The sequence below is a fragment of the Populus euphratica genome, unplaced genomic scaffold (assembly GCF_000495115.2).
Source record: "Populus euphratica unplaced genomic scaffold, PopEup_1.0 scaffold260.1, whole genome shotgun sequence".
NCBI classification, from domain to species: domain Eukaryota; kingdom Viridiplantae; phylum Streptophyta; class Magnoliopsida; order Malpighiales; family Salicaceae; genus Populus; species Populus euphratica.
Window position 1 is genome coordinate 18,872 of NW_011500142.1, and position 64,238 is coordinate 83,109.

Here is a 64,238-nt window from a genome sequence, read left to right on the forward strand (position 1 = left end):
TGGGAGCACCGTAGAATTTGGATTATTTTTTTTACAATGATGATTGAATTCCAGATGTAGTGAATCAGGATTAGCACATGTTTCTTATAAACTTTGCTGCTGGAATTTGCAGTTGCTGATGTGTTGCTATGGGAAAACAAAAAGGTGTCAGCAGCACTTTCTTTTGGAATGACAGTATTATGGTTGCTCTTTGAGGTTGCTGAGTACAATTTTGTGACTCTCTTCAGTCACATCTCCATCACAGCAATGCTCATTGTCTTCATATGGTGCACCAGCGCAGAATTTTTCAATTGGTAGCTGTTAATCTCCCATAATTATGATTTCGCTTATAGCAGAAAGATTGTTTTCTTGATCGATCACAGATTTGCCGATTCCTCTTGGATTGAAACATAAATATTTTTCAGGAATCCTCCCGTGATCCCAAGAAGTATCTTAGACAAATCTACATTCCATGAATTTGCTCTCACCTTCCACGAAAGATTCAATCAGGCCTTGTCAAGTTTCGTTGACATTGCATGTGGAAAACAACCAGCACTCTTCTTCGTGGTATATTTACCATTCGCTAATACTAACCATGATTAACTCTAGTTTTGAAATAAATTCTTGATTGCCGAGCACACTAACACTAATCTCTTTTCTCTTTTCTGCATCTGCTACCAGGCAATATTTTGTCTCTACATATTATCTGTGATCGGAAACTATTTCACGTTCTTGAATTTCCTTTTTCTATGTGAGTAAGATTGCTGGCAGCTACCTCCCTGCTTAATTAAACATATGCTTGCCCATCCATGCATGATTTTGAGCTTATGGGACTAATGGATTGATTTCTTGTGTATCAAGGTTTTGTTTGCTTGCAAACTCTGCCATTTCTCTACAATAAATACGAGGATGAGGTGGAGAGGTACGCTGGTAAATTGACCCGAGAAGTTAAGAAAATGTATAGAAGGTTTGATTCCAATGTTCTTAACAACATACCCAGAGGACCGGTGAAGGAGAAGAAAGGCAGATGAAATCTTATTTTAATGCCACTAAAGATGCAAATGTGTAAAAATCTAATGTAAATGAAAAGGAGCTCAGTTTATGCATGTAGAAGTTTGTCATGCAAAGCTGATTCCATGTGTTGACATGAACAAGAATAAAATTTCATTTTGGTAGGCGTAGGATTGACACCGCTCATGAAAACATGAGGTTAGGCCTAAGCCCAAATTCTAATAAGTCATGGAATGCATCAAGGGTTCAAAGCCCGCCTTTTTTTTATCCAGGTTTTCTCTGTGACTCAACACCTGCTGTATCCATGAGTGGTGACACAATCTCCAAAAAAAAAAAAGAAAATCTCACCTTATCTAATTTGTTCATAATCAAATTAAAAGGATTACTAATAGAGATCAGATTTTTACTTTACGTAATATGTTATATTATGTATTAGAACAGTATAATAATTATTTTTTATTTAAAAAAAAGAACTAGCTATTACATTTAATACGATAGTTTTACAAAAATCTATTAGTTAGTTTTTTTATATATTTTAAAACATGTATAGCAAATTAACTAAATTACATATAAAATCAAATTTTATTTAACTAAGGGGGTTTTAGATTTTTATTTTTTTAAAGCATAATAAAATAATTAGATCATCTTTAAAAGTAAAAAGTTAAATGAGTATTCAAGGGTTTTTTTATAATTTCATTCTAATATTTTTGTTATAATCAAGTTGATTAAAGAGATAATAAACGATATTTCTTGATAGTTAAACACTGTTTTTCGTGAAGATATTGAAAGTATCTCAATATTCTTTTTACGGTGTTAATCAGATGCGTGTACATAATAAAGTGATTGTTGGGTTTTGATAAACTATTTTATTTTACTCTTTTATACTCTCTCCTCACTTGAGATTTTACATCTATTTTTTTTTAAATCAAATTTGTTCTATTAGTTTGTATTTCTATTAATTATGATCATAATTTTTTTATTGCAATTTATTTTGCTTTTAATGCTTTTCAAAGTTGATTTGGTTTTTTGATTTTCTCCTTCTATATTTGGTTTTATTTAATTTTTATAATTATTTTCTTATTTTTCTTATTATTTTCTTGATTTTTTTATATTTTCAATTTCATCCATTATTTTTTATTAGATTTGATCCTTAATATTTTGATTTTTATTTATTTTATTTTTTAATCCTTTTATTAATTGATTTTCTTTAGTTCTTTCCCTCAATACTTGGATGATTGAGGATTTTGATTTGTGATTTTTTTTGTTTTTATATTGTATGGAATAATCATAATTTCATGACTCGAATCATAAGTTTTAAAAATTAACCTGATTTGACTTCAATTTTCTTTGTAGGTTTTTTTTTAAAATCAATTTTATCATTCTACATTGGGTTATTAGGCCTTGATTTTCGTGATTTCTTTTTTTAGATGAAGTTATCTCGATCTCATGTCCTAAGCTATGGATTGATTAAGTTAACTCAAGTTGATTCTAGTTTCTTTTATATCTTTTTAATTGATTTTTTAATCTTTTTATTAATTTATCTTCTTCAATTCTATCCCTCCATATTTGGATTATTGAGAAGTATACTTTGTGATTTTTGGATTATTGAGAATTATACTTTGTGATTTTTTTTATATGGGATAATCCTTATTTCATGACTTGAGTCAAAAGTTTCAAAAATTAACTTGATTTAACTTCAATCTCTTTTTAGGTTTTTCTAAAATTAATTTTTTTTTTCAATTTTATCCTTCTACATTAGGTTATCAGACCTTGATCTTCATAATTTTCTATACATTAGATTATCAGACCTTGATCTTCATAATTTTCTAGCTTTTATTTTTATAAAATTATCCCAACCTCATCTCCTGAATCATTGATTAATTGAGTTAACTTGAGTTGACTCTAATTTTTATGTTTTTTAATGGATTTTTCTTTTAGTTTTGTCTTTTATAATTTAGTTTGCTTAAGAATTAACCTCTATTATTTTATTCAATTTCTTTTGTATGGGTTTATCCAGTCTCATGATCGAGCTATGAATTTAGCTTGCTAACTCGAATCAGATATTTTTTTTCTTTTTTAAAATTGATTTTTTTTAATTTCTCTTTTAGTGTTTGATTTACTAGTGATTGAGTTCTGAATTCTCCTTTAGTATTTGATTTACTAGTGATTGAGTTCTGAATTTTGTTTTCTCTTTTTAAGGTTATCTCGTTCTCATCTAATTTTTATTTTGTTATCAAATAAGATTATTGAAACATGTTAAAAATATTTAAAAAGTATATTTTTTATAATATTTGCAAGCGTTCAATTTTTTCCACTAGTCATTGTCTTTTTTATCATTACCTTTTTTACCTTTAAAAATGCTATCATTACCCAAATTATTTTTTTATTTAGGATAAATTTGATCTAACATGTAACGTAGTATGAATCATCTATCTAGTGTCTTTAAAATGGGTCTAGGGTCTCTACCTTGCCCAACAAAACAACGTACCTAAGAAAAAGAACGAGCCTACCTAAAGGCATAAGGTCAGCTATAAACATACTTGAATATACAAGACTGAATGAGAGAATCTTGATATGGTGTTACTCCACTTACTTTTTGTATAAATGGTATTCAACATTAATACTTCCACATCCTCCTATCATAATTAAACACATATAATAGTGTTAGGGATAACCATACCTAGTAGATGACCCAAATGATAACATCATTTCTACTCAATAATGCACCATCAACATTAAGGATTGTTACCTTAAATGATTGCTATTAAATTAAATATCATAATATTTTTCTTAATGTATCCTTATTTCCATACAAGTCGATGTGGTTCATAATTATATAAACATCCATGAACCACAAAGAAAGGCAAGTTCTAACTCTGCAATTTCTAATTATAAATCTTTAGTGTATACTTTTATCATCTTATTGATTTCATCTCTACATACAAAAACATTGTACAATCTTACAAACAAAAACATTGTATAATCTTAAAAGCTTCATGACACTTATATCTTTATTAATTTAAGTAGTGTAGGGTCCCCTAAACCTAATAAAATCTTATTTTATAAGTATTCATGATTCCCGTTAATCTCGTACTCCAGCTATCCATCTTTGATGTCTTAATCTATTTATCGACTTTCAAATGAACTTGATTCATTTGAGTTTTTTCTTGGAACATCCACTTTTTCCATTATGGATCCAAAGCGCAACAATTAATATTAATTTTTTTAAATGTAAAAATAAATATTAAGAGTATAAATAATATTTTAAGTGTTTTGGATTTGACAGACATGCCAGATCCAAATCTAAGTGAATGATAATTAAAATGTTAAGACTTATCATTTTTATTTATTTTTTATAAGAAAAAACATTTAAATTATCTATAAAGTATTCTAAATAGAAATCCAAATTCAAAAAATATTTATAAATAACAAATCATTACAAAAATCTAATTTAACTTTTTAGATATAAATATTGAAATCATACCTTCCTAGTGAAGTAGTTCATTTTTTATGTTTATAAATTTGTTATTTCTTCAATAGAAATTCTATATTCTCTCCCTTTTTTCCATTTTCTTGTTTTCTTGTTTTTTTAACTATATTTTTTTTAACTCAATGCCTAAATTTGGCATGACTCAAGCATCTAAGCCTGGTAACCATACTAGATTCATGCGACTTGCGTACGAGGAAATGATAATTAAAATATTGAGACTTATAATTTTTTATTTAAAAAAACATTTTAAGCATCTTTAAAATATCTTAAACAGAAATACAAGTTTAGAAATTATTTATAAACTTATAATTTTTTTATTTAAAAAACGATTTTAAGTATCATTAAAGTATCTTAAACAGAAATACAAGTTTAGAAATTATTTATCAACTTATAATTTTTTTATTTTAAAAACTATTTTAAGTATCATTAAAGTATCTTAAACAAAAATATAAGTTTAAAAATTATTTATAAACAATAAATCATTACAAAAATCAAATTTAACATTTTAGTTCTAAAAATTCAAATCATATCTTCCTATTGAAATATTTTATTTTTTATGTTTATGAATTTGTTATTCTTTCAGTAGAAATTATATCTTTTCTCTTTATTCTCTTCTTCTTCTTTTTTCTCTTCTTTTATGATTTTTTATTTTTTATTTTTTAATCAAACTCAATGTAAAAAAAAATTATTTAATGGGTGGTCCTTTGTGATTTTTCACCAATGATAATATTATTTTATATTGTTTTTAAGAATATTGGACAATATATGTTTAGTTTCATTATACATATTTTCATCCACAATGCACATAAAAAAAGGAAGTTCATTTTTTAAGGCTTGAAATAAATCATTTAGAACTCAACATTTTTTCCCCATTCTTTTCTCTTCAAATATAACAAATTTATAAACAAAAAAAAGTTTGTAATTAATTTCTACTATATATTAATAAAAAATTCTGCTTGAATGAGGTAACATTTGTTTTTGTAAGCCAATCATATTTCTAAAAAGTTTTAAATTTTTTGACTTAGAGGTGGGTTTGATAGACCTGCGCATGAGTTTAACAACCATGTTAAATCCAAACATGGTTACCAGATCCAAGACGCTTATGAGTCTAGCGTTGTTGCAGCAATTAAACAAGACTCAAGGTGCTAAAGTGGCAAAGAAAAAACAATGAATGCATAGAAATGAAAAGTAAAAAAAACATCATCTTGTAAAAGGATAAAAAATTAAAATTAAAACTACTATTATAATTTATATTAAAAAATTCTTTTAATTTATATTATTTTATCACACCATCTATCTTTTGTTATAATAAGAGAATTTGTAAAGGAAGTACCTATTGTATCTCTTAGAATGTTATGTATAAGATTAACGTACAAGAGTGCATGGTTCAAAGAATGTTGATTTTTTCTCATAACCTGTCAATCAAGAAAGTGATTCACGGTGTATCGTATTTGTTGCTTTTTGGAGAATTGAAAAGATTTTTATTATCTTTGTTTGTTTTTATAATATAATTTCGGTTGTTTTTTTGAAATTTAGATAGCGGTTCAAGGGTGAAATTAAGGAGGTCTAGCAAGGTACTGGGCATATAAGAAAAAATTATTTTTTAGTTTTTTTCTTTTAATAAATTAGATTTTTAATCTTAAAAATAAATTTTTTTAAATTTTACCTCCTCTAAAATAATTTCTCTAATTTGACCCTCCCAAATTAAAATGCCTTGCTTTGCCCCTCGCGCTAGCAATAATTTAGGTGAAAAGAATGAATATTTAGTTGAATTGTTTTCGAAGTTGTCAACAAGTATAATGTATACATGGGATATATCTTTTTTGTTGTTTAAACTATGTTACAAGAAGTGTATCCTTGCAAGTGATTAATTTTATGAGATAGAATTACAAGAAATAAAAACTAAAACTAAATATTAGAATTTGGAAATCTCAACTATTGAAATGCTATATTCAATAATAATGTTCCTGCAAATTTCTTGAGAAATATTGCATTAATTGATACTATGGTAACTCCAAAGTGCTTGAAAAATATTTGCAGTCTGAAAGATCACAAGCTTGTTGGAACTCCAAAATGACAAATCCTGCTGATTGATATAGTGATGCCACTCATGACTTCTCTTGGATATCCATCTAACATTACGAGAATGGTGCTTGTACTGATGCCATAGAGTCACACTAGTTTATATATGTGTGTTTTACGTCGTGGGTAGTATTAATTTTTTTGAATGTAATAAAAAATATGAAAGTCATAAAAAAATCATTTAATATTGTTAATAAATCTAACTCAAACTAATTAATATTGAAATTTATCAATAAATTTAAATTATATAAGAGTTGTTTTGCTATAAACTAATCAACTTGATAAATCTAAAAGTAACACAACATATCAGTAAAAGAAAAAAATCTAAGAAAAAAATAATAAAATAAAAATAAAAAACTTTCAATCCAACTTCTTACCTAACATGAATTTAAAATAAACCAAATAAGAGTACCCTAACATAATCCAGTCGGCTTAACTAGTCCAAAAGCAATCCGACCAATAAGTAAAAAACTTTTAAATATGGAAATGAGAAAAAAAATAATGAATTGATAAAAGAAAAAATTTCTTAACTTAATTTCTTATCTCAATAAAGTTTAAAATTAAATTACATGAAAGTTTTTGTGGTGTGAACTAATCAATTTGGTCAATTTAAAAATAACTAAGATGATTATTAAAGAAAGTATAAGGATGAAATTTTAAAAAAAATAAAAAAATAAAAGAATTAAGAGGAAGGAAAAAAAGAAGAAAGTATACCAAGTCTTTTAGAATAGTAGGGTAATGTAGAAAACCAACTGATATATGTAAAGATCCATCATGTTTTTTGAGTATTTCAATGATGATGGAAGGAAATGAACCCATTCGGCGTCCACAAGCAATATATTAGTTAAAAGTATTTTCTTATTTATGGTTTAATTAGTAATAAGCTGGATATGAATAGGGCTCCACTAATGAGGCCAGTAGTTGCAACCTTCCCTAGTCAATATTACTAAAAGGCAATTTCAAAGTCTTTATATACATAAATTACTATGAAGTCGCTAGTGAAAGTTGATGCCCATTTTGCACGAGGACAAGTGGAGGCCACAGACCTCACTTTGAATGCGCGATGAGGATTTAGCTGTCGCATATTTCTGTGGCTATTTTGCTGTGATCCTAGTTCTTGAGGCCAATAATTTTAATGCGAACAAAGAGTGGGAGGAGCATATGCAAGACCATTGTTCATGGGTTATAGTGGCTGCTGTGTTGACCCACTATCTTCTTCCTTGTTATGATTCTCTTCGTTGCCTGCCATCTCTTTGTGTAATTTACATAGAGAGAGAATCACATAAAGCTAAAATCCCAAAGTAATCCTAGTGTATAAGTACCCCTCTTAGCTACCACTTCCCACGCCAAAAGACACACACCCCTTGGATTTTTTCGCATTGAGAGATCGATGGTGAGGCCTTTGAAAGAGGTGCTCGCCGTGGATGGAGGTGGTGGTGGTCTTGACGGTTCATGTCTAGTATTCCTGTGGGCAGTTTTGCTAACCCTTTGTCTGCTTTCAGCCATAGTCTTTTCTTGTGCTGAAGGGGTATCGAAGGACAAAACATCTGAAGCTGATTCGACCCTTTACGGTGGAGGATGCGCTGCTGGATGCGGTGCTGCCTGTGGTGGTTGACAGCATTTCTTCCTTCTACTACAATACAAACATAGCTTGAAAACGTTCCGCCTTTTGGCAGGCAGCAGGTGGCTTCAGCTTTTGTACACTGAAGAGGTGAATTGATTGGCTCTTCAGAAATCCAAAGCAACGGTTCTTTGCTGTCTTGTTGATGTTCCAGATATATTCTACTAATCATGGAAGACAAAGTAGAACAGCATTTTGTAACCGCTTTATCCAATAATTGTAACTTTGGAATTATTCTCAGTTGCATACACAAGCATCTCTCTCCAATGCAATACATATTCACCTAGCACAGTGATAAAAGTTTGGCCACGCTATACAAACAACATTTTATAAAAATTTAATTTTTCTATTTAATATTAATTTTTTTATGTTTTTAAAAAAAATTTAATATGCTGATATTAAAAATAAGTTTTTTAAAAAAATTATTATAATTCATTTTCAGACGAAAAATATTTTAAAAAACTACTGTTATTATACTCTCAAACACTTTTTAAAACCACAAAACCTTAGTCAAATTATTTTTAAATGTTTTTTGTATTTATTTATTATTAAAAAAATTAATCAATAAAAAATACTTTCTAATCAAAGAAAAAATATGACTTAGTTTTTATAAAAAAAATTATAAAAGTTATAGAAAATTCATAAATATATTTTTATTTGTTAATTATATCATATATGGTCTCTATTCTTTTAATTGTAATTTATTTTTATTTGAAATAATTCATGAAATTATAATTATTTTTAATTTCATTATCTTTCAACTTTTTTATATGTCATATTTAATTTTATTATTTTTATTTTTATTTATTTTATTTGAAATAATTTATAAGGTTATATTTTTTTTTAATTTTATTCTTTAACTTTTTTATTTATTAAATTTAGTTCTCATTCTCTTAGTAAAAATTAAAAAAATAAAAAAAGTATTTCTCAGCTCATTTTCTATGCCTTAGTCAAATATCGAAAAATATTTTCTAAGTTATTTTTCATAATACTATTAAATATCAAAAAATCTTTTTCTAAGTTATTTTTTATAATACTATTAAATATCAAAAAATAATTTAATTTTAAAAATATATTTTCAAGAAAATCACAAAAAAAACTATTTTTCTAAAACTCTCTTTATAGTGCTATTTAAAATAAATAATGGATTTGAAGTTTTTACTTGCTAATTAAGTTAATTATATACGATTTATGAGAAGGCCATTCACCAACGTCAAGATGGCCGAGTTGGTCTAAGGCGCCAGTTTCAGGTACTGGTCCGAAAGGGCATGGGTTCGAATCCCATTCTTGACAATATGTATTTTTCCAATTTATTTTACATTTTCCCTTTACTCTTTTTTTTTTCTTTTTTAAAAGGAAAAAAACTATTATTCTTATTACATTTACCTTCTAATTAGATCCAGAAAGAAATATGGATTCCCCTCTCGACAAACCCTCCTAGGGATTAAGCTAGCTAACTTGTCGAGTAAAGGAAATCATTTGTAATTGTTTTATTTATTTATGTATTTATTTTTACTTCAGCTAGTTAAAGAAAATACTTAAAACATAGATTCATCCAAATTGAATTGAGATTTAACAGGAAGGCAAGTAGGAAATGAGATAGCTAAAGTTTAGGGCAAATCACATCCAAGTAAAGAAAGCAGAGAGAATCCATGATATATATCAGAATTTATCAAATTATTTAATTGAATCTTTAATTATTATTTTTTTATAAAAGATTTTTATCAGTTTTATATCTTAACCCCTCTAAATAAAAGGATTCATAACATTTATATTATTTATTTGGATAAACCCTACTAATAGTAAAAAACCAAATCGACATTACTCAATTGGAACCAAGGTTTTCAAGTATATTTTTATTTTCTTGCATTAATTTTTTATTTTTTTAGTAAAAGAGTTCATAAATATAAAAGCAAAGTTTGGTTTCATACAACACAACTCATCCATGTATAATTTTGCTAAATCATTCAATTAGAATTTGTGTAATTTGTTGGAGAAGATGATGCTAAAGTCAAAGCAAGATTAACATGATAGAATAGAAGTTTTATGGGCATATTGCATAATATATCGAACACTAACACAAAGAGCTTCATACTCTCTTGTTTATGGCACTGAAGTTGTTCTTCTGTTGGAATATCAAATTACATTTATTATTAAGGATTGCTGCTATTCATGAATAAAATATAAAGTTGCGCTTAGAAGAACTGGATGCTTTATGGAGATGTGCAGGTAGCTTAAGATTCATCATCTTAAGTTTCACTTGTCCAAGAAAATATCAAATGATATTGTATCGTAATACTCCTAGCCCGTATAAATTGTGAATGGTAAAAGTCAAAAAAAAAAAAAAAGTCCAAAGCAATGCCCATTGATAATTTGTTTGTTGAAAGATACTCTAAAAAAATTCATTAAAATTCAATTTTTTATAAATTTTTTTATAAATATTTTATTATTAAGGATTGCTATTCACCAATAAAATATAAATTTGCGCTTAGAAGAACTGGAAGCTTTATGGAGATGTGCAGGTAGCTTCAGATTCATCATCTTAAGTTTCACTTGTCCAAGAAAATAACAAATGATATTCTATCGTAATACTCCTAGCCCACAAGAGTATAAATTGTGAATGGTAAAAGTCAATAAAAAAAAAAAAAAAGTCCAAAGCAATGCTCATTGATAATTTGTTTGTTGAAAGATACTCCAAAAAAATTCATTAAAATTCAATTTTTCAGGAATTTCTTTTTAAAAAATTCATAACCCCTGGAAAGGCTCGCTTGAGTCTAGAAGTTCAGTGGCTATGAAGTGTTGAAAATTGTTGATTTATCTTTTTGGTTCAACAAATGAAAAGATTCAAAATTTGGTAAGTATGGGCTTGGCAATGCTGATAAAAAGCTTGTCCACACACGATATGCAATTTCCATTTGTTGTAAAGAAGACATCATTAAGAGATGTGTAGAAAGAAAATAGAATTCCCAAATCTGCTGGAAATTCTCCATTATCAAAGGATGGTGGGTAAACTGCGAATAGCATTAAGGTTTCTGGAGCCAAGAGACCATCATCTGAGGGCCTGACGAACCATCCAGTTCCATGCTATGAATCTTCTATCAGTGGTGCTCTAGAGGAAAGCTGAAGCTAGAGTCGGCAAGCTTAGTCTTCCAGAGGAGACTGCTCAACCAAAGCGTCCCAAGATAAAGGAGTCAACAGTCTCTTGTTTTCCAGCATTGGCACCTATGCCTGTGGCTCCTCCAATAATCTCATCTGGAAAACCTTTAGTTCCTCTTACTCCTGGACAATCTAGCACAAGGTTTTCACCAGCAGAATCCAGTTATCATCCTGCTGGTTCTACTGTCCCTTCATCTAATCTAAAGGGAGAGAAAAATGTGCATTGGGAAGAGCAGTATCATCAATTGTAGATTTCATTGAAAAAACTTGATGAATCTGATCCATTCAACTTTTTTTGGAAAAGAGATCAATTCAACTTTCACTAGAGGAAGCAAACAGGTGCATTGAGTTGCGATATTAAATTTCCTAGGGAAATCCTAAAAAGATTTTTAAAGCACCCTCAGTTCATCAAAACCATTTAGAGAAATAAAAGGGATGTTTGAATACCTTGCTTTGTTATATACTCTGACTAAAGAAGGGTAAAAAGAGAGAGACATGTCTGCACTTATTTTAATTAGACACCAGCAGCACCCCTCACAAACCAAAACCAGCTGTGACAGTCCCCCCCTTTCCAACATTTCCACAACGCCGAACCTAGCAAGCAAGCAATCCACAGCCTCTCCTCTCTCTATGGACCTTCCCGCCATAGCAAGCCTTCCCAAAACAGCAGCCCAAACTTTCCCCTTTTAATCATTAGACCTCTCTCTTAGTTAAGCCCATAAGCTGCCAATTCAAAACTAAAAATTACAATTTCAAATCAAACCATTCCAGCCCCTCAATCAACTCATCACTTCTCATTTTCAATGTCCTTTCCTCACAAACTAACCTGTAACAGCCCTTGACTGACTCTCAAACCCAAGCCACCCTTCCTCACCAAATCACTCCAGCCACGGCAACCAGAACCAGCAGCAGCCCCCAAACTTAACCATAACAGACCCAAAAATTAACAGAAATCCCAACCGAAGAAACACCAAAATCGCAGCTCAATCAGGGTTTGTTTACAATCAAAAACAAATCAAAGTTTCCCCGAATCCTTGCCAACCTCCTCAATAAAATCACGCCCAAAAACTCAACTCCATCATAACTCAGAAACAAGCCAGCATAACAAACCCTAAAAATCCTGATTTTCTTCTTTTTTTGCAGATTATTGCTTGTGCGTGTATCACAAGCGCTGCAAACCCAGCCACTGTCTAGCTTTTAGTGCCTAAACATACTTATGTTTGCCAAAAAAAAAAAAATCCCCTTGCTAACCCCTGGTAAGGTTGTCAATTCCATTCTAGTTAGCGTTCCGCTCCGTGATACCTATAGTGTGTTTATATACATAGTTAAAAATCAGGAATATAATATCAATCAAGTATATAATACATGTTGCTTTCTTGAATTTCCAACTCATATAGTTTTGTTTTGATGAATGGTTGGTCTTTGAACAGATGAAAATCAGGAAACATTATGGCAAAATTTAAGAGCTTGATATCAAAACATAGGAAGATCAGGGTAAAAGAAATGATGCTAGTTGTACAGCAAGCCTAACAAGCTTTACGTCATCAACGAAACAATACTAGGTAATGGCATGTCAAGATTGAAGCAGCCAATATGTAAGCAAATTGTAAGATTTTTGTGGAGGAGATGGATGACAAGTTGATAACCCAACAAGAAGTTTTTTTTTCAAAGAGGAAAAAACCAAACATGGAAATAAACAACTAAAATAATCCATCAAATTAAAAATTACGAAAAATAGCCATGAACACACTCCAAAGTCAAGTAGGATTTTGGTTTAAAAACGCAACAGCCACCACAGCTAGGCTCAGAAAGACACAAAGGAGAAAAATGTACTTCTTGATGATTATGAAGCTTATCAAGCATTTTGCCTTGTATTTAAACCACGATGATTTACCTTTATCTTTTCACCATGTTTTTGTCATTAGTTCTTGTTAGTGTGACAAGTACAGAATTTTTCCTGCAAGGCACTAGACCTGTTATGGACTCCATTTTCAGCTACTTCCTGATCATGAACAACAATGACCTTTCTGGGTGAAGAAGAAAGAGGTCATGCGTCATCATTTAACATTTCTTTCTGGCTCATGAAAAAGTGAAAGACAGAAGCTGGAGTCCCTCATCAAGATTGTGTCCTTCTCTAATGTTTTAGAGTTATTGTGCTTAACTGTTTGTTGCTACTTTGAACATGGAATGTGTCAATTCAAATTTAGTGTCCATATGAAATGGCACAGTGGTGAGGCGGCGATATAACTCAGGCAGTGTCTGCATGCACTTTTTGACTGTTGAAGGAGAGTCCTTCACTAATTGTTTTTGGTTCATTTCCCCTTTTCCACTAGATGTATATATGAAGACAAGAAAAGGAAATAAAAAAATAAAAAAAGAGGGGTGTGTTTATTAAAAGAAACCATAGAATTAATTAAAATAGTTTATTCAACTGATATCTTCTTTTTTTCTTTCTCCCCGCTTGTTTTTGATAAACCAATAATGCTATCTATTTAATTTAATGTCAAGTGGAGTGGTTTCTAGTCTATTGCAAGCAGCTCATAAACCAAGCAGGATTTTGGTTTAGACATTTTTACAAACAGTTGACAAGCATCAATTAAAAAAAACAGATGATTAAACCTAAAGTGTACAGTTACAAGATACAGAATAAGAAATTACGTAGTAACAATAACAATGATGATAATAACAATCAAGATGTAACGTGCGATACGAGAAAAAGGAATAAATAAATAAATAAAGAGGAAAGACAATGACATACAGTTCCGATAGCAAGAGCAACATTTTCGTTAGTGTGATGATCATCAATGTGAATATCAACAGTTGCCTGCTTAACTAGTTGTGTTTTGGATTTACTTCTAATGATCATAAGTTTGAATTCTTTTACAAAAAAATCTCACAGTAATTAAGAAAAAAAATAATTGCCCTCACATGCAGAAAAACACATGCGAAGAAAGTTGCTAAAAAACACAAACCAACCATATAATTAGAGAGAGGGCATCAAATCTCACAGTAACAAGAAACTAGATCCAAATTAAAAAAAAAAAAAAGATTACTAACATCTAACATGTGATGGAGAAAGGGAATTCCAGCAGAAGAATCAGAAATTCCAGTTCCATCCAAACCAATAACGGTGGGCCATGAATGGTGTGAGATTTATATCTATATTAACAAAACAAAGTGTTTTTCATCACTATCGGAGAATATGGATGGGTATCTATAAAGGAAATGACTTCTCTTTGTAATTACTTATCTGAACGACATTCTTTTAATTCAATCACAACAAATAATTTTCTGCTATAGAAGTTCAATTCCATGCAAATTAAGTCTATCATTGCATAATTTAAGGTGATGTACTTATCATTTGGACTTAATTTTATTAGTGATTTTTGGGGTTTGAATTGAAGAGGAAATGGAGAAAAATGCTTAACTTGATTTAATTTGACTAAGTTTCAAATAAATAGTCAAATTAGAAATCAATTAAGGGTTTGATTGAAGTAAAAAATTGAGATTGAAAGTCAATTTGGTTTTAAAATGAAGAATTGAAGAGATAAGGACTGAGACGAGAGATATGGAACAATTAGAGGGCACATTGTAATTCTGTCAAGGCGCAAATTGAAGCAAATTAAGAGAAATAGCAGACAGTTGATCGAAAATAAGAGGATTGGAAGTACAAGGATCAAGTCACAACAGTCTTGAAATATAGGGATGAAGATGAAGTATGACATGATTTTCATTGGGAAAACCTAATTCTAATTGAGGCCAAAGCGATGTCGTTTTTAGCAGAGGAAGAAAATGCTATGAAGATTCAAAGCAAACAACGTCGTTTTATTCCTTAAATCTGAAGATTTTCTGGGTAGAAAATGGTTTAGTCTCATGCGATCTTCAAGCTTAATTCTCAATTCTAATTAATCCCATTGACAGAGCAAAAACACAGGAAACATGCGCTCCAACATTTCAGCTGCAATTATGGTGCGAAGGACCTCAATTTAAACCCTTGAATCCACTCTAGAATTCATGCCAAATGCACTCCCAGACAGCCTCCCTTCAAAACCATAAACCCAAACTTTCCATGTTTGTTCAAAATCCAGTCTTCAAAGAAGTGATATCTTCGAGGCAACTGCAGAATTTGTTCTCATAATTATAGTGCATTCATGTTTTCCATCAATAAACCCTAACTTTTGGCTCTGCAAAACCAAGTGTTTGTCCTTCTCATGAATGGTTCTCATCATTAAAAATGTGTGTGATCATTCCCCGTTTTCTTCACGTTTTGATAACATGATTAATATCACTATGGAATGTGGAATTATGCATAATTCGATCTGCAGATAAGTGAAAAAATGGATGCATCATATGGTTTTCAAAACTTCAAATTATATCCTCTGTCTCAATGGGCTTCTTTCCACTTTTACAGGGAAAAAAAAAATCACGTTTACAAAGTTTGTGTTCATGAGATAATATATTTGCAAACACAAGCTTTATTTGCAGAACTCATAAACTTTTTAGTCCAGCTGATCTTGTGAGAAGAAATAGATGAGAACACAAGATCATTTGTTCATGAGAGGTCATCACTTGGCTAAATGTTTGGTTTTCTAGGGTGTCGTTTGCATATTTTTCATTTTACTGTCATGAGTTTTTTGGCAAGTCAGTATATACACTTTGTCCGGTAGTTAGCTTGTTTACGGCCAAGTCTTCTTCTTCTTCTTTTTTTAATCATTTTTGCATATTATATAATAATAATAATAATAATAAAGCATTTGTTTTTTAATTACAAAAAGACAAAAAAAGAACCATCCAAAAATATATTTTTTATGAAAAAAATATTTATTTTAGCATTTTCAGAAAAACCAAAAGAATAAAAATAAATATTTTGTATGTATACATGTACTTAGTAACAAGTTTATTAGACTTATTAAAACTTGGCTCAAATAAAACAGCCTATTAGATCTACTTAGCAAAACAAATTAGAATACTCATGTTTCTAAATAAAAAACAATAATAAAAATTCTCAATTTATAACATGTTTTGAACAAAAAGACCAAATCATCTTCTAATCCTTTTTTCAAAACCAATAAACCTATTTGCAAAAGAAGTTAGGAATCATTGGATATTATCACCTTGATATGAAATTGGATCATTAGTCTTTTTACTTCTTAATTTGATTTTCTTTTGACTTTTTTTTGGTGCTCTCACTCTTCAATTTTCAAGAAAAATCTAAAAAAAAAAAAATGGTATTTGATTTGATGTAATTTGGTAAAAATTTAAGAGTATTCTCGGGTTAGGATATAAGGTTTATAATTTAGGAAATCTATTTTTGTTTAAAAATGACATTTATATTTATATTGTCAAGTAATCAGCCAATCGGTTGTTTTAGATTAAGAATTGTAATCCTTATCAAAGTAAGTTGTGCACTCACATTAAGAAGATTAAGTTAATCTCATTCTTAGTGAATTATGCAATTACATTTGAGATACCAAGTTTAATCTCTATTGTGGGAAGTTGTGCAATCATACTAGAGATACTAAATCAATTTTTTTCCTAGAGAGTTTGAGGTTATTACCCTAAAAAGATCGTGTCAATCCTTGCCAAAATGAGTTGTGAATCGTATTATAAAGACTAAGTCAATCCTATCCTTAATGAGTTTAGGGATATTGTCTTAGGGAGTCTATGTCAATATCTTTCTATGTGAGTTTTGCACTCATAGTAAGGAGGTTTTAGATCCTTCCTTTCCAATAAGATTTATACAAGGCTTAAAGCTCATCCCTTCTAAAGAGAGTTATGCAATCGCAGTAAGGAGCTTTTAAATCCATCCCTTCTAACAAGAGTTGTACTATTACATTAGGGAGACTTCAAATTCATTCCTTTCAAAGTGAGTTATGCAATTACACTAAGATGGTCTTGTAGATCTATCTCAAAGCATAAGAAAAGCTTCAAATTCATCCCTTCTAAAGAGAGTTATGCAATCACGGTAGGGAGCTTTTAAATCCATCCCTTCCAACAAGAGTTGTACTATCACATTAGGGAGACTTCAAATTCATTCCTTCCAAAGAGAGTTATGCAATTGCACTAAGATGGTCTTGTAGATCTATCTCAATGTAAATTATATAATCACACTAAGAAGACTAAGTCAATTCCATATTTAGAAGGTTATGGTGCTATTTCCCGAGTCATTCATTTCATTGGGGAGTTGATGAGAAGCCCTCGGACATCACTTGGAAAAAATAAAAAGTCATTTTAAATAATTCATCCATATACAAGAAACTTGCATTCTTATTTTTATTGGCTATGATAGATTTTTATTTAATCAGAATTATAGATGTAAGGGAGACTTTTCTCTTCAATACGAACCCTAGCAGAATTGATTAGAATTTGTGAACCCAAAATCTATGCAATCCAACTTTGCTAAAAATAGGATAAGCTTATCACAATGAAAAACCTGCTTCAAAGCAACAAGACTATAAACCAATCCAATCACAATGCCTACACCTGAAGACGAGCAAACAAAGTATAAATTCACAACAAAGATTGGTCAATTCTTTAAAGAGTTAAAAATTCAATCAAGAAGCAAGATTGTTAACCAAAAGTCAGCAAAAATCATAATATTATTAGCTAAAAAAATACGCTGAAAATTATTCTCAAGAGTATTTATACCCTAAGCCAAAAAACCTTAGTTTTCCTAATGGGTCACATATAAACTCAATTTAAATAATAATCAACTCAAGCTAAAACTAGCTCAAACTAATTAAAATAAATAAAATAAACAAATTTGAAACCCAAACAAGTGATTCCAAATAAAAAAAGTTTAATAGTCCAACTAATTTAATAAGACAAGTTCAATTATTTTCGCATTCTGTCTCTTAGCAGCAAAGCTCAACCTCAAACAAATGGTTCTCTCTCGACTTAAGTCTTAAAAAATTAAAAGGCGTGCCATGTATTGTTAGAAAGGTATGGAAGTCTATGTGCCATGTATTGTTGGAAAGGTATGGAAGTCTAGTTTCCATCCCAACTAGAATCACCTCAAAATTAGACTTATACCTTCATTTATGGTAAAAAAAAAAAAAGCAATGAAAGGTCAAACTATCTGAATCTAGTCTTCTTCTCTCAATCCTTGTGTAATGATTTTAATTCCACCAACAAACCCCTTTTGAACATAAATAAGATTAATCACAATTTGCTCCTTATTATTTTATATCCTCTTAAATTCAACATTAGCCCATATATCTAAAAGAAGTCCATTGAAAGCTTTTTTAAATCTCTTAACTCTTAGCCTTGTAACTAGATCAACTAGAACCTCCAATAGATCTTTTGGTCTTTGGATCACTTCATCTTTTTTATTGGATAGTTGTCAAAGATATTTCATATGTTTTATGGTTTAAATCAACATTTCTTTTATACTTGTCAAAAGCTTTTCAAAATCTTGAGGCTTTAACTACATTTCTGAAAATGGTAAACACATAACCCAAATTCTCTCATCTCACTACATTTGTGAAGAAAATATACTTTGACTTAGAGCGATCAAATTACTGTATAGCCTTTCTTATTCCTTATTGAAAAGTTGTTAAAGCTCTGATGGAGCAGATGCGTCTTAATTATCTACTTTTGTGGTGATAAGGGATGTTAATAACCCCGTTCTAAAAGAACAATTGATGTCTTTTTTACTAGTTTCCTATAACGGTTTTAATGATGATATCCAAAAAAATTCAAGCATTATATGAGTAAGGCTTATATATTGGATAATCAGTTAATCTTTTGATTCTAACAATATGATCCATTTTTCTTATCCAAAATGACTAGTAATTGGTATCTAGAAAAAAGTCTTCTTTAATGAATTTGAAGACTATTTAATGCTTCAATAAGTATCTTTTTTACAAATAAGATAATAATATTTTAAAGAGATACTCTGAAAATATTTATACGATAGCGGATGGAGATTGTGAGCCTTGAGCTTGAAAGATTCATGGGGTGTATTGAGAGACAAGCCAATGTGTCTTATTCTTTTGTGAAGAAAAGGGATTGAAATATAATTTTACCCTAATAGCATAAATAAAGAAAAATATCATTGACGCATACATTAAAAGGGGATGAATATCCCTTTTATATCATTAATGAAGGATAAGTGATAGGTTCTTAAAAGACTTTTATATACCTAAACATGTATAGAGATGAGTATCATTGACCTTAATATTTTATGTTCAGGGCCATGAGAATAATAAGCAAAGTCTTGTGGCCTAATATGAGGCCTGGAAAGGTTGTCAAATCTATATCCATTTAGGCTTAACATGGTTTCAAGTTCAAGGAAGTTAGGTATTGTAGCTCATTAGACATGCATGTACTTGGACTCAGAATGTAATTAAGCCTGAGGATATTTAATTTGATAATTTGCTAGACCCACATTACTTGAACTTAACATATAACTAAGTTTAAGGATATTGGGTTATCACTTTGTCTTTGATTTTTTTAAACATGAGTTTTAGGCAAAAAAGATTATATATATGGTCCATCAAAATTATAATAAATAATTACTTTCTCATTTGAAAATAAACATATTGATCCATATAAAACATTGTTATACAATGTTTCTTTTCTTTTAATGTTGACTTTCTCTATTATACAAATACAAAAAATAAATATTACAGAGAATTTGGATAATAGATTCACTATTGGAAAATTATGATGAATAGAAATAACAAATATTAAATTTAAGGCGTGTATATACATTATCTTTAAGGACATTTCCCATATGCAAGGTTATCCTCTAAAATTTAACAGGTTTGTTCTTTGAACAAGAGATGCATATATAACAAGTAAAAAAAATAAAAGAAAGCAAAGAAACCATCAAGGTTTAAAAAGTTAAATATTTTTTGTTTTGATGTTGTCTGTTTCTAATAATACAAAGTATATAAAAGCTGATGGTTTATAATAACTAATAAGAAAAATAAATTAAATAGTTGTTTTGTAATAGGTAGTTATTTTAATAGCTTATAAGAAAAGGTAGTTATTTCAACAATTTAAAAAAGGTATTTGTTACAACAATCTTTTTTGTAAAAAAAAGGTTGATAAAGAATTAATTCCAAAGTTGTTGGAAAATTATTTCAAGATTTTAAAAATTACGGTTTTAGTTTAAGAGAGAAAAAAAATTATTACCGAAAACAAAAGGTTCATAAGATATAGGTGTTGCCTCAAAGGTTTTTCTTTTGTTCGGCCCAACCTAATATGCGTAAGCCTACCACCCTTTTCTTGTCAATCACTAACTCATGTTAAAGTTCGCTATATAAATACTAAAAGAATATTTTATTTTTTTATTATAGGATTGGAAGTCTATTAGTATATGAACTCTATATTCATAAAAAAAAAATTATATTTTTTCAATATGAGATAAGAAACCTTTGAAAAACTTATTTATCATGTTGTTGGAAGTGTTGTCAGGTCCTTTTTTAGTAGCACAGCATGTGTTAGTGATAGTGCGATGGTTTGTCACCGGTGAGGCATTTGTTTTTTTTCTTTTCTCTCTTCTCTCTTGAAAAAGTACAACTTGACCATTTTTGTTGTTGATATTTAAATTTCAGTTCTTATTCTTTTAATTTTTATTTTTTTTTTCTCTTTAGCTCTTTTGGAAAAGTTTTATTGGTTTTTAATTTTATCTTTTAATCCAAATTTATGTTATTATTTTTTCCAATTTGGTCCTCGTTGTTTTGATTTGTATTTTTTTTCTTGGTTTTTTTGTAAAAATTTTATTTATTTTCAATTGTTTTCTTGGTTTTTTTGTAAAAGTTTTGTTTATTTTTAATTTCATCCTTCAATCCACATTTATGGTATATTATTTTCACCAATTTGACCCTCATTCTTTTTATTGTTTTTCTTTTGTTAAAGTTATTTTTATTTTCAATTTCACCCCTTCAATCAAAAATTTATATTTATATTTTTATGTTAATTTTGATCCTTATTCTTTTAATTTTTTTGAGTCATTTAACAAAATTGATTTTTCTTTTCAATTTCACTCTTCAATTAAATGTAAGATTTATTTTGTATTTCAATTTTATTTTCCATTCTTTTAATTTCTATTTTTTTATTTTAAGTTTTTTGGTATAATTAAAATTATTTTTTTATTTTATCATTCAATTTATGATTGATTGAGAACTAAGCTTTATAGTTTTTTTAGATAGGGTGCTTCGAGTCTAACAACCTAGGTCACGAGTTTGAAAAGTTAAGACGAGTTGAATTTTTTTTTTCAAAAGATAAGCTTTATAATTTTTTTTATTTTTTCTATCGGGTTATTTTGATTTCATGATATAGGACTCGAGTTTAGCGAAACATATCATGTAAGCTTAACCCTGATTATTAGTATTATATATTTATTATGCTAACTTGTGTTGTCCAATATCAATTTTTTATGTTATTTTTACCTTAGTTCATCGAGTTTTATTTAATAAATAAGTTGTGAATTGAACTATATCATTTGTCGTTTTTTAAAAAAATATTTTTTTAAGTTATTGTCATCATTTTGTGTGTGTTTTTTAAATAATTAATCTATTGTTTATATTTTCTGTTATCATTATCATCTAATTAAAATAAAATAAACTTATTTCATCTAATTATATATAAAATTTGAAAGCAGATTTCTTTTGCTTGTTTAAAATTGACATATGAAATGCACATTATTATTATTATTATTATTATTGTGAAAAAAATGCGTAACGGAGCGCAGGTCCAAGGATCCTTATATCTTTCTAAAAGAAAAGGTCATCGGACTTTAAAATAAAACAATTAATTTAAAACTCTCATGAGATGATACGAAGCTCTAATATTAATAACATGGTTAATTAAAGAATGATTAATTAGCTCCTTAATTTAATACTATCTCTTATCTATTTTATTTTATTTAAAAAAAAAAGATAGCCGAGCTGCGTACGATACAATGTGCTTTTGAGACTTGTGAAGCAACGTAAAATGACCTGAGGTGTATAAAAATGTGTGCAATAAGCAAGAAAAGAAGGGAAAACTGGCCTTTCTTTCTTTCTTTCAAGTGGTTGTACAAATTAAAGCTAATACTATCTCTTATCTATTTTATTTTATTTAAAAAAAAAAGATAGCCGAGCTGCGTACGATACAATGTGCTTTTGAGACTTGTGAAGCAATGTAAAATGACCTGAGGTGTATAAAAATGTGTGCAATTAACAAGAAAGGAAGAGAAAACTGGCCTTTCTTTCTTTCTTTCTTTCAAGTGGTTGTACAAATTAAAGCTGTTTGGTTGCCTTTTGACTTTGTTTTCTTCGCCTCCACTCTTCCTCCTTACTTGAGTTTTTAATTTTACCAAGTCTCTTTTATCAAGCTAGAATCCCCAATAAACTGTACTAATGAGGAAGAGTGGAGGCGAAGAAAACAAAGTCAAAAGGCACCTAAACAGTCTTGCACAGCCACTTGAAGGAAGGAAGGGCAGTTTCTCCTCTTTCGATACTATCTCTTATCTATTATTTTTTTTTAAAAAAAGAGCCGAGCTGCGTACGATACAATGTGCTTTTGAGACTTGTGAAGCAACGTAAAATGACCTGAGGTGTATAAAAATGTGTGCAATAAGCAAGAAAAGAAGGGAAAACTGGCCTTTCTTTCTTTCTTTCAAGTGGTTGTACAAATTAAAGCTGTTTAGGTGCCTTTTGACTTTGTTTTCTTCGCCTCCACTCTTCCTCCTTACTTGAGTTTTTAATTTTACCAAGTCTCTTTTATCAAGCTAGAATCCCCAATAAACTGTACTAATGAGGAAGAGTGGAGGCGAAGAAAACAAAGTCAAAAGGCACCTAAACAGTCTTGCACAGCCACTTGAAGGAAGGAAGGAAGGAAGGGCAGTTTCTCCTCTTTCCTTGTTAATTGCACACATTTTTATACACCTCAGGTCATCATCCTACGTTGCTTCATGAGTCTCAAAAGCACATTGTCCTGTTTGCGCCTCGGCTGTCTCTCTCTCTCTTTAGATAATAGATAGTATTAAATTAACGAGCTAATTAATCATTTTTATTTTTTTATTTATGTGGGGTATTCGGATCAGCTTACGTGTAGCATGATTAATTCTCACGGCTCACTGAACATCCTACAAGCCCAATAAACAAATAAGATACCACAAAAGTGACAAACATGTATAATAAAGTTCAAACCTAAATATAAAAGAAGAGGATAAGCACCTCCCACCATTATACCATAACCTTACTTGCGCTAATTAATCATTCTTTAGTTCACAGGTGCAGGAGTCGCGATATTTTTTTAGTTGGATGACAGCACCATTGACACGCAATGCTCTGGCTAAATCTTTCCTTTTATTTTATATATATATATATATATATATATATATAATGATGGATCTTTCCTTCTTTTTTTTTATTATTATTTTCTTGCTGATGTAAATTAGATGAGTTTACATTACTAGCTGAGAATTATAATAATAATAATAATAATTCATCTGTTTTGTTTGGTTAAATTTTTTCCATTTTTTTAATCTTGAACCACAAAATAAATACTACAATTCAGTCAATTAAAAATATTTAAAATATAAATTATCATCATTTTTATTATTATTATTATTATTATTATTATATAATTATTATTTTCTTTTAATGATCATTAATCTATAAATATTAATTATCACCATTATAATCATTTGAAAAATGACCTATTATTAATATAATTATTATTTTATTATCATCTTATCCTAACTCATTTAATGTTTTTATTAATTAAACAATAATCACTATAATTATTCTCAGCTCAATTATTATTTAAATAATAATAATTTTATTATTATTATTACTATCATCATTATTATTACTATAATAATTATTATTGTTATCAATTTATTAATATCATAAATAATATATTTATAATAACAATTATCATTGTTATCAATATTATTAATATCATAAATAATATATTTATAACAATTTAAAAAAATAATAATTTTATTTAAACTTGTTAAATACTGACATGAATAAATAGTAAATTTTATCAGATCAAGTTAATATAAAACTTAAAGTTAAAAGATTAGGTTTTGGATGGGGTATTTATATTGTTCTACTCTACTCAAGCACAACCTAAAATACATTAATAACCTTGAAATTAAAATTTAGGGCTATTCTTTCCTGACACTAAAGTCTTCTCTCTCTCTCTCTCTCTCTAAGTTCTTTCTCTAAAATGTTCTAGAAATGGATATGTTTAGTCATTTGAAATGGTAAGATCCTATATTAACATTGTATTAGTGTGAAAATCTGCAGAAACAGTTTATGATTTTGTTACTGGATATTTCCAATAGGATCCACTCTTGTGTTGATATTTTCAAATCCCCATCTTTTAAGATTGAACTGTAATCCCTTTCTCTGGTTATAAGTATTTTTATTTATTTTTATATTTTAAAAATATTTTTTTAAAAAATAAATTTTTTTATTTGTTTTAAATTATTTTTTTAGTGTTTTCATATTATTTTAATGTACTAATATTTAAAATATTTTTAAAAAATAAAAAAATATTATTTTAATATATTTCTGAATAAAAAACATTTTAAAAAATTAATAATAATACTTTAAGACAAACTATATTTTTCTAAAATTACGAGTATATTTAGAAGTATGATTGTGGTTATTTTTTAAAGTGATTTTCACTAAAAAATATATCAATAATATTTTTTATTTTTAAAAAATTATTTTTAAAATCAGTATATCAAAATAATTTAAAAATATCAAAAATATATTAATTTTAAAAAATTAATTTTTTAAAAATACTTTTTAAAAAAAATTACTAACCCGCAGGCATATTTGCCAAGCACGCATCGCAACACACCTCATGTGTACACGTCTGATTCGGGTGTTAAAAATCCATTCATGGCAGGCTTTAGGATATGTATAAATAATGATTTTAAATTTAAATTCAAGTATGAATAATATCAAACCTCATTTATGTCCAATCATGAATGTTACCATCGTGTTATTACCACTATCTTCTTTATCTTTATCACAAAATTATAATTTTTATTTTATTTTATTACCATCATTTATAAACTATCTATAAAAAATAATTTATTAGCCAAAAAATATTTTTCTCAATATATCTACAAAATAGAAAATAACTCTTTTTCAAAAAAATAAAAATGTTTTCCTCAAAAACTGGTTTTCTACAAAATAAATATTAACTTTTTCAATCATTATAAAGGGACTTTGGCCATTGATAGAGGCAGGAGGTAAGGGTTTATTTATTTATTTATTTATTTATTTTTATCATAGTGGTTATATTAATATCCATGATTTGCGGTGAATATTAAGCTCGATTTCTCTTCCCTTCTAATGCAAACAAACCCCACCGATATAAATTGATTCGTCAAGAAAAAAAGAAAAAAGAAGAAAAACTGTATGCTCACAGAGAGTATTAATTAAAATAAGCGACGCACCAATAACTCTCATTCAAAACAAAAAGGCTACTAGCTATGAACTCGTGGACACCTTGAGGCGACATAGGCTTCACGCTTTAATTTTCAAAGACATGTTATACATCATAAAAACAACTAAAAGACACTTGTTTATATGAACAACTCCTCCTTCTCTTTCTTTCTTTATTTTTATTTTTTTGAACATTTTTATTCATTTTATTCAATTTTTGTATTGCTTAATTTCATAAAATAAAGATTTAGGTTAGAGCATAATGTTAGAATTAAAAATAAAAAGACTACTATATAAAATATAGAGAAAATACATAATCAATCTTGAAGTTTTTAAATTTTTTATTTTGATTTAAAAATTCGTTTTTTTAATCTTTGAATTTAGAAGAGAACATAGAAACTCATCGAAACACAATTCAATTATAAAAGAAAAGAATATTTATTTTAAAAGATTTTTTTCTTGAAAAAAGTTTATTGGAGGTGATTTTTTTTCTCTAAACATGGTGGGAAAAACAAATCTAATTTATTTTTAATTTTTTTAATTTAATATTTTTATTTTTTGAGTAATTTAAGGGTATTTTTGATAATTTATATAGGTTTTTATCATATCTTTCAAAGAAAATAAGTTAAAAATAGATTTTTATGGCCAAACCCTCGTGATTTAAGCGGTCGGAATTCTAGACAGTAACCTAGCAGGCATCCTAGTACCCGCTTGATATATATATATATATAAAGAGAAGGTGTGGATTAGATTCGCGAACGAGTTGCTGTGGATATCATCATTTTGATTTTTTTGGAAAATTTATGAGCAACGCATGCATGCACATGTTTTTTAGTGTTTTGAAAAGTTTTTGGAAAATTTATGAGGAACGCATGCACATGTTTTTTAGTGTTTTGAAAAGAACATGGTGGGACCTGCCGCCTGCCGGAAATCACGAACCAGTTACCTAATTTAGCTTCGTTTTCAGTAGATAGAATCAAGTTCCTATTTAATGAATCGATGTTTTGCGATAAACAGAAGGTGGACTGTTTCTTCACGTGAAGGCCCCAATCAAAAGCTAGCATTTGTTGATCATGCAGGAACCTGCTTTTTTTTCTTTCCAAAATTACCCTCACAATGGCAAAATTTGTAAGGATTAATAAAAGTTTTTTTTAGTGTTCCAGGGGTATCGGATCAATTCATATATACATTATAATTAATTTTTATTTTATTAAATATTTTTCGAGTCCAGTAAATAAATAAAAAATTACAAGAATGACAAATATGTATAAAAAATATCAAACACAAATGAAAAAAAATCTCTTATTTTATTAAATAATCACCGCAAGTGCAAAATTATTTATTTTTTAATTCACCTACAAGTTTAATTTTTTTTTTGTCAGATATTTTTTCAATCAACTAGGTACTCGAAATTCTGGAATCCTGTCAACATTATCCTCTTGCAAGTAATTAAAAAATTCAACACAAAATATATGAAGACCTTCATTTAAGAGCGCATGTTATGGAATTAATATAAATTAAATTATTTATGATATCTCACCTAATAATAAGTTTTGGATGCATAAATTAAATTTAAATATTTGTTTTTCTTGTATTAATCAAATTTCAAGCAGAGTATTTATTTTAAATTTTTAATTAGGTAGGTATCGACACCAGCATAAATCCTTTTTTTTTAATTACCTTGTGTAATTTCAGTTTATTAATATAATTTATAGGTAATTGTAGGCACAATTTTTAATTACCTCAAGTAATTCTAGTTTATTTGTAGATTTTAAATATAGAGGAATGGAGCTCAAGAGTTTTTAAAAAACCTTTCTTGTTTAAAGAACTTGTTTGAAGATGATTTTTTCGTTGAAGAACTTTTAATGAGCATTTGGCTCTATCCAATAAAAATTTATTTTTTATAAATTTTAAGTATAGATGAAGGGGACTTTAAAATTTTTGAGATAGTTGTTTTATTTAAAAAAATTGTTTTAATTTTTTTTATATCTCTAAAAAGTACTCTCCCATCTATTTTTAAGGTGAATCCCTCTATTTTTAGGGTTACTTAGGTTTTTTGCTAATAACACGTAATATTATTTTATTAAATGATTTTCATTTATAAGATTTTATATTTATAAAAAATATCTTTAAATATATAATTTTACGTGTCAAGCTTCCATTGACTCAAACCATTTATTTTTCATATAATTTATTTCAATTTTATCTTATCTTCTTGTGTAAAAATATAATAAACTAAAATAAAAATAAAACATAGCAATTTTTGATTGGTTATAACATTTTTGCCTCTACAATACTACAATATAGAAAAGATTTGCTGTCATGGAGAAGAGTTTTACTTTGAGCGAAATGACTTATAACTAATCTTTGCAATTTTAAATTTGGAGTTATAGCTTATCCATAAATAAAAGAGGTATCTTGTGACTGACTATTTATCTTCCTCATTTAAAAAAACCCAATAAATTGAAGAATTTACATGAACTTGCTTGCTATATGTTAATATGATTTGTCATGACGTGGCTTGAGAATGCGAGGAGTGGAGAACTTGAACTCAATCACTCTCCCAACTCAATCACTCTCCCCCTTCCCCCCATCTTTGACTTGTAACCTCTAGAGCAAGTTCTCCTCGGAGTCCTTTCCCCCACAGCTCTTCAAAATATTTCAATTTTAAGGTCAATACACTAAACAATCTTTGATACGACCACGAAATGGTTGGTGAGGATGCGTTTCGTGTTAGATTTAAGAAAGAAAGAAAGATGCTCCTCGCCTCCATCATCTCCCGAGAGATCATGCATCTATCTATCTCAAGTGGATATTATTTATTAAATAGTCATGGCTTTTTATTCCTGCTAAACATATCTTAACATATCCTCATTGTTGATATTCTGAGTTTGTTTTTAATGATTATAAATTTGAGTTTTCATCATTATTTATATAATTATTAATTTTAAGGTTTATAAAATTAATTGATATACATTTAAGTTCACTAAAATATCTATATTATTAAAAAAACAATAATTTATAATATTAGTAGTTGATTCAAGTGATTTAACACTTATCTTTATTAAATAAAATCTCAAATTTAAACTTTATGAATAAAACACATTTTTATTAATTTTTTTTCAATATTAATTAGCTAACCCATCTAGATGGGATTAATTAAAATCCAATAATATTTGGATATCTGGATTAAAATTAAAAAATAATAATAATCGAGAGGGTCCCTTTGTGTGCCAATATATTTCTCGAGAACGGAGTGAAAGTAGGGCACGAAGGAGAGGGTAGAGCCCACCAAGGGATGCTTTTTACAGAAGATATCTGTCTGGAGTCAAGTTGAGAACAACTCACATGATTGGTTACAGCAAATAAAATATAATAGAATACAAAATACATTACTAGCCATCTTCCCCGATCAGACAATACATTTTTTGATCTTTGCGCTTCTGTGGGGACCCTTTCAGCTTTCATCCACATATCTGACCCCTTGTTTTGTTGCCCATTATGCCCTCCCCCCTCGCCCTCAAACTCGCATGGTCAAGGACCGTTAGGTAAAAACAGGTTAATTCTTTTTTAACATTTTTTAAATTATTTAAATACACTATAGTAAAAATAAATTTAGAAATTTAAAACATATTATTTTAAAATATAAAATATTAAAAATAAAATCTGTTAGTTTAGTCCCCTAACTATTTAAATTTTATTTCAAGCCAAGTCTTGCGGAATTTAAAATCTTACAATTATATCCATTATTACTTTAATTTGAGTGGCAACTAGATTCTACCCATAGAATACAATAGATGATCATAAATTATTTAAATAAAATCTTTATTTCTCTATCGTGTTGAGGGGACTAATTCTTTTAATATTAGAAAAAAGCATTTAGTAAATTAACTTAAATATTGAAACAACACAGTTATTTTTTTTTCTATTAAGACGGCCAAAAAGTAGTGAGATTAAATCTGTGTGTATTGAGATTAAATTATTCTTTTTAATTTGATTAAAAGTATCCCATTAATATCTGAATTAAAAAGAATCTCAAAATATATTACTTTTTTTTTTGAAAAAAATTAATAGGTTCTAAATTTGTATTAGCATTGGTCACGACAAAAAAAATCATATTTAAAAAATGTTGAGAAAGTGGTATAAATAATGTTTTTTAAAAATATAATTTATTATAAAAAATATATTTTGAATTATTTTGATGCATTGATTTTATTTTAATATATTTCAATATATATATATTTTTAAAATATTTACAAACACACACCAGTACAGATAATTAATATTTTGCAATGATATCTCTTTGGAGATAAGAAACTGCTTGAGAGTGGAAGGAGAGAAAACATGAAATCCATTATAATTCCTTCACATGAATTTACATGTTAAGATTTTTTAGTGCTCGGGTAGTAATTTAGATTTTATTTTTTAAAATATTTTTTATTTAAAAATATATTAAAATAATATATATTTTTTTTAAAATTGTTTTTAATATTAATATATTGTAATGATTTAAAATCATAAAAAAATTAGTTTAAACTAAAAAAATTTAAAAAATATATTTTTTAATTGTAAGACCGAACCCACTCTTAATTTTAAACTAAAATTATTTTCCGACGTTATAATTTCAAAAGTCAATCATAAATCTAAGATTGTAAAAAATATGGATTGAGATATACATGTTTTTTAATATCTTCCATGATATTAAAAGAAAGCAAAAAAGGAAAAGAAAAAAAAAGTAACTTTCGTAGATATTTTTCAAAGTAATTTTGTTTTGTTAAAATACATTAAAATAATATGTATTTTTTTATTTTTAATATTAATATATAAAAAATAATCTATGAATATAAAAAAATAATTTAAGAAAAACAATTATAAAGCAAATATTCCGACACTCCCAACAAGAAGACAATGCATAGCCCACCCCAACAAACTCTTCAATTTACTTTACTCATTAAAACAAAATACGACTCCTTTAATTAGCAATAAAGTAATTCCCAAAGTCATCAAAACCATTAAATACTATTATAAAAATAAATGGTAATAATTATTAATTATTAATTATTAATTATTATCTGATCAAATCGAACATCCCCCACTCTCTCCTCTCCTTCCCCACCCTCTCTCTGTACCAAAAATTTTATTCACTCTTATCATTTCATTTCCACACAATTCACTGTCATTCTCCCTCTGCCTCTCTCTCTCTCTCTCTCTGATAAACAAAACACAAAGATCATGCCAGTTTTTGCAGAGAACAGCAGCGCACCAGCAGCTATAGCAGACCAAATCAAGCTAAGAAAACCCAGAAGCCAACATGAGCTGCAACCCATTTCGACTGAAACAGATCCAAACCCACATGCTTCCAAGTCATCCAAATCCAACACAATTATCTCCTCCCTTTTCCACTCGCACTCCTCTACAACCCCACCTGACCAATCCAAGAAGAAAGGTGCCACCTTTAGAGGCCTAGGATGCACTGCTGGAGCAGCTCAGCAAGTATCGGTGCCGGCGGTGATAAGGTCATCTGCGGACTGGGAAGGGAAAAAGGTCAAGAAGAAAAAGGGCCATCCAAAAAGAAAGAAAGAGAGCTTGAAACTTTGCAGTGACAACAACAATACTAGTAATAGCAATGGTGATGTTAATGGAGATGGTAATTTTGCGAATTGTATGGTTATGCAAGATGTTTGGTGCGGACCTGGAATGGGGTTATCTGGTGCTGATGCTGTTGTTGGGTCGGTTGACTGTGTTGTGGCTAGAAGAAACGTGTCAATTGGTAGAGGAAAGATTGATGGAGGAGAGAAAATTAATCAGAGGGAAAGAGAAAGAGAGAGGGAGAGGGAGAGAGATAGAGAGAGGGAGAGAGAGGTATTGCTGTCAGCATTTGTTTGTTTATTATTTGGAAGCTCAATTTTGTTTCCCTCCATTCGTATGCGTGCATATTTTTTGCTGTTTTTTTTTTTGTTTGGAGTAATTGAGTTTGCATGATGATTTTTTCTTATTGTATAGAAAATAGAGATTTGCCATTTCTTCTTCTTGTTCTTTCTGTTTGTCATCTTTCTAGGGCTAGTGACTTTGTGCCCCTTGTGTTAGTGATAAAATAAGCTGCTTGATCTGGATTTGATACACAGGGGAACTGGTCATTGTTCTTCAATTTTCTTTTCCTTTATTTTTTTGTCTTTTGAAAGCTAAATGGGCTTTTTTCCTTCTTTACTTTTGAATTAGCTTGATTGTTGCTTAATTATGTGTGGGGATTCTGATTCTTGGATTTCTTTTCTTTTCCCCTTTTGGTTCCACTCTGTTCCCATTGGAACCCTCAAGCTTAAACCACTGGACTTTCCAAATTAAAACTTAGTATATTTATTATTGTGGTATTTATTACGTATTATTTTTATTAAAGAAGGTTTTGAATGTCCCAATTGAGAGCCGATTAATTATTGGGGAACTATAATTGTTGGGGTTCATTGATTCTTTCCAGATTTCTAGTTGCTTTTTTACCACCTGAAAAATCATATTTCTAGTTTGGAAGACAATCATTATATAATTAATTGAATTTGAATAATATCTTTCGAATTTCATGTTACTTAATTTCATTCCCCTTTTGTTATTAGCAGGCAATTTAAGCAGTCGGTTCAATAGGATATTGAAGTTTTTGAAGGAAACAACAATAAGGACTAACCATTTGTCTCATTATGGTTTTCCAAACGTCTTTCTATTGCCTCCCAAAGAAAACAGAATCTTTATATTTGTATTCAAATTCATGGCTTGCTTGTAGAATACCAACTATTAAAAGATCTTTTCTTTTCTGGGGTCTAATCACAAGGTGAATTGGGTCAGTGAGTTGCTTCTCTCTGTAGTTTGGTGCGGTAGGTTTTAGCTTTTCTTTGTTTTGTTAATCCAGATATTGCTGTCGTATTTGACGTCTTGATAACTTTGTTTTTAATATGGGGCTTTTTTTTTTCTTTTAGCCCTGTACTCTCTCTCTCTCTCTCTCTCTCTTTTTAACTTGTTTTTTGTGTGTACGTCTGAATTTACGTGGTTACTTGGGTGAATGGCCAAAGCTCAAAGGTGTGGGGAACCCCCACATATTATTTTGGGTTTTGGAGTTAGCTAGACGGAGCTTTTGATAAGTACTCTTGTATTTAATAAGAAGCTTATGACGCGTACTATACTATAGTATATTGGAGGTTTTGAACATAAATCTTTTTACTTGCTCTATTTTTTTGGTCTGTTTTTCATTCTCCACACTTGGTGATTCACTGTGTGTATTGATTTGTACTATAGTCTCTTATTATCTTTCATTAATGTTGTTGGCAGCGTCCTTGTATAGTTAGGCGGGCAGCAGTTAATCCTGAAACTCTTTCATTTCTGGATACTGATCCTGCCTTTATAACATCTCGTCCTGAGCTAGAAGTTTTTGGAACTCGGTATTATCGCCATATGCGACATCCTTCCCCGGATGGACTCGCTGAGGTGTGCCTTAACACTTAAGATCTCAATTTTTGTCTTACTAATGATGGTACTCTGTGTTTTCTGTGTTTTTTGCACAATTTTCCGCGCGCACACTGTCTTACTGCCATTTACCTGCACTGTAGATTGTTTCGTTTTTGTAAGTGATAGATATTGGGAGGGGACGGGGATGACGAGTTGAGAAGCAGAAAAATGATGAAGTTGGAAGGGTTGTGACGTGACATTGATCTAAATAAACACTTTAAAATGGCTTGGCTTCAAAGTAAATGGCTTCAGTAAAGTCCATGATCTTAAACCAAAATTTTGATATATATTCTCCACATATTCGTTGTATTTATCTTTTAGTAAATTTTTATAAGTTGCTTTTTTCAACTTATTATTTTTTATTTCTCCATTTTTCAAGTAATTTTATTTCTGTACAGTTATTTACATACTTTATGATTAAGTGCTTTCTAAATTCCTACATTTTTCAGAAAGTAGTGTTGTCTCATATGGAGATAGCTCTCTTGAAGTTTGTGTGAAAATCAGTACATGTTCATTTCGTAACGGATCAGTGAGAGCTACACTATCATTCACCTCATAATTTTTATGGTCACTGCCATGCTATTTAGTATTGATATTTTATCAGTCAAAGGATATTCATCACCTACCTTGTGCTATCTATTTGAAAATGGCTAAAAGAATGACATGAATTCTGTGCAGCAAGCATTTTAATTTTCCAGCCACTGTTCTTTAACCAGTGGGTTCAATTAAATTTTCTCTTGAGAGGCTCTTTAGCTGATCATCAGTGCTGGCAAATTGCAGATAATGATGCTCCAAAATAGTTTCATCATGGGAGGAAGATTGGATCGATTTAGCAACTGGAGACTAGATATTGATCACATGACATACGAGGTGCTGGGACACCATGATATGTTTTTCCTTTTCCTTTTCTTTTTTTATTATGCTACTTGTTGAATGGTGAGAGTCATGGGCTCTGACTATAAAAATATAGCTTGCCTCTTGCAAGTGGCCACTTCATGCATAAATGTTGAAGTTCTGTTCCATACACGAACTCATCTGAAATCCTTGCTTAGACAGATCCACTTGCCAATTATGTTTGGCTTTGATGTCTTTTTTGTATCACTCGTATAATCATCACAATTTTTCTGTTTTCATGGTGCAAACAGCAACTGCTTGATTTAGGTGATAGAATTGGTTATGTGAATACTGGATTGAAAGAAGATGAGATCAGCCGCTGTGTTAAGAAAATTAATCCCTCATTCATCAAGGAACTGTCATCACATTTACCCATGGTATTGGAAAAGAAGTGCAGCATTTGTCAGGTGATCCAAAACTTTGGTTTTTTCGAATTATTTGGTTCCTGTTCCTTTTTTATGCCTCCTTTTCATCTGCTGTGCTTTGTTTTGATTTTGTTTTTGCTCAAATGTTTCTTTATGCAGGATGACTACGAAGAAGATGGTGAGGTGGGAAAACTTGATTGTGGACATGGCTTTCACATACAATGCATAAAGCAATGGCTTGGACAGAAAAATACCTGCCCAGTCTGTAAGACAGAACCGGTGGGTCGAGGCTAGTATCTTCAAACTGCTGCCATTTACCCGTTGGTGTGTATAGATTTCATTTCCTATACGTAATCAAGCATTCATTCTTTGGCCTGAAGCTTCAACCTCCATATGCTTAGAAATCAGAGGCTCATGTTCTTTTTTTTTTTTTCCCAGCAATGTCATGCTGATTGAAATTATTACCTTACTGGAATTTGATGGAAATCATTACAGTTTGATAGATGCTTGAAATGGAATGTGCTCAATTCCATAACCCTTTTATGATTTTTTCTGAATGCACCAGATCCTTCTACTTATAAATTATCATTATAGTCTTGGCAGCTATAAGCTCCTAATCGCAAAATTATCTGAACATATATGGAAATTAGCTGGTCCACACTTCTTTGAATAAAAAGTTTAGACATTTGTGCACCCGTTCTCTTCTCTGGCCGTGGCTTGGCACGGGGAGATTTGTATTGAAATGGGACATGCGAGCCATGGAACCTGATCAATAAGAGGCATTGAACAGAGGAGTGCTACCGCGGTAAGAGTAGTATGTTTCTGCTGGAAGCCGTGAAGAACCAAGTGGAGAGCCTAATCACTCTGCATGAACAAATTTGTTAAAACACGTAAACTGATAAATTACGAAGAGAGAATTCTAAATGTTTATTGTGTATGTTTAGAGGGAGGTAATGCATAAACCAAATCAATATTTTCCTAGTAGCATGGTTTGATCTCTTCTTTCGTGTATATCGAGACAATTTGCGTAGATGCGTTTATGGTTTGCTGGGAAAAGGGAGAAGAAAAGGAGAAGGCCACGGAGTATGCAATAGAATCATTTGCATTTCTTAAGAAGCAAATTCAAGGGAAGGAATCTCTCAGTAGGAATGATACATATAAGCTACTTGGATCTTCAAATTGGCTGGATTTCACGAAACTGTTTGTTTTTGTGGCTCGCAATATTTTTATAAGAATTTGATTTTTTTTTCAAATTAATTTTCTAAAATAAATATCTCGAAGTAATTTTAAAATAATATTTTAAAAAAGCTTCTTGATGAGAGGTTCAAGATCCTCTGTTTTTATGAGTTATTTCTTTTTTCTCTTTTAATATTATTCGAAAACTTTTATGTAATTCAATTACACGGGGGCAGGAGGTTGGTGTCTAGTGTCTACTCTTCATATCATTCAAATAAATAAGTTTAAAATATAAGATTCTTTTCATCATGGTGCAAATAAATATATGTTATATTAAGACTATATGTAAATAAACATAATATTATTGAACGCTTAATGATATTTTTAAGTTATTATATCAATTTAGTAAATTCAAAAGAATTTGGTAAATTCTTCATCAACGCTGTCCCAGTATACAAAATAATTGATTAATTAAGCATGTAATGAATAATTATGAACTCGATTTATATGAAAATTTGGTGTGATTTTGTGATGTTTAGATTAAACACATGCTAATTTATTAAGTAGGGGTTGCCTTTTTTGCTATAACATAATAGCTATAACAAACCCCACAAAAAAGAGAAATAATATGTTGGTATTTATTAGCATTTCTTCATTATATTCCAGTCACCTACACATCTTATCTGTATACAACTACAACATGCAATTGTACAAATAAAAACACACCTCTTAGATATTTCCTTTCAGCATGCACGTTCACTCGATTGTTCGTGCGGTCACATCTGCTGTTTCTTGTAAGTAAATTATAAATATACAAATATGATATTCAGATACAGTAGCTTGAATTCAGGTATACTATCTGCTATAATATGTCCTCTGATTTTGTTGAGACTTGCTGGAGATTCTTCATCAGCTTGCCTCTTGCTTATCGGATAGATGATTTCATGTAGGAAGAATCTAAATAATGTTATGCGGAAATTAAGTTATATGTCATGTTGAACGAGGAAATTGATTATGCAAGGATACACTTGATTTACAGCCTGTGGAAAAAGAAGAAAACTGCTAAGCACTCGTCATGACATAGGATTTACAGATACAAGCATGGAATGTCATATGATATAATACGTATAACCTTCTTATTCATTCTCAAAAAGCAGGTAATACCAGAACCTCCAAAAAGAAGTATAAGATTAACTCGTACCAGACGGCCTCCTCCCACTAGATCATAGTGAGCATAATGCGGACCACTTGGCTCTCCAAAAACTCTGTAAGTAACCAAATGCTTTGGAATGACCTTTACTGTTTCTGATCCATTGACATCGTCATAGCCAGAAAGAAACGTGTATGAGAATTACTTCAAAATTTAAAGCCAAATGAAGGTGCATGTAAACCAAATGAAATAATGAGCTACCATATACAGCTTCTGGAGGACATATGAGATCTTGATCCCCTGCAATTGCTAACACAGGAACATTAGTTTTGCCTAGATGATCCTTGTATAGGAAAGATCCACTACGGTCTCGTAATCCACCTTCTTCAAATGCTGTTGTCAGCTGCAATAGAAGCTTTGCTGGTACTGTGCCTGTGGATTATTATGATTGGATTATCTCATACGTGCTATGGAGGAAGAGATACAAGTGGAAATGGTGGTCACTACTGACATTACCAAAGGCCTAAAATTAAACAGGGAGTTATTTAAGCTAAGAAAAATACATAAATTCTCAAACTCGTTAACAGCAATTTAACAAGAAGAAGAATCAGGGCCAAGACCTTAGAATATAAATTAGCTAAGATCATTTGCAAACTGGCATACGTGGATAAACAGGATGTGATTAACTCAGATGATTATACTGAAGGATTATTTGAGTAGATATAGATAGAATGAAGGAGCTGCAAGCCTCAGCATCCAGCTCTAACTTGCAAATGAAGTATATGAAACTGATAAATAGAGAAAGAAGGGGTAAACTAGGCCATTGTCTACCCCCCAATAATATATGCACTGGGAAAACTGAATGACAATGAATTGATGAAAGGGAAAAAGCTAGAAAATTTAGCAAGGTTATTGCAACCGGCCATACTGCTGATTTTTCAGTTAAAGACAGAAAAGTTTCCACAGCATTAGATCAAGAGAGTGATGGTGGTTCCATGAGTTATATTCAGGGAATTGATCAGAATGTCTTTCTTGGGGGTTGCAGACAGATTAATAGAAGAAACAGAACTTGGCTGTCTCTTTTGATACAAAAACAATTAAGTTAGCATACTACATCTTGTACTTACAGAAGTTGTTCAAAACAAGTTTTTCAAGCAACTCAGGATGCATCATGCCAGGTGCAGAAATTTGAGGATTTAACCAAGACAATACATAAGGAGGACGAGATGCAAAAGTGTGAACAGCAGAAAGTAATGCTCCAAGTGGAATAACAGGAACATTAGCTGCCTTTGCAGGGTCTGCCTGTGCACCATGATGAACAAAAATTAGATCCACAATGTTTTTTTTTTTCCAGTCATTTAACAAGAATAGAGAAATAGACTGTCATTTCACTTACCACAGGTAAAAGCAATTTGAGTGATGATTTTGAAGACGTGTAGTCAAGTGATGATCCCAAAGTAACGACTGATGCCAACCCCGAATCCATTCCTTGAAAACCTTAAAATATAACATCATTTGAGCAAAGAAGAAAAGGATTGTTGCACACTTAAGGATACCACCCCTTAAACCAATTTGCAAGAAACCATAGCACTCTTCAATTAAACATCGTGTACAATGTCAAAGACAGTTTGGAACTTTGTAAATTGTAAATAAGCAGTTATACTTAATAGATTATCCCGAGTTGCCAAATACAAAATGTTAAAAGCCATGGAATTACATGCATAATTCCTCAATGTTACTTACATACTCATTCCTGCAAAACTGTAACCTAAAAACCACATGGTTAATCCATCGATGTTGCTTACAAACTCATTCCAGCAAAACAGTAACATAAGAACCAGAATGGTTAGCCAAGCTTTATTGACTTTCACAGGCTCATAAGTAAAACGTGTACTTGATAATTATAGCCTTCATGCATTGAATTTATATATTAAGAAAGATGCTTGAGCTTTTTTATGATCTGTCCACCTTTCTTCAAGAATCAAAATACCAAACATTGCTAATAACATAGTGATCACAAGTCAAATTTCAGGAACTTGCTTGATCTTTATAACCCACAACATATATAACGTACAGTATTCAACAGGTAGATCTGTTAGAAATTTTCTTAACCACAAGCACCTATTTCGACTCTTCACTAGCCTTGAGCTGATCCTGGTTTTTCCACAAGCCCTTGTATCAAACAATTATGCTCTTTGAGCAACTACTTTCTTAACAAGCCATTATATTCATGAGCATTTAGGTGGATGGACTACTCGCCCTTTGTTAGTTCTGAACTTGCTTCTATGAAATATACTAATAGCAAAATGGCAAGAAAAAGATAAATAATCATGAAGAAACAAAAATATTATAAAAATCAAGCAAAATGTTATAGAAATCTATGTCGATGTTACAAACAGGAGCACACTGTCTCGCTGCATGAAAGCAATGCAGTGCACAATTGTCAGTGGAGAGATATAAGAAAGAGTATGGGATCTTACAGCATTGTGACAGCAGTGCATATAGCAGAATACCGCCCATGGAGTGCCCGATTGCAAGCAACTTGCCATCCTTTGGTCTGCATTCAGTCCTTATGTACCCAATCTAAGATTAAAAAAATCATCCTGTGAGTATTTAAAGTTTATATTTCAAATGTGGTATGGATTTTTAGAAATGACATTCCAATGGTTGTCAGAGACTTAGTAACAGTAAAATCATTTATACTGAAGAACTGCATATTACCACAGCTGGCAAATCATCTTTCAGGTAGTGATCAAAGTCCCAATCATACTTCTCAATGAGATCAACTTGATTCAGGAATTTTTCTAGTGCAGTTGAAAAGTTCTCAGAGAAGCCGAAAATCTGTGGTGCAACTGATCGCTGGCCTTCAATAATATTCACAAGCTTTTGACTTAAATCCCTAATTTGGCATGCAATGATAGAGTTTCTCCCTGCTTATAACAGAACTTGTAAATATTCTCCCATATCATTAAGCATCGAACATAAAAGCACTGGATATAAAGTACATATTCTTTGAATAACCTTCATCAAAGTATCCCAAGAACTTTTCAGATAAGCGCACAAGAGTTTCCGACAACTTTGATTGTGATTTCTTGGATTTAGATAAAATTTCTGTTATTTCCCCTTCAACCGAAGAAACCTCAGAATCTGCTCAAGAAACCGTCTTAAATATTGAACACAATCCTAGTGAAATTCATCTCTGCTTCAATTGCATAAATAGGTTGCTTACCTTCCCCATGGTCACCCACCAATGCACTCAAACCAGCTCCTCTAACTTCAAGAGTCCATGTATCAAATCCTTGATTAGACATTGAGCGAGCAAATGATGACTGAAAAGAATCACACATCATCATCACTAGACTTAAAAAACAGGGAAGAACAAATGACAAAAGAAATGCTCCGCTGAAAACCGATGACAAATGGAAGCATAAACCTTTACCTCTTATATTTATAACAAAACACACAAGAAATTGTTGTCCACATAACCCCGTAATTTGCATATTTGAGAAAACAACTCCAACCCAGTAGTTTTCAAAAGAAACCCAAGTGAGTTTGATCCTCATCAACTTTTTCCATGAATATATACCATATTAACATCTCTAAAAAGTAAAAGAAAAGGAGAGGTGAACCCATTAACAAAAACAAAAGAAAGAGCAAAGCTGCACGAACAATAACAAAAACTAAAACGGAAAAAAGGGGGTCACCTCAGGAGAGAGATCATATCCAATAGCATTAGTTCCAACCCCAGATAACAGCAGCAGCGGATGGTTCCTTGGCTTTGCCTATGAATCGAAACACATGATCAAACAATTCAAAAAAAAAAAATTCTTTCGTTGAACAATACAAATGCATCCGCAGCCAATGCCAACACCAATACCTTTGGACAGGGTAAGTAACGCCATAGAGCGAGTTTCCATTCAGAATTAGAAACGGTGACATAGTGGAGCTCATCTGCCGTACATGTATCAGGCTTCTTGTTGTTCTTCTTTGCATTTTTCGTCACAGCCGACCCATTTCCTGGTCTTGTTATATTCCTAGCTGATGAACCGATCCGTAAGATGTTAGGTCTCGGGTCGGATGGAGCAGAGTTCTTGAGGTGATAGAGGGTTGCGACACCGGCAATTCTGGTGGCGGGTCGGATATCCAGTTGGAAAACAGCCATTGCCATTTTATTGTTATTTTGTCAAAAAAATAATAAAAAACTGCTATATGTTTTCCAGGTTTTGTGTTTTACATTTATTTATATAATAATAATAATAATAATAGTGGAGGTGTAATGCCATGACGGTCTAGTTGGACCATATTGATATTTTTCCTTTGGGAGTAGATATTTTCCTGTCCCCTCACCTGTGACTATAGTATTTACAGATTTTGCCGCCGTTTGGGGAGTTTGTTACAAACGAAAGTTTACTAAAATTCATTTTTTTCTATTTAAAATTATATTTTTCTATTATTTTATATATTAATATGAACAATAAATTTTAAAATAATAAATAATTTTATTTTAATATATTAAAAAATACACTTTAAAAACCACCATTAAATCTAAATCCACCGGTTTCGGTTTGGACATATCAAAACGTTGATGAAAACAATAACACGTGGTATATGACGTGGCAAGTGGCTGGACAGCGATAAGATTAGATCTGCCCCCCAAACTCGGGGAGAAGAAAAGATTTTATTGTTCGACATTTTATATATATGGATAATGCAAGGGACGTGGCTTGTACACGTGGCGGGTGGGTGGACAAAGATAACAATCAACGTGTTTCCACCAGATTACGGCGTAATTTCCATGTTCACATACAATGCTTGGCTGCTTCATGTCTTATCTTATAATATAATTATTAATTAATTAACAAAATTTTAAAGAGGTTTACTTTTACAATATATAACTTTGATTTTACATTCTTAAGTTTTTTTTATATTAGATTTTATTTAGTTTATCTCATGAAAAAAATAATTAATAATATAGATTAATTATGAAAAAGAACAATATTTTAAATGAAATTGTTTGTGCTCCTAATATTTTTTAGGAATTTACTTAGTGAATTTTATGAGAATTTCCATAACATATATATATATATATATGTGGTAAGTAAAAATGACTATTGATTTTGTTTTGTTTAATTTAAATATTTTTATTTAAAAAGCTATTTTAGTACAAGTTTTTATTTTATTATTTGTTTATTATAGAGCTGAAAAATTTATTTATAAATATTATTAGTTATGTTTTTGGATTTTATCATATCTTCTATTCGTTCTATTCAATATTTAATTGTGCTAACCAATATTATTTCAGCAAATATTATTTTAGTAGTGATGATTTATTATCTTATATTATACATAATAAAAAATCTAAAAAGTTTAATGGATGAAAATGAAATTTGAGAGGTGACAATAAAAAATCTTAGTTAAGTTCTCTGCCAATTAAAAGTTATTATTGAGATTGTTCTTACTTAACCTGCCGTTATCTACACTTAATGGGTTCCCTAATTTTGCTTTTCTTTTTTTTAATCGTCTTTAACACATAACATCTATCAATTTGACAAATACAAAATTTTTATACTTAAAAAAATCTAAATATCTAACTCTTAATTAATAGTATTAATTAATTTAACTTTTTTTTATCGATTTTAAAAAATTTATTTTAATTGAAATTTATTTAAAAACATTTAATAAAATTATATGTCTGTCATATTATATTAAAATATTTATATTTTATAAAATAAGTTATATATAAATATATAATATAATATTTTTTTCCTTATACAGTTATACTGGAAGTGGTCATAAATTTATATATTAGATAAACTTGTAAAAAAAATAAAATATTTATAAATTGTTTTACAGCTTATTTTTTATAGTATAGCTAAAAATTAAAAATTATTTTTTAATTTATTTTTTATAACACTATTAAATATAAAAAAATAAGCTACATTCTATAAATTTATTTTTCATGAAAATTATTTTTTAAAAAATAAAAACTATTTTTTAGCAAATAAAGAAAATTATTTTTTTAAAAATAAAAACTATTTTTTAGCAAATAAACAAATAAACATGAAGTAGTGTCCCATATTAGGCCAAATGAAAAATTAACTTAATGTAGATATCAAGGAAAGTTAATTAAACCTTGTATGGAGGACTCAATTGTGACAAGCATATACCATAGTTTGACAAGCAGATTTATCCTCCCCCAACAAAAGAACAGACGCTGCCATGATCGAGACAACCAAGCTTAATTACGATAAATGGGTGCAAGTCTTACAAGGGAGAAGAAAATCATTGCCCAGCTAACCAGGAGTACGAAACAGATTATCTTATAAAACGAATTGATGAAACAAAACACTGAAAACCTCGAGAAGATGCAGAAAGAAGAAAGAGTAGGGAGAATGCGACTCCAAAACTGGAAAATTCTAGTTTCTTGATTGCTCTCACGTTTCTGTAAATGCTTCCTTGTATACAATAGTCTCTGTCATTTTCTTACATCCATCCTCCATGTTTCTTGATTCAGGAGCAACAAGCTTTCCTGCAAGAGTATTGTAAGACTTTAACCTGATGGCATTAGCAGTATCAGTGTATCCTTCCCTTCCAGAATCACTATAATCCCATTCGAAAGAAGTGATAATGGTGGATTTGAACTCTCATATCTTGTATTAATCCGAAAGTACAGTGCATGGAGAAATATTCTCTTCATCAAAACATTACGCAAGTCACCATATGTTTGGGCCTTGCTCCGTGGAATCTTGCAGAACATATTAATGGAGAAATTCGAAAGGAACTCGTGCTGAAATATTAGTGATGGCTTCAAATTTGCATTGCTTCCGGGGAAAGACCAATAATGCATACTCCACACAGAAGGATGAACTGTATGCCTTTTGCATTTAATGATTTTGGATTGATGTAGATAACTGAAATAATCAAAAAATTGATTTTTTTTTTAAATATAAAAGTATTGAAATAATAAATAATTTATGAAGACCGGGGTCGAACTACAGGGAGGTTAACTATATAAATTATAGACAACAACAAGAATAATAATAAAAAGAAGAAGAAATAGAAGAAGTTAAAGAGGGTTTTTGAGATATAAGATTAATGTAATGATTAAATAATGATAAAAATAAATATCAATGTTAGATGATCTACTGATGATATTTCAAACACATATAGTATAAACTCTTTTTATTACTCAACTGAAAACCATATATGATTAGTACTTAAAAGTGTATTTTTATCATGATTTTATATCATCATTTTGCACTTGAAGTATCAATAACTCCTTAACTAAAGCATGTTTTATAATAATATATCTAATAATACAAGATACCTTTAATTTGTGGTAAATATTCATTTTAAATGCAGGCCTATCACATAAATGAAAGGATTGATTGATGACTTGAAGAACTTAAATTGCAAGGATAAAGAGATGGCCAAACTTAGAAAAGAGATGTCGGTGCAATCCAAACCGGAACACTGTTCGGTAATTGGGTCATATCTAGAGCTATATATCTCAGATTTAGGTCCAATTTATATGGATAGAAAGGTAAGACATAGGCCTACAACTTTCATATGGAGCCCAAGATCTAAAAAGGCCATTATCAAGTCCAAATTGTAGCAACAACAAAGAAGCCCGAATCTGTCTTCCAGCCCGAGCACTGTTCGGTATTTTGGCCATATCTGGAGTTCTAGAAGTCCAAATGAGCTGAATTTTTTACACAAGAAAGCTGAGACAATTGCCTACAACTTTCATGTTTACAACTGGCTCCAATTTTGACGTTATCAATGACGTTTTGGGCAGACAAGAGAAGATAAGGATTGTCACCAAGTCAAAAGTTGGTCACCCACTTATCAATTAGTCATCAAATCAATAGTTCCCATTTTTGGCCTATAAAAGGAGGCATTTGCCATGCATTTAGGCATCTTGGTGTTCAGATCAAGATCATGCTCTTCCTTTCTCTCTTTGTATTTTTTATGCTTTGTTTTCATTAATATTAAGTTTATGCCTTTCATTTCCTTTCCTTTACTTAGTTAACTTTTATGTTCTTATTTTGTTTATCTATTTTTCTTTCTTTCATTATGTCTAGCTAAGTTAATTATGTCACCTTGTTAACATGATTATATTAATTATTTTATTCGATTAAAGCAAATACTTGTAAATATTGTCAGGTATTTATGATTATAACTTATGTTAACAACAAATCAAGTTCTTTTCATAACACATGTATCTGTTATATCATACAGTTGAGTTATTAAAGTGCCAAATATTTATTGTACCAAGTGTTATACAACATAAATCTAGTTTAACCATTTAACAAAGTATTAAAAGTGAATATGATAACAGATACAAAACATGTTAGGATCAAACATTAAAGTCTATATTCAGTTTATACAATGGTTATTCTTACACCATTAGTATACCATTTTCATCTTGACATAATAAACTTAACTAAACACAATAAAAGAGAGAAACATAAATAATACAAGTTAACTAAGGAAAGAAAAGAAAATGAAAAGCATAAAGCATAAACAAGAGATTAATGCAAGTATAATTTAAACATTACAAAAATATAAAGAAAGAGAGTGAGAATATGATCTTGATATGAAAACTAAGATGCCTAAAAGTATAGCAAATGCCTCCTTTTATAGGCCAAAATTGAGAACTATTGATTTGTTGAATAATTGTTAAGTGGATAGACACATTTTGACTTGGTGACAATTCTTATCTTTTTATTTGAACAAAACATCATTGCTAACATCGGAATTTGGATAGATTTGACCATAAAAGTTCTAGGAAATTGTCTCAGCTTTCCAACAAAAAAAAAATTAAGGTTATTTGGACTTCTAAAACTCAAGATTTGGACTAAACACTGAACAGTGTCTGGACTACAGAATAGATTCAAATTTCTCCGTTGTTGCTAAGATTTGGACTTACAAATAACAAAATTAAGTCTCGCATTCCTATGAATGTTTTAGGCCTTTGTCTTAGCTTTCTAGTCGTATAAACAAAATTAAAATCTAAGATCTACAACTCCAGATATGATCTAATGACTGAACAATGTTGCAATTTGGATCAAACCGACATCTCTTTTTTAAACTTGGGTCTCTTTTTATTTTCTCAATTTTAGTAGATAAATTCATTAATTAATCATTTTATTTATGTGATAAGCCTGCATTTAAGATGAACATTTACCATAAATTAAATGTATCTTATATTTATTAGATATGTTATTATAAAACATGCTCTAGTTAAAGAGTTATTGATACTTCAAGTGCAAAATAATGATATAAAACCTTGATAAAAATGCACTTTTAAGTACTAATCACACCCTGCAATCCGTTTATTACTAGTCCCTAGTAATTAACATGTTAAAATAAAAAAATAATTTGTAAGTTCTACAAACCAAGACATTCATCATTCAACTTCTATCAATCTATCCAAATAAACAAACTTTTATTAAAATTATATATCTGCTTTATACTTTTTAAACAAAATATTAATAAACCTTCTTTTTATATATTCAATATATAAAAACATAGCTGATGGGGCTTTTATTGGGAGAAAACAATATTATGTTCTAATGTTTTTCTAAAGTTAACTTTTTTGGGTTTGGATTATTATTATTATTTATTTTCTTTTATACATAAACAAATAATACAATGCATTTTTAACCCATATAATGAGCTTTCAGCTAATGACTCCCAGACCAGTTTTACGTGTTGAGACACACCCATAAGCTTAGTAACTTGGGTTGCAGATATTGATATGAAGATAGTGTAATGTTTGATTCCTTTAAACTTTTGTCCTTAACCCATGTAACAACCTTAGGGCTAATAACTCCCAAGTCAATTGACTTTAGGGTATTAGGTGTTAAATCATCCTTTCAGGCTTAATTGCTTAGGTTAGGGAGGCTACGAAACTAAACTTATCTACATTTTTATTTGATTACATTTAATATTTTTTTGGTAAATTATATACTATCCTTTTTTTTAGTTATTACCTGATTACATTTATTATTTTTTTGGTAAATTATATACTATCCTTTTTTTTAGTTATTACCTTAAAAAAAAGAATATAAATAATATAATAATCCAATATGCAATTCATAATCATATGTTAAAGTGTGTGTGTGAAAATGAAGGTTTATGAATACTTGTTTAATAAGTATATGAGCAGAATCAATTGATAATAATACGAGAGTTTGTAAACCTGAATATTTCAAGAGAAGTATGTGATAGACCTTGTTATGAATATTGCAAATAACCACTGAAAAATATTTACCAAGATGCATCTCAAGAGTCAATAAAATTCCTCCTTACTTTACCATCATAGTAACAATTTTGTTAAATGATTTTAATAATAGAAAAAACAGAGTTATTTTTTTTTTATAATATCAACCACTACCCTTTTCCCCCAACTAAAACGAGATATTGTCCTCAATGTTCTAAGGTAGAAAGATAGAGTATAAAAGACATAACTTGAAATAAGAAACACTGACAATCCTAAAACACACTTAAACCAAACACTGACAATCCTAAAACATACTTAAACAAATATAAAAACAAAACAAAACAAAACAAAACAATATGCTATTAATAAAACAAAAAGGCATAAGATTTCACAAATAAATGCTTAAATTGTAATTGTGATTATGACTTACATCTTCCCTTGATTTTACATTCAAGAACAACTTAAACACTCTCTATGAGTTGAGGATAAGCTTCCCATCTAGTTTTCTTAAAAATTAACAAACATGATCCTTTTCAGTCAGATTCCCAAGACTAAATCAATCATGTTCTTTATGAAAATGGGGCCATAAATTATAAATTGCACGATGCACATCTCCACTAGAATGCGTCTCAAGAGTTAATAAAAGATTATCTAAAGACTCTTTACTTTAACCATCCTTAGTGAATTGTATTTTTATCTTCGCGGTTTATAAATATCATTCCTAAAGAAAAACATTATGCATTACAAGTCCATTTGGCATATTAGTGACAGATTTTCAGTCGTTTTGCATGATGTTTCTTTGCAAAATTACTTTTACCTGTCCCACACATATATGAAATAAAAGAATTAGAAGACTCACTTGATAATTGGACCTTTGCTTCAATAAGCCAGCGAATATTTTTAGAAATTCCATGGTTCATTAATAACCTCAATCTTACACACCTAGCTCGGTAAATTTTTATAATTGCATTATGAGGCAAAGTGGAAAAATACTTTTTTAATTTTTCAAGAGTTGTGTCTATTTTTTAGATAAGAAATGGAAAAGAGGTGTAAAGAAAAGAGAAGGAACAAGGAATTGAACAAATATATACATAGATATCAGTTATTATGGGAAACTGAAAGAACCTACTTAAGAGTCACGAATTACCGTTATCCGTCATTTGACCAGGATTGGAGAAAGACTTGAAAACATTGTCATTCTTTGGATTTTCGATATCATAGGCTCCATATGGATAGACATGTTTTATAATAAAAGGAACACTCTATCTTGGTCTTAGCTTCCTAGAAAATAAATGGAGTTGAGAATTATAAAGCAAAACTTTTTGACTAGTATCAACTTTTTGATAAATTTCATAAGTTTTGTAGAATGCATGCGTGTTATTGAACATGGTGGCCAATAAAATCTATGTGTTATTGAACATGGTGGGCCAATAAAATCTATTTTGTAAGATTTTCATGGTTGTCTATTTTGACTAGAAATGAGCTCCACATATCTTAGAATGACAAAATTTAATGACACTACTTACCTTATTGTCGGAAATGCATCTTGTCGCTACATAACATCGGGTGATGGCTCTACTCTTTTTTTTTTATTGAACAAAAAGAAGATTTTTCTCGATTGAGAGAAATGAAGATTTTATTAGAGTGTGGTTGTCTTTTTTGATTAGAAATGAGCTCCACATATCTTAGAATGACAAAATTTAATGACACTACTTACCTTATTGTCGAAAATGCATCTTTGAAATATTTGATCAGGACAATAATTGAATAAGTAAGGGTCATCCTAATAAAATTTTTGGCGATTGAGAGAAATGAAGATTTTATTAGAGTGGCCATCTAGTAATTTGAGGGAATGAAAAATCCCAAATTAGACACTGGTCCCAGAGATTTAGGTACTGGGGTAGTTATGATTAAGGCAAGGTAGACATCACCCTTAAAACATCATTTCAAAAGAAAGGTTACCCTTACTTGTGTGTTTTTTTTATTTGATTCAAATGCTATTATATTTTGAGCTTATTTTCAATTTGTTTTTTAAAGATGGTTAATGTTGGTCCCTAAAAATAGGAGACAAAAAAATGACATTAGTCGCTAAAAATAGGAGACTCGTTTAAAATGTCGATGTTTAACCCTAAAAGGAGAGTTACGTCTGAGTTACAAAAAAGAAACAATGGATATAATCCATATTTTGTATTTAAAATTTTAACATCTGTCCTTTTCTATAAAGAAAAGAGACATGTCGACAAACAATGTTTGTAGGAGACACGTAAAAAAAAAAAAATGATATCAGTCCCTAAAAATAGGAGACTTGTCTAAAATATTGACATTTAACCTTAAAAAGAAGAGTTACGTCTGAGTTACCAAAAAAAAAAAAAATAATAGACATAATCCATATTTGGTATTTAAATTTTTTGATGTCCTTTTCTATAAAGAAAAGAGACATGTTGACAAACAATGTTTATAGGAGACACGTCAAAAAAGTGAATGATATCAATCCCTAAAAATAGAAGACTCGTCTAAAATATTGATGTTTAACCCTAAAAAAGAGAGTTACATCTGAGTTACCAAAAAAAAAAAATAATAGACATAATCCATATTTGGTATTTAAATTTTTTGACATCGGTCCTTTTCTAAAAAAAGAAAAGAGACATGTTGACAAACAATGTTTATAGGAGACACGTCAAAAAAGTGAATGATATCAATCCCTAAAAATAGAAGACTCGTCTAAAATATTGATGTTTAACCCTAAAAAAGAGAGTTACATCTGAGTTACCAAAAAAAAAAAATAATAATAGACATAATCCATATTTGGTATTTAAATTTTTTGACATCGATCCTTTTATAAAAAAAGAGACGTGTCGACAAACAATATTCATTTATAAAAAAAATTATTTTGATATCGTTGAGAAATTGGTATAACCATACTTGAGAATTGGGCTTTGGACCCACAAACAGTGACATGAGAAGATGGATGTTGGACCCGCATCATTATTCCACAAATAGTGACATGAGAAGATGGGTGTTGGACCCGCATCATTATTCCTTTTATATTTTTTTATATTTTTTTTGTTTACAACATGCAAGAAAATTTACAAATACTTATATATAAAAATATGAAAAATACCATTAGGAATCATAAAAAATTACCTAAGTGCCACCGTATAGGTAAATATTGAAATACCTTTGAATTTCTCAGAAAATTATGAAAATGCTCCTGGTGGCGCGTGTAGCTCACCCGTAGTCACTGTTGGAGGCAGTGAAATTTTTTGGCAAGCTTTCCGGCCAAAGAATGGTTGATTCTGGTAGATCTGATGGAGAGGATTCTGATGACGATGGTTTATATGGTCTTTGATGGCTGATGAAGGAGAATCGACGGTTTGAAACTCCGGGTGGTCGAAGAAGTCACAACCTTTTTCCGGTTAGATAAGGCAGAGAGAGAGAGATGAAAAGTCGTTGGGTTTTGCTTTATAGGAGGCGATTAAGCTTTTTGTGGTGATTCAAAGGCTTTAAACGGTCGGAGGTGGGAGTTCAGATGAAAGAGAGAGAATCGCTAGTGAGCGGGAGAGAGAGTCTAAGGTTTTGCTACGGTGTAAACTTTAGCATGGTACACTGGTGCAGTGGAAGGTTTTGAACTGTTGGATTGCGGATGAACTAATCCTTCGGCTCTGACTGGCTTGATCTGCAAGTTGATCGGACGATCCGGATGGCTGATCTTTGATCTGGTGTGGCGCGGTGCACCAAGTGCTTGGTACACCAGATAACGTGGTACAACAGGATAGAAGGGAAGATTATTTTAAGGGCTGAGATGGATTTGAGTTTTAATCTAGTGTGGTTAGCCTATTGTATCATATTAAATCAAATGCCCAGAACTAAACATTATTGGATTTAACGATTATGATATTTTTGATATTTTTTAAATTATTTTTTTAATCAATATCTTACTCGCACGAAGAAAAAGTAAAAATAACCTAAATAGATATTTTTTTCCTCCCTCTTCTGACGAATTTTCATCGGATATTTATAACTAATGACGAGAGGACATGAAAATCTCATAACAGTAGCACGATCTGCTTTAAAGAAAAATTCCATTGTTATAACTACCTTGCCTACCATTGACACAATTGCTTTACCTAATATGATAAAAATTTTGTATTATTGATTTTGTTTTATTATATATAATAATAAATATTTATAGGGGTAAAACTAAAAATTCAAATCAGTATTAGAAAAAGCTCGTTTCAACCGCTAAAAATCAATTTTAATTACTGAAAATTATGTTGAAACACTTAAAAAACTTTCTATGGGTATCAACTCGGTGAACCGGGTTTTTGATAAAAAATAACAGTTTTGACCCAAAATGGATTGAAACTCTTTTTTTTTTTTTTATCTCGGTCAACATGGTTCTTTTTTTTTTTTTTTTATCTCGGTCAACATGGTTGGACCTATATTGACATAGTGGACTCGGTTTTGATTGAAAATGACGGTTTTGACCCGAAATGGCCTGAAAACTTATTGTTTACCCTGGTCGACATGGTTTGAACCGTATTGACCTGGTAGATTCAGTTTTGACCGAAAATGATGGTTTTGACCCGAAATGGCCTGAAAACTTATTGTTTACCCTGGTCGACATGGTTTGAACCGTATTGACCTGGTAGATTCAGTTTTGACCGAAAATGATGGTTTTGACTTGAAACTCATTTTTAGCCTAGCCGATATGGTTTAACTCGTATTGACTTGGTAGAATCTGTTTTTATAGAAAGATGCGGTTGACCCGATAAAAATATATTTTAAAATTTTTTCTTAATTTTTTTTGGATTTTTTTTTGAATAATAAAATAAAATAACATTCAAGAAAATCTGAGTGAATCCAAAATTGAGTTACAACATATCTTTAAAATGCACATTCTACTAAAGACTAAGATTGCACTTTATTAAAATGTTTTAGGCTTCACCATTGAAAGGGTGTACCATTACTCTATCCACCACATTATATAAATGATGCCATGCTATATGCTTAGTAGTTTTTTGTTATATGAATAACCTTTGTAGTCTATGTGTGATTGAGAAGTATTTAAGTTTTCTATATGAGACAAGTGTCCTTCCCTTGCTAATTCTAGATATACAACAAGCATGCCCATATATTCTACACTCAATCAACTCTGTATTTTCAAGGTATAACATGTAGAATTCTAAACCCATGCCAATTTTCTAGTATTATAGGCCGAGGGGTTTCATTATAGATTTAGTAGCATAACTGTTCTCTTTCAACCTATTCCTTCTTAGCATAACTGTTCTCTTTCAACCTATTCCTTTAAAGTAAAATTTTTTTTGCCCATTTGACAATTATGTCACAACTAACCTCACTCACCCATGATCTGACTTAATAGTGAACACTTGTGGAACAACCAATAATTTACTATGATTTGTGCACCGTAACAGTTCGTCAGAGTCTTTTAAAAGATAAAAAACTTGGTCATGTCTACATTAAATTCTTCATCTATGATTAGATATTGACCAAGATAAACCTTATTCATTCTCATTACATTCATAATTATATTCTTATAAGGATTATTATTGTCATTTACAACTCCATGCAATTGCTAGAACTAAAAATTGACCCCACTATCCTTTTTACTATGATCTTGTGAGGAACACATATGGTTCTCAATGAATTTTTTTTTATAAAAAATGCATCGTTACAACATCTGGAATATATAAAATATTTTTACACTTCTTACATGGACATCTAATACCACCTCCATTAATATTTCTCGGATTAGATAGTGTGTAATTAATAAAACCCTGAACCCCATTACAATAATTCATTTTACGCAATGTTTTAGGTGAATTTGGATACATCTATGAATAAATCACCATTATTTATATCAAATCTATATAGAATATTGATAAAAATATGTATTAATTATGAAATATTTTTGTCGGTGTTTACCAATAGATACTGCAAAGGCATATTCAGTCAGAAAAATTCATTGTAATCTATCGACAAAAATATTTCATCAATGTGCTCGTTTGTATTTACTATTTTTCTAGTATTGTAAATGAAAAATGAAAACAATTTCTAGAAAAATATCCTTTATGTAAAAAAATTTCCAATTTTTTTTTATTAATTTGGGTTTTTACAAAAAGAATTAATCTAAGTTTCTTTTGTTTGGAAAAAAATCATCTTTCATTCTTATTTTATTTAAATTCAAATAAATTGTTATCATTATTTTTGTTGTTTAATTCTTATTTTAATTTAACTTGGATAGGTAGGATTGTTGTCACCCAATACATAAGATAAAATTTCAACACTTGGTTGATAAAATTTTAAAAGTGGAAACACTTAAATAAAAAAATATTATAAATATAGAGAAATATTAATGTTGCAAGCATATTTGAGGTGTATAGCAGCTTGCAAATATGTCAACTTAAGGGTCTCATAAACATGATGTGTGATGGATTCTAAATGAAATATTTGATTTGAAAAAATCTTGAAAGTTCCAGAAGCGAAAATAGAAATAAAAACATTAGATTATATATAAAAAAAACCTTTGTATATCAAACATATATATAATAATCTAAAAAATATATGACTCTAATTGCAACAACTATCTCATCAAGTCTCATGCTACTGAGATCGAACTTAAACATGATGTGTGATGGATTCTAAATGAAATATTTGATTTGAAAAAATCTTGAAAGTTTCATAAGCAAAAATAGAAATAAAAACATTAGATTATGAAAAAAAAAACCCTTTGTATATCAAATATACATATAATAATCTAAAAAATATATGACCCTAACTGCAACAACTATCTCATCAAATCTCTTGCTACTGAGATCGAAGTTAAACATGATGTGTGATGGATTCTAAATGAAATATTTGATTTGAAAAAATCTTGAAAGTTTCAGAAGCAAAAATATAAATAAAAATATATGACTCTAATTGCAATAGATTATGAAAAAAAAAAACCTTTGTATATCAAATATATATATAATAATCTAAAAAATATATGACTCTAATTGCAATAACTATCTCATCAAGTCTCTTGCTATTGAAATCGAACTTATAGTTGCCAAAAGCTAAAGAAATGAATAGTATTAACATTCTAGCTTCAGTGATTGTTATATTGATTGAAAAGTTATAAAATATGGATAAAAAATATCAAATTTGATTGTAGATCAGATTTTATCACTTGAACGGAATTTATGAATGATAAATGAAAGGTATAAAACATTTATATGATACAAGAGCCTTAAAACAAGAAATGAGTGAATAATTACCTTGAATAAAATAAGTGGATAATTATCAAAAGTTATTGAAAGTTATTTTAAATTTTTTTTATTTAAAGAAAAAAGCAAGGCAATCAAAAGAAAAACAACTTAACAACTCAACAAAACAACAATAATTACATTAATAATTACATTGTAGTTCAATAAAGGTCACAAAATTTTCAAACTCTGTTTATTAAATAGACATGTAATTGTAGGCAATAGTTTATAAATAATAAAATAATAGACAATAACTCTAAACAAAAGTCAAATAAGCTTGTAATTTTTTTTATAATAAGTAAATTTACAATTTTAATTTTATAAACTAAAAATAACAAAAAAATATTCTATTATCCTAGAGTTCGAATTAGTAAATATAATTAAAATATGAATCACTGTGTAAATAAATAAAAAGTATTCAAATTGTTTTAATTATTTAATTATTTTTTTAGTTGTTGAAAATATATTTAATCATATTATATTTATATAACTCTTTAATATAAATTTAGAATTAAATTAGTTTATTCTAAATTAGTTAACTTAGAATTTCAATCTTAAATTGCAAAATCCTCCTAATTAGGACAAACATAAAAACATCAAACACCGAACATATTATTGGATGATCCTGCGTGCTCAACTCGTATCGAATCTGAGCTCCGGAAAGATATCATAATTCAGCCGAAAAAATTCCTTTCATTTCATCGACTAAAACTTGTCCTACTTCCTTTTGGTTGATGATTCAACCAAGGAAAGAATATGTTGTGCAATTTGTGAAGAGGCATCAGGCTTTGCAGCTCTCAGGGCCCTTTCTGACATCTCTGCTCTCAAAGCATCATCGCCTGTACTAGCAACCACACGACAAACTCATTAAATACAAAAGAGCAAATCAACTTCAGCAATACGAGAATTTCGAGAGCAGCCAAGTGAGATCTTGGCTTCTAAGAGCTCGAAGAATATTGAAAGAAAACATAAAATGATTTTGTAACATCCATCTTATTTGCCAATGCAGTTAGCATATTTCAAGAAATCACTAACTCGGAGAGAAATTGCATTGTATCAATAGACCTAGTCACGAAGAATCTATCAGTTAACTGTTTGAAGTTTATTGCACACCAACGGATGATCTTACTTGATACCAAAAACTTTTGTTGTTTTCCGGCATTTATAGTTTTAATGCGCCTCCATTATCTTGTTGCTCAGTGATTTCTCCACCAGGGCCATTTCTTTAAGAATATTTTAAAGTTATATATCAAAATCTCAAGGAAAGAGCAGACAATTACCCTTGCTATCATTCTGGCTGATTCAAATATATATATATATTATGCTGAAATCATACATACAAAGAACATGAAATTCGTTGTAGCTAACTAACAAATGTCTTTCATATATTTATTAGTGATAAAAAATTACAAGGCTCAACAACTAACAACTTGGAAGCAATGGAGGAAAATTAGCAGTCAATCCACTGCATCACAAAATGCTGGTACAGTTTGATTAAGTATTTTTAAAATGTTTTTTATTTAAAAATACGTCAAAATAATTTTTTTATTTTTTTAAAATTATTTTTGATAATATGACCTGAAAATACTAAAAAAAATATTAATTTAAAGAAAAAAATAAAAAAATTTAATTTTTTTAAAAATACTTTAAAAACACAAAAACAAACAAGACGGCATGCAGCTATTAAATTATGCAAAATGCTTTTTAGAGTAGGATGGTAAAATAACACTATGGACTCGCATATACTGATACAACATCATCACTAAGAGCAACAAATCAAATATACCTAATATCTCTTCAATTGCAGTTCCCAGAGTTGTAGAATCAAGTTCATCTTCAGTTATAACCCTTGTGCCTGCTACATCTGCCATCAGAGAAGCATTTTTGAACTGATGTCCTTCTGCTACATCTGGTGATGGTATCTACAAGGAAGAAAATGCTTCTCATACGTAGTTCTTGAGATACAAATTAAACTCAGGGTGCCACAGAGTGCAGACAATTGAATCAGGAGTCATATATAGAGAATTTGGTAGCACATGCTACCAAGTGGTGAAAGCAATGCCAACATAGCTGCATATTAGTGTACGCGTGGAGACATTCTGGAATTCAGCATATATAAACAACAAAACCGAACCCCTCAAATCATAAATGTCCATAATTTCGTACTAAATTGTCATCACACACTTCTTTCTAACCTTTAGGTTGCTGTGTTAACATGTCTTTGTCTGCTGCTCATTATTATACAACATGAACCTTGTTCAATTACATGATGAAATTATATCAAATAACTAGGGTCTGTAGATCATTTGTTAAAAACCATGTCAGATATCCATTTTAATTTCTTAAAATCATGTATCTGTACATTTAACTGGATGCATTTTGAATGAGAAGAATGCTTCTGGTTTTGGATTCTCGAAGACATGAACAGAATAAACCGTTGCAAGGCCCTAGATTTAACTAATTCAATCACACACAAGAAACATAAATTAAACAGAGAATTAGTTGAAAAGAGGACAAGGACTACAATCAGAGGACATATTGCATTTCTCGTGTGAACTGCTAAACCGTTTGTTAAAGAGTTTAGAAATTGCTGGCTGTTATTCTTGTAAAGTTATGACAGAATACCAAACCACATGTCTGCATGTCTTCTCCAACATAGCTCCTAGTTTGACAGATCATTGTTGTTAAGCATATATTTCTCAGAATAACGCAATTATTAAATGTGTTTATTATCCGACAATGGTTTTCATCTTATGGTTTATATCAGTATCACTGCAACAGATAATGTAAGGATTGGAAAAATTTGCTATTGCCTTATTGAATGTCTACTCATTCGTCTCATATCCAAATATGTAAAGTTTGAAAAACAAATGCTCATCAGTGTAAATTCAAAACAGAAAAGAACCATTTTGTTTCATAGAGGCCATAGCTAAGCAAAGTAACCTGCTCTACTATATCTCACAGTCTTGATAAGCTGCGGAACCTAGCAATTTTGAAAAGTTTCAAACTATTACACTATTCACTAAAGCAGAGACTAAAGCCTTGTTCCACCAAAGTTTCCTCAAAAAAGAAAAGGAAAGAATTTCTTTATTTACCAGAATAGCAGATTTTCCAGTGGCCAGGATCTCAGAGCAAGTCATTGCACCTGCTCTAGAAACAATAAGGTCTGCAGCAGCATATGCCAAATCCATTGAATGCAAGAACCTGTATAATTTCATAACTACATCAGATTCAAGAGAACACAAATCTACATGATAAATTGACTGAGAACACAACATGAGACCAGTGCTCTGAGATTCATAGATGAATAATAGTCGAATCCATATTTGACAAGCTTATTCAGATACCAGAAAAATTTGAAGCAATGATATAAATTTATCAACAAAAATCATAACAGAATAGCATATTAATACAACTTCCAGACCAATTGAAGCGAATAAACTATATTTACACCTACTAGAACTTCGAGGAAACAGATAAAAGGGCCTATTGATTTACAGTAGGAAAGAACGACTCATAAATTAAGCATGCATTCAAATAAGGAGACTCGTAGTCATTATTTAATCTCCTTTGGGTTCAGTATAGCTGAGGCACTTTAATTCACAAATTCTCCTAATTTGAGGGCTGTAGTGACATCAATTTTGTTCAGGGAAACATGCCAGGAGTCAACTTATTTATCTCATCATCTTTTTCCTATCTAACTTTTCTTTATGTTTATGCGATTCCTTTCTTTAATTTAGCAGGACTGGGCGAGTTAAATTTTTTTTTTCCTGTTAGACAAGGTCAACAAGCACAGGCCAGCTCATTTGGGTCATGGAGGTAGGTTTATCAGTTGAGAACAGGTAACATACTACTAATAAACAATAAGTTCCTTCCCATTGCAACTGGATATTGCAAAAGCACAAGAATATCCATTTGAGAACATAAAATTTCTAAAGACGCCCTTTGTTATAAAATTTAAAACTATAACAAAAAACAGTGAGACATTATCATCGCAAAAACGAGAACCAACATCTTAGAGATTTAAATCCATCAACCCATTCATAGAAAGAATGACAGGAACTTACGGCTTCAAAACCAAGTTTGAATGATTTCTTACAAGGCTCTCCATCTCATTATAAGACTCCACACCAGTTTGCCATATAATATACCAATCCTTATGCTCCAATAACATTTGACTATAAACATTCAGCAAAGCAATGTTAATAGCATTAGCCCCCAAAGACCCTCCAAGCACTAAAATGACCTTAGCCTCCTCCCCAGCCATTGGAAAGAACTCCAGCCTTGCCACTGCCTTGGAAACAAACTGCCTCAAAGACAGCCTCACAGGATTCCCAGTCACCACACAGTTATGCTTTTTCGGAAAACACTCAATTGTTGAATTATAAGATAAAAAAACTAAGTGAGAAAAATATGAAAGAATATAATTTGCAATACCCGGAACAGAATTCTGTTCATGAATAACAATCTTGGTTCTTTGTAATAAAGCAGCAAGGCAAGTAGGGAAAGAAACATACCCCCCTGTGCCTATAACAACATGAGGATCAAATTGTTTAAGTAGATTAAAGCTATGGATTATTGAATGGATTAAATGGATGGGAAGGGAAAGATTTTCAAGGGAAACGAGAGGCCTGAAAAGTTTTACTGGAGGGATGGAAGTGAAGGGGTAGCCTGCAGAAGGGATGGAAGTGCTTTCCATGCTATTTGGAGTTCCTATGAAGAGGATTTCAACGTTGGGGTTTGATACTCTGAGCTCATCAGCTATTGCAACAGCTGGAATTATGTGGCCACCTGTTCCACCAGCTGCCAACACCACCCTGAGGTTGTTCTTGGTAGGGGTGCTAGGTTCTTGTGGGGTGATTTGGTTATCATTTGTTGATTCCTTTATTGATAGGCAGCATAAGATCTTGAAAGACCTGAAACGACAACAACAATAACTATAACCAATAAACAAGAAACAAACTTGTATATCAGTAGAAAGCGAAATACTAGTGCTTGCCTGTGTTTAGTGGAGAAGGAGAGGAGAGAGGAGGAGGAGGAGGAGGAGGGGCAAGATGGCATAAAGGCAAGTTGGTGGAGGTGGTGATGAGGGATAGTGGCCATTGGAGAAGGAAGCTAAGGTGCATTAGTGATTTTCTTGTTTTGTAGCACTGAAATGTGAAGGTGGGTGACCGAGTACCTGAGAGAAGACTTGGGCCTTGTATGTAACTAAGTGGGAAGTGGCAAGTGGCAAGGAACAACGAGGACCAATCAAGATGGTTTACTTTTGAAAGCTTGACAACTTTTCTATTTTTTTTAAAATCTTCAGTATATGCGGTTAATGTCGTGGCCCTGCAGGGAGAAGACTTGTTTCGTTTATTTATATTCGGGTTTGATTATTTTCATGTATGCTTGTTATTATTGCAGTGTTTTATTTGTTTACTGAGATTGTAAAGTGTTTAATAAATCTAGAAATTAATTATGATATATTTAAGTTAATCTAAATACTCTAAATTATATATATAAAAAATCTTCAGTATCTTATATGAGTGAAAAAAAAAACATTAAAAAAATAAAAAAAATTAATTAAAAAACTAAACTGAAAATAAAATAAAATAAAATGATTTGGTTTGATTTTTAAAGTTTTAAACTGACTAAATCAGGCCAATCAACATAGTTTAAACAACATTAATTCATATTATAAATATCTAACTAGAATAAAAAAAAATAAACCATAAAAAATTTATGTCTCTTCTCAAAACATCATTCATGAGCCGCCTTTCTTTAACTCTCTCCTTGCAAGCTCCTTTTGTTCTCCTCTCTTAACTCTCTCCTTGCAAGCTCCTTTTGTTCTCAAAGGTAGATCAATCTTTGTTTTTTCTTTTCTCTTTTCCTTTCTATATAATTGAAACATGCTCCTTTTCCATCCCAGTCAATGAGTTTTAGATTTTTTTTCACAGTAAATATAATTGATTTGTCTTTATTTATTTTATTTGTTGATATTGATAGATTTTTTTTTTCATTCCTCTTGCAAGTTCTATGCATTTGCCATGTTATGGCTTGTCTGGAGGCTTGGTGTTGCTCTTGATGTTATTTTTGTGGCTTAGAAATCTATGTATGAAATGCATGTGTGTGAGAGAGAGAGAGGAAAAAAAAAACTAGGGGTAATTGTTTTCATTTCGATTCAGTTTTTATCTATAAAAATAATCAAATTGATTCTATTTTAAAACCAAAACCAGTTCAAATCGATCGATTTTGATTCGGTTCGATTATTCTAGAACAAAAACCAAAACCCAACCGACCGGTTTTGGTTTGATTTGGTAAAGTTATTTTATATTAAAAATAAAACTATATTATTTTTTGGGTTTTTTTAATTTCTAATGGGTTTGGTTTCGGTTTGACTTGATTTTTTTTCCGACTTGACTCTTTTTTGTTTTCGATTTTCACTGTTTGATTTTTTAGTTATTTTTTCTGGTTTTCTTGGTTTAATCAGTTTTTTCAGTTTTTTTGCTCACTCATAAAAAAAGGTCACTTTCTCTCTATTATTTATTTTCTGATTGGCTTTTATTTTAGTTTGATTACTTTGTGGTTGTTTTGCAAGTTTTGATTACCCAACCTAATAGAGAAAAACCAAAACCCAACCGAATAGTTTTGGTTTAATTATTTTATATTAAAAACAAAAACTATATTATTTTTTGGGGATTTTTTTTCAAATTTCCAATGAGTTTGGTTTTGGTTTGGCTTGGTTTTTTTTTCTGACTTGACTCTTTTTTTAAGTTCGGTTTAGTTTTTCGGTTTCAGGTTTATGGAATCGAAACCGAACCGAACTGGTTAGTTTTTTAAATATTCTAATCGATTTAATCGGTTTGTTTTCATGATTTGTTTTTTTGGTTTTTTTTTTAGTTTTTTTGGTTTAATCAGTTTTTTTAGTTTTTTTGTTTACCTATAAAAAAAGGTCACTTTCTCTCTATTATTTATTTTTTGATTGACTTTTATTTTAGTTTGATTGCTTTGTGGTTGTTTTACAAGTTTTCATTACTAGGGAATAGTTAAGATTTAGATATAATGTTGTAATTTCTATTGCAGTTTTTTTTTGGTTGTTGTTCTTATACTAAGTTGATTTTTTATTTATTTAAGTTTTATGCTTTTACAGGATTGTGTCCTTTATAGGATTCCAGCACAGGTATGAAGAATGAATTTAGGTAGGAAGAGGAGAGGCTAAAGAGAAAATGAAAGTTTTTACTAGGTTTTTTTATTGTTGCTAGAGGAGAGGGGCATGAAAAAAAAAAACACTTGGTCATCATTCAACCATGTTTCCAGAACAAAAGAAGAGGAAAAAAATGATGGAGCTGAAATCATTATGCAAATTATTTTTGTTTTTTATCTATTTTTTAGTAGATTTGATATTGTAGATTTTGTTTTACTCACATAGGTTTTAGGAAGAAAAAAAAACTCACCTTAGTCTTTTTGTCCCTTTCTTTCTTATATGAAGTATTTATTTTTTAGGTTTGATATGTTTTTTAAAGTGTTTTTCAAACTCTTTTTTTATAAAAAACATTTAATTAATTTTTTCAAGTGTTTTTTTTAATAATTTTGATTGTTGATATAACAAAAATTTATATGAAAAAACATAATCTTAATGCATTTTTAATTGAAAAGAATTTTTGAAAAGCACCTTACAATATATTACCAAACATATATAAAATATTTAAGTAAAAAACAAAATAAAAAGTTACGAAAGAGTCATCGTTTTTTATTGATTGTATCAATTTTTTATTGATTATAAATGAAAATTCAATTAATCAAATTATTATGATTTCACTATATATAATTGGTTAACATAATTGGTTAATAGATGAAAATTAGCAGCCATTATAAGTTACCTTGCATCATAATATGAATGGAACATCATGACGTGAATTTAGTTTAGATCAAAGGAAAGTTATGGTTAAAATGTTGGAATTGAAAGAAAATAAAAAATAAATACATAGAAGAAACTTTTCTATAACAATTGATTATACAAAATGACATTTAAGACTAACTAAGAAAACATCTAAAACCTAATTTATAAACTTTTCAATCCTTGTAAACACCCAAAAACAATAGTAGAAAATTATAATCATGACTTGTACATAGAAGGTAAAAGTTATGGCTCAAAACCCAATTGTAAATTACTATTAAAATTAGAAACTAAATCTTCAATTTAGACTACATTTCTAGCTACACATTATTCTAGATTGTGCTGAAAATCGATAAGAAAGCCAACATTTCTATCTATACATTTTCATTCACACATAATTTTCTTTTTTTTTTAAAAAAAAATGACATGTCCTAAGTGTATTGGGATATTTAAAATGACATGTCCTAAGTGTATTGGGATAAAATGTTGCAAGGTGTTTCATATTAAATGCATTTGAGATGTTAAAATGAGCTGATAGCTGCACAATATAAGCAATATCATTAATTTTTACCAAGATCTAGCATAAGCTTATCTTTTGATGAGCCAACTTTAAGTAATACAACCTTGTCCACATTAAAACTATATTTTTTAAAATTTCTAGAAAAATTTTCTTGCCTCAAAATCTAAAAAGATGTTATAAATTATGCCTATAATCCTTCAAACAATGGCTATGCATGTGTATATCATCAAACACACCCTATTATATAAACCTCTAAAGAGGTTTTAACATTTGGATCACAATATTCATGAAAGTACCAGGTGCATTTGACAATCTAAAAGGCATCATAAACTATTTAAACAACCCATCATGTGTTTTGTAAGTTATTTTCCATTAATCCTATAATAAAATTCTGATTTGATAATAACCACTTTATAGATCAATTTTGGAGAAGGTTTTAAATTCTACCAAACAATCTAACATATCTTCAAACATTGAAATTGAAAAACATTATTTGATAGTAATCTTATCAACACACATATACCATTAATAATTATTTTTTAGTAATTATTTTTTAGTGTTAAGAGAACAAGAATGACACAAGGACTAATGTTAGGTATTGTATAGCCTATATTAAGAAGTTTTTACATTTTCTTCTCTAGCTTTTCCTTTTCTTTATAAGCCATTCTATAAGTTGCCTTGTTGGGGAAACTTTATTGGGCACCAAATTAATGGCATACTGAATATCTCTCATCAAAGGTAGTTTAAGGGCAACTCAAAAGGAATACACTTTAAACTACTATATAAAATGTTGTACAACACCATTTTCACCTAAAACAGTTGTTGATTTATCTTCATTACAAGCAATTCTAGTTACCATAATCTTGGGAAATATGGCCATGATATAACCACACTCTTATATTTCCTCTATAAAAATCTTGAAAACAAATAACGAAGTCATTGAAATAAGTCTCATCTTTTCCTTTATGAGAACCAAGGTGAATCTTTAATTTTCCTTGTTAAAAGTATAGGTGTTGTGATTTTCATCATGAATTGTTTCTCTATCATATTACTAAGGTCATAGAAATAGTATATAACATGTATTAATAGGCATAATGTCAAACTATATTTCATTCATATACCTCTTTCTAATAAAAAAGGACACCAAACATCGCTTTGTAATTTTATTTCATTTCATTTATTAAACCATACTAATTTATAAAGGTATAAGTCGTTAGTTGGTAATTTTAACTTGTCAACTACTTATATTGAAACCATATTCTCACAACTTCCATCACCAATCAATATATTACAAATCTTACCACTAATAAAACATGTAGTGTGATTAGTACTTAAAAGTGCATTTTTATCAAGGTTTTAAATCATCATTTTGCACTTCAAATATCAATAACTCCTTAACTAAAACATGTTTTATAATAACATATCTAATAATATAAGATACCTTTAATTTGTGGTAAATGTACATTTTAAATGTAGGCCTATCACATAAATGAAAGGATTGATTGATGACTTTAAGAACTTAA

At 29.9% G+C, this 64,238-nt stretch overlaps 5 protein-coding genes, 1 long non-coding RNA gene, 1 other non-coding gene and 1 pseudogene across 10 annotated transcripts in view; 5 read left to right on the forward strand and 3 right to left on the reverse strand.

Moving 5' to 3' along the window:
* LOC105110672 (reticulon-like protein B9) overlaps positions 1–1,157 on the forward strand; it is a 1,592-nt gene extending 435 nt beyond the window's left edge. The window contains exons 2-5 of the mRNA XM_011005776.1: positions 113–293; positions 405–546; positions 661–730; positions 841–1,157. Of these exons, the coding sequence (XP_011004078.1) occupies positions 113–293; positions 405–546; positions 661–730; positions 841–1,010 (563 nt within the window). The 3' untranslated portion in view covers positions 1,011–1,157. The remainder of the gene's footprint in view (positions 1–112; positions 294–404; positions 547–660; positions 731–840) is intronic.
* Positions 1,158–7,448: 6,291 nt separating this feature from the next.
* Positions 7,449–8,431, forward strand: LOC105110673 (uncharacterized). The gene has a single exon (XM_011005777.1). The coding sequence runs from the start codon at positions 7,953–7,955 to the stop codon at positions 8,175–8,177; it is 225 nt and encodes a 74-aa protein (XP_011004079.1). The 5' UTR covers positions 7,449–7,952; the 3' UTR covers positions 8,178–8,431.
* A 964-nt stretch (positions 8,432–9,395) lies between these two features.
* On the forward strand, positions 9,396–9,476 carry TRNAL-CAG (transfer RNA leucine (anticodon CAG)). Its single transcript has one exon. It is a non-coding gene; the product is annotated as a tRNA-Leu (tRNA).
* A 1,279-nt stretch (positions 9,477–10,755) lies between these two features.
* On the forward strand, positions 10,756–11,665 carry LOC105110682 (uncharacterized; annotated as a pseudogene).
* A 110-nt stretch (positions 11,666–11,775) lies between these two features.
* Positions 11,776–14,657, reverse strand: LOC105110674 (uncharacterized). The gene is made up of 2 exons (XR_839514.1): positions 14,098–14,657; positions 11,776–12,641 (listed from the first exon to the last, which is right to left on the reverse strand). It is a non-coding gene; the product is annotated as an uncharacterized LOC105110674 (long non-coding RNA).
* Positions 14,658–30,819: 16,162 nt separating this feature from the next.
* Positions 30,820–35,076, forward strand: LOC105110675 (RING/U-box superfamily protein). The gene is made up of 5 exons (XM_011005778.1): positions 30,820–31,609; positions 33,059–33,214; positions 34,016–34,105; positions 34,381–34,536; positions 34,654–35,076. The coding sequence occupies exons 1-5, from the start codon at positions 30,980–30,982 to the stop codon at positions 34,786–34,788; spliced, it is 1,167 nt and encodes a 388-aa protein (XP_011004080.1). The 5' UTR covers positions 30,820–30,979; the 3' UTR covers positions 34,789–35,076.
* Positions 35,077–36,289: 1,213 nt separating this feature from the next.
* On the reverse strand, positions 36,290–41,052 carry LOC105110676 (alpha/beta hydrolase family protein). 3 transcript variants are annotated; one of them, XM_011005780.1, is made up of 12 exons: positions 40,698–41,052; positions 40,525–40,602; positions 40,050–40,149; positions 39,963–39,967; positions 39,842–39,932; positions 39,542–39,750; positions 39,301–39,403; positions 38,217–38,317; positions 37,948–38,122; positions 37,082–37,252; positions 36,872–36,975; positions 36,290–36,710 (listed from the first exon to the last, which is right to left on the reverse strand). In XM_011005780.1, the coding sequence occupies exons 1-12, from the start codon at positions 40,986–40,988 to the stop codon at positions 36,654–36,656; spliced, it is 1,485 nt and encodes a 494-aa protein (XP_011004082.1). In that variant the 5' UTR covers positions 40,989–41,052; the 3' UTR covers positions 36,290–36,653. The 3 variants fall into 3 exon arrangements, with proteins under 3 accessions (XP_011004082.1, XP_011004081.1, XP_011004083.1); XM_011005779.1 differs by having other exon boundaries at positions 39,842–39,967; positions 40,698–41,051; XM_011005781.1 differs by lacking the exons at positions 39,842–39,932; positions 39,963–39,967.
* Positions 41,053–54,816: 13,764 nt separating this feature from the next.
* LOC105110678 (UDP-Glycosyltransferase superfamily protein) lies at positions 54,817–59,537 on the reverse strand. Of its 2 annotated transcripts, none has more exons than XM_011005783.1 (5): positions 59,316–59,537; positions 58,384–59,232; positions 57,412–57,520; positions 56,103–56,238; positions 54,817–55,160 (listed from the first exon to the last, which is right to left on the reverse strand). In XM_011005783.1, exons 1-5 carry the CDS (start codon positions 59,417–59,419, stop codon positions 55,141–55,143), a joined length of 1,218 nt encoding a protein of 405 aa, XP_011004085.1. In that variant the 5' UTR covers positions 59,420–59,537; the 3' UTR covers positions 54,817–55,140. The 2 variants fall into 2 exon arrangements, with proteins under 2 accessions (XP_011004085.1, XP_011004084.1); XM_011005782.1 differs by having other exon boundaries at positions 54,818–55,155.
* Between the last annotated feature and the right edge of the window lie 4,701 nt (positions 59,538–64,238).

Coding starts and splice junctions, on each gene's coding strand:
- LOC105110673 (XM_011005777.1), top strand. CDS start 7,953: ATGGTGAGGCCTTTGAAAGAGGTGCTCGCCGTGGATGGAGGTGGTGGT.
- LOC105110675 (XM_011005778.1), top strand. CDS start 30,980: ATGCCAGTTTTTGCAGAGAACAGCAGCGCACCAGCAGCTATAGCAGAC. Junction 34,106..34,380: donor TTGATCACATGACATACGAG/GTGCTGGGACAC, acceptor TGGTGCAAACAG/CAACTGCTTGATTTAGGTGA. Junction 34,537..34,653: donor AGAAGTGCAGCATTTGTCAG/GTGATCCAAAAC, acceptor TTCTTTATGCAG/GATGACTACGAAGAAGATGG.
- LOC105110676 (XM_011005779.1), bottom strand. CDS start 40,988: ATGGCAATGGCTGTTTTCCAACTGGATATCCGACCCGCCACCAGAATT. Junction 40,603..40,697: donor GTTACTTACCCTGTCCAAAG/GTATTGGTGTTG, acceptor TTCGATTCATAG/GCAAAGCCAAGGAACCATCC. Junction 38,123..38,216: donor TCAAATTGCTTTTACCTGTG/GTAAGTGAAATG, acceptor CATGGTGCACAG/GCAGACCCTGCAAAGGCAGC.
- LOC105110678 (XM_011005782.1), bottom strand. CDS start 59,419: ATGGCCACTATCCCTCATCACCACCTCCACCAACTTGCCTTTATGCCA. Junction 59,233..59,315: donor TCCTTCTCCACTAAACACAG/GCAAGCACTAGT, acceptor TTGTCGTTTCAG/GTCTTTCAAGATCTTATGCT. Junction 57,521..58,383: donor TCAAACTTGGTTTTGAAGCC/GTAAGTTCCTGT, acceptor GAAATTATACAG/GTTCTTGCATTCAATGGATT.